Genomic DNA, 63854 nt, shown 5'->3' with positions numbered 1-63854 from the left:
TATATATATACATATATATATACAGCACCAGAGGAATCTCAATAGATGCTAAAGCATATGATATGAGTTTTATCTGTTAAACTGAGCTTATGCAATATTTGATGATTGATATGTTCTAAACTGATTGTCGAAAACAAAAACAAAAATCATAATCAAAATGCCGTCAGATTCCTACACAGTATGACTAAAACGAATGAAATTCATTTTCACAACTTTTTCTTCATCTTTTCTTAACATCTTGTAATGTCTTCATACTCTCCTTTTAAACCGTCTCAGGAAGTTACTGAGATAATAATTCCCATTCAGTGGGAAAAAAATGACAAGCACTGCAAAAGAAATGCCCTTCTCAAAACAAGTAAAAGAATATAGAAGACATTTTTCCACATTATAACAAAGAAATCTGTCAAAGGACTGAACACCTTTTATCAATATTGAAGAATTATTGACTTAAAACAAGTTCCCATGTTTTCCTAAAATGTTACTCGCAACTGAGCTTTGTCTTATTTCAACTGGCCTGAGATATTTGCGCTAGAAACTAGGCAAAAAAAAAAATACTTGGTGAGATTTTGTGTTTTTTTTTAGCTGGTAGAAGAATGACTCAACTGGGTTTTACAAACAGAAGCTAACATTTACGGTCTTCCTCATTTCCGCTCGTGGGAATACAGCCAATCAGTAGCAAGAAAAACAATTACTCCTGAAACGGCTGCTTTGCTATTACCAGTCAATAGAGGCAAAGTGTGCTGTTTTTACAACATGGTCTCAAGTTGCGAAAACTAACTTCTGTGTATTTAATCTTAAGTTTATGAGACATGAGGAGAAAGTTAGTTTGCACAACTTCAGAGTTAAAAAAAAAGGGACGAATAAAAAAACTACAAAAAAAAAAACCTCAGCACTCCAAAATATTCAGAAGATTTAATAAAAACAAAAACACACCGCGCCTACGCTACTTGACATCATCAACTTGTTACAATCTGTCTAAGGGCTTTCAGCCAATCAGAGGCAAGCAGGACAATCAGCCTAAAGAAGAGACATCTGAGAAACGAGCACAATCAGTGGCAAACAACAATAATAATATACAACATTCTGTACAAATATCAGCACAAATAAATCCAATAAATCACAAAAGTTAGATAAAACTGTTCAACACTGACTCTTTGCAAAGTTCTTTAAAGTTTATTGTCTGTAAGGAGAGGATCCAAAATGTTTGTTGTAACATGACAAAATGTAAAAAATAAAGGTTGAATGTGAATCATGATGCTGGAACATTTTCTATTTCTGTTAGTAAAACAACCTATTTAATCAGTTTTAATATTTCTTTTTTTTTCTACATTTCTGTTGAAACTCACTGTGTCATGACAGTATGTTAAAAGGCAAATATGAAAAAAAATCTAAATCTTCAGCCTTCTCCCAGTTCTAACTAGAAACAACCAATCAGAGCCCGGAGGCGGGTCTTAGCGCTGTCTTCCCCTTTCCTTCCTGATAGCATAGCTTGTCGTAAATGCTAAGGCTAGCTAATAGCCACTGATGATGGCGGATAAATGGCTCTGCCGTAAATGTAACTTATTTCTCCAAACAGTAGCACATTTAGCAGCGCATACTTGAGGTTGATTGACAGCACTAAGCCCCTCCTCCTGGCTTTGACTGGTTGTTTTTGACCAGGAGCGTAGCATTTGTTCAGGCGCCAGTCACCGCACAGGGAGGAGGTGGAGGACTGGGATTCTTCTCACAGATTATCTGTATCACTTTACACTGTCATAACATTTTAACAAATATGTGAAAAACATATTTTTTTATATATAAAAGTTACACATTGCAGCTTTAACCTTATCAGTGAGAAGTTGAATGAATCACTAGGAAGTGATTCTTGGCAGTGAGGAATCCCGATAAGCCAGCTGATTTAAAGCTAACATATATTTTTGGCGTACCAACTATCAGACTCCTCATCTCTCCCTTGATCTTCCCTTCTTTCCTTTTTTGTTTCTTTTTGTTCAGCCCAAGTATTTCTTAAGCAGACACGTGTTTTTCATTCTGCTCCTACCAAGCACACTCTGTCGCCCCGTTTCCAGAGACGTGCTCCTGCATAACCTCACATCGCTCTCAGCTTGAGTTACTTTGTTGGCAAATTGGGCTACTGCTGATTCTTTAAACCTTTTTTTTATTTTTTATTTTTTTATTTTTTTTTATGCTTTGGGCCCACAAACCTTCAAAACCGCACAAAGTCACGTCGGATCATTAAAATTAGATCAAGAGATCTCAGCGGGAACTTAATGGGTTTTATCAAGACTCGCAAAACACAACGAGCCACTTCCTTTCGGCCCCCGATGTTGTTTGAACAGGTGAGCAAAACTGCAAGCTAAGCCTCTGTCTCCACCTCAGACAGCCAAGCCGCTCCAACGCTAACAGTGGCGCAGAGTTAAAAGATAAGCAGAAGAAAACCAAAAGAGCGAGTCCTCAGCTTCCTCATGTTACGTTAATACTCAGAGCTGATCCCTAACTCCTCTGTCAGATGTTGTCCACAGCTGATTTGCTCCTCTTTTTTTTTTTCTTTCCGCTCTCCTCTGTTGCTATGATGGAACAAACGGCACAAGATGTTTGCGCCTGCTGTTATGCTTCAGCTTCCTCGTGTCTGCGTCTGCAAGTCCTTTTGTGAATGTTTCTGTTTACGCTGCACATTTTGCTGAACTAAACCTGCTCTTTTACCCCCATGTTATTTTTTTTTTTATCATTATTTTTTGCTAAGCTTGTAAAGTCTTTGCTCAGTCAGCCTGATTGGAATTTAAGGCCTTGATGTGGGCGAGCAGCTCATGTAATCAGGAAAGAAAACATGAGATTTTTCTTTTGTGCTGAATAGCCTTTCTAACCATCTGATTAAACTGAAACTTACATAAGGAGTACATGTTCTTCTAGGAAATCTTATATTTACGATGCTTAATTCCAGCCTGGTTTCCAGCTTACTGCTTCTGGCTTCAAACTCTTATCTCCTTGTTTTCCTCTTTAAAGGTGAACATTCTGGTTAACATAAAGTTTTATGGTTGTGACTTCATTACACAGCAATCCTAGCACTACAGACACAAACGCTGCTCTTGAAAAAACATCTGTAGAACTTTCTTAGCAAGCCTTAATGCAGTCCGTCAAAGTTGTATGTCAGGCCGACCATTGCCACAGCCTCAATTTGACTTTAAGAGGTAAAATCGATTTTAAGAAGATGTTTGTCGTTTTTGCTATTGTGAATCTTAGGAAGGTAAACTCATATGTAACTGTTGTAAAGGTGAAGTCACAAAGCTCCAGTTTAAGAACGTTTTTGTTCACTTTTGTGCAGACTTAATGTTTAATTTGAAAAGGAAGCAAAGAAGGTAAATAATGAAAGCAGAGGCAATTAAAAAAAAAACATAAGGGAATTTGAAATAAAAAGTAACATGTCATCTGCATAAAGAGAAACCAAATGTGAAGCAAATATGAATGCTCTGAATGTGCTCACATCTTTGGAGGGATATTACAAGAGGTTCAATGACTAAAACAACTTAGCATGGTCCTAGTTTAGTCTGAAACATTTAGATTTTTTAAATTATTGGTGTAAAATAATCAAAATGGGATTGATGTTCTATTTCACACGTGTTCTTTCACAAGAACACACTCTGGCATGTAGTCTGAAAGTGTGTTAACAGTTTTACTTTCTAACAAAGCAGTTCTGCTTAGCTAAACTTTGCTTAATGTGGTTACGTAAGCTACTCTCTACACAGCCTAACGCCTTATTTTCTTTCACTCTTCGAATTTGGTCGCTTTGTTTGTTTCACAACTCTTAATCTCTCTGCCTCATTAGTTTGCTAACAGGTGGTCCGTTTGCTAGCACGGCTGAATCCCCTTCCTGTAAGGCTCTCAGGTAATAAAAGTGCTGCAAACTGACAGAGCTAGTCTGGACAGAGGAAATGTAGGCCGCCTCACAGGGAGACGTTTCGTAACAGTCCAGGTTTATAGAAGCTTTCCTGGGGAGACTAGCTCCTATTTACTCAGCCTCCAGGCGCCTTTTTGGTGATAAAGGGAGCTGCTAAATTAGACCCTAGATTTAACCACTTGCCTCTTTTCTCTATGTTTAGCTGGAAGCTAATGTGGTTCACGCTAATTATGATGCTACACAAGATTTCCTTGTGTACTTAAGCAGCTAAAATTCACAGTTGATATTGTTTCTTTTAAAGTCTAGTGACAGCTAGCTTACTTTTGTAGCTGTTATAGTGTTATGTTTTGTCAGTCATAGCCGCTAAATGTTTGATAAAATGTAATGACTAAGTCAAATTCATTTGTTGTTAGCTGCATTAATGCAAGTTGGAACTTTACTCCTGTACTGGAACTACACTCTCATCAACAAGTCAAAAAACAAGCAACTTCGCTAGTTGTTGTGCTAAGTGACGTGGCAAACTAGTTGTAGTGATAAATCGACATCAAAGGTTGTGTCGTTTGTTGTTTTTTTCTTTTGCATTTTTCAGCATTCAAAGACTAAAGGTACATTTTCACAAACAGGTTGTCTTGAACTATGTGTGGCAATAAGTTATCAAGATACAATCAAATATTTCTGCAACCTTTGCTATGTTTTACAAACATGGCGACCATATTGGATTTGACATTGGGGTCGCTCTGTGACCTCCAACTTTCCGACATGGAATTTTTGACAACTTGTACAAAGAAAAGGAAGCCATAACAATAGTTTGACTTAAAGTAGAATATTTGACCATTGTGTTTCTCCTTGCATATTTCCAGCTTGTTCTTTACACTGTGGATGTTTTGGGCCTCAGTTGCTCTTGGCCAGCCACGCTGTAATTTTCCTGTTTAAACGCTTCGCCATATGGAGCTCAGTATGTCTGTTCGATGGCTTAAAGGGAACTATTTTTGTGGTTCCCAGTGCTGCTTTGGTAAGACACATCTTACAATAGTATGAGGTAGTTGTGGAGTATATGGAAGTTATCGCCTACGTAGAGATACAGAAAAAACTTTATGATGTTTCTCACATTCATTTGCGCTCTCCCGTTCTGCAGGTCTGGCAGTGTGATGGGCCACTGGAATGAAATCTTTGAATTCGTGAAGAACTTGGCAGAGAAGTTTAAAAGGTAAGAGATTCTTCACAAGCATGTCTGCAATCGTATAGTCTTGTTAAAGTAAGCCGGCAGAGAAGCATTAAACAGGATTTATTAAGTGGGTAGCTAATGTGTAAAACCTCATTGTTGGTGTCCTGACAGCTTCTGAATTCCTGGTTAAAGAATCTATTGTTACAGGAAAACAAAACCTTATATCTCCAACACCAGCAGATAAATACAGACCAATTCAAAAGCAATCAGTACACACCTCTTGTTGGTTTGGTTGCTTTCAGACACTGGAGGTTTTTGGGCCTTAAATACAATAAGCAGTATTGGGTTTATATCCTAACTTTTGTCTAAAAATTCTGTTCAATGAATTCAACTTGTTTGTGTTCAATAAATTATTTAATAAATTTAAATTCACACATTAAAAACAAGCCGTACAGATTTTGGACTGTCTTTTTTTCTTTTTTTTTTTTTTTCCTGCTTCGTTTTTGACAAATACTACCTCCTCGTTTCTCCTCGGCTGAAGGATCCGTTTAGAGCACAGATCTGTTCTTCCCCCAAAGTTTTCATCTTTAAATAAACATGACGGAGAAGCACGAACAACAACAATCCTTTAGCTTGCCGTCTGTCATAAACAATACCGCGTCCACCTCAGAGGCTTGGAATCTATCTGCAAAACTTTCCCCAAACAGACTTCATCTACAAATAAACACAAATTCACATGTTGAGATTCTGTGACATAGTTTTCATATCAAAACTAGATCACTGCCTGTCACTGCCTGGGGTTTGGTTCCTGCCCTCTGGTACAACTCTGTCCATGTTATCATTGTATTCCTGTATATTCATAGTGACTTGCACAATTATGCTCCTTAAAATTTTTCATGTTTTGTCCCATTCCAACCGCAAATGTCAGACCACGCCTAATTTGTAAATAGAGCTTTTAATTCCAGTATAAATCCAGCAGTTCTGCAAAAACAGGTCTGTTTGAGGAAAGCAGCAAGAAAACACATGAATCTTTCTGTCGGTGACATCATACTCAGATTATTGGCACGGTTTGTTCCACAGCTAACTGCTTTGTGTGTTTATATATTCTAACGTTTTGTTTTTTTCTCTTCCCTTCCCTGTTCCAGTCCCATGCTGAGGATGTCCTTCATAACATTCAGCTCCAAAGCATTCACCATCATGAAGCTAACAGAAAACAGGTGATTTTACTTGGCTCTAACTTCTCTAACTATTTTAATAGAAATTAATTTACTGGGACTAACTGTAACTGTTATATAAAAGCAATTAAAAGCAGATTGTGTTGTTATTTGTGTCCATTGCTGAGGACGTCGTTTCCTTTTTCACATGCTGGCACAATGTGAGGTTTTAATTAAAGATCTCTGAGATGTCAAAATACTAGAGGAGGAGCAGAAATCCCCCCTTTTTAAAAAAAAACCCCATGAATTTACCCCTCCCTCAGATGGATAAACTAGGTCATTTATATTTTCTACCCTGTTCTTTTTTCCCTACTACTTCCTTTATTTTGAAGGTCAGCTCTACAACTTGAACTCATCAGAAAATCCCCTCTATTAAGCTGTAGGTCACCAAACGCAGATGACCGATTGATGGCAGATTTCACTCCCAAACTCCGTCATTGTCCCCAGTTTGTGTGGACAGTTTGTGCTGATCCCTCGACCCTTACAGTGTTTGCGGTGAACTCGTCCAGGTTGTTAAAACATCGAACCGCACAAAGAGGCTGAAGTAATATTATAGCTAGCCAGTGGTTAAACTTGCCAGTTAAAAATCATGCTGTATTTCCTCTACGGTAAAACTCCACGATCAGCTCCAAAATCACATCTGGTTCGTTTTTATGTGAGTCTTTAAAGTTCAATTTAATTTTTTTTTTATGGAAAACATTTTTTTTCTACAAAGTTTGCTGCTAGTGAAGGTTAAAGCACTAAAGCTTTTACATGCTATAACATGTGGCACAGTGTGTAAAGTTACACACTCAAAATTTAAAAGGGATTCTTTTGTCTATCTTGCTAGGTGGTTGCTTTAACATTTAGCTAAATGTCTCAATAGGTGTAGCTAAATATTTAGGTAAATGTCTCAATAGGTGTAGCTAAATATTTAGGTAAATGTCTAAATTGTTAGACGAAGTGGAACTATATATGTTGCAAACAAGTGACGGTGAAAACTGCCTCAAAAATGTCAGAAAATATTGCTGTTAATTTTTTACAAAGACCAAATTTTCCAATTCTCTACCACATTTTACCAACTGATTGCAATTGATTTGACATACAGATTATATGTGCCAACTATGCTTTCTTAAAGAAGTCACTTAAGAATCAGCCTTTGCTTACAAAGTCCCACTACGACAAAAAATTAACATCAGTACCATGTATATGCAGTAAATTAACAGTTTTCAATTAATATTACATGCTCTACAGTATTATTGTTGCTGTGTAATACTTCTGGATGCTGCAATCTCTATCCAGCTCTCCTGATAGCAACAGATATTTAATTTCAAGCAGATTTTCTGCCTAGCACTCATTAAAATTGAGTTAACGTGCTAGTATTAGCTTAGCAGCAAGACTGTAAATGCATTGAAATGACTTGTTGATGATTAATTGAAAGTTAGTCAACAAATTGAAAAAAAGTTGGAAAAAATACCTAGTTTTTTTTTCCAGACTGTAAGAATATTATAATATACTTTTGATCGCTCCCAGACGTCTGGCATCCTCTGCCTATCGGAAGAGTACAGATAAACATCTGTACTCGATCGATTGATTGTGACAGTATAAAGGTATAATAAATCTATTCTGTTTTTAGATTTAAAAAATGGTATCCACAATACAATTCTACTAGGCATCTGCATGACAACGCTTCTTGTTTAAAAAATACTGGCTATGCAAAGCGGGGCCACAAGGATCTTTGTGGGGGCCACAGGAATACCTGATAAATACACTTAGATCATTTAACAAACCAATCATTTCCAAAATAAAATTTAAATGATTTCTAGTTGCAAAAGCAAGAAACTGCAGGCAAAAAAAGACAGAATATTTAACTATTTCACAGGGAAAGTATATTATTAACTTTACTATTTGACCCCAGCTGTTTTTCTGCTCTACAGAGTGGCTATCCAAAAGGGCCTGAATTCTCTGAGGAAAGAGAAACCTGGTGGGGATACTCTGATGGACCTGGGGCTGAAGAGTGTAAGCAGGCATTGTAACACACACATTAAAACGCACAATAACTAATTGAGGACAAATTAAAAGCTTTTTAGGACTGCCTGCTAAAATCTCCTCTAACAAAGAACATGTCTGTCCGGTTAAAGGCAAACGACCAGATACGCAAGGAAAACTTTGGTGAGTAGCTGACATCCTCAGTGTCATCATACATTTCTGCAGTTTACTTTGAATCTTATGACTTTTTTGCTTATATCTTTCAGGGACAGCCAGTGTGATCATCGCTTTGACAGATGGTGACCTGCAAGAGCAGCAGCTCTTCGATGCACAACAGCAGGTAAGAAATCCGTACTCTGTCTAATATCCAACTATCCTCAATCAGGAACTACCACAAAGAGCTCACCTAGAGGAGGAGTTCTGTCCTCACATGATTTTTATCTGTACTCTTCCGATAGGCAGAGGATGCCAGACGTCTGGGAGCGATCGTGTACTGTGTTGGTGTCAAAGACTTTAATGAAACACAGGTAAGGAAGTTGTAAGGCAAAGCTCTCCTCTAAATTGACTCCAACATAAAAAGAAAATTAGAATAGCAAGCAGTTGTGAAGGGGTCCAAGCCTCCCTTAGCAGTCCAAACCCGGGCACATTTCTCTGGTCTCAACCAGGTGGACTTAATACATCATTGGCCAAAACAAACCCATACCAGCCACTGAAGTAGCATAGGAACTCTTTAATCAGCTTTATAGACTCAGCACTTCATAAATTGGGGAGAAAAAAAAGAAGTACAATACAGAACTTTTTTCTGTATTGAATCTACCTTCTTCTACCTTCTTCTGAGTCAAGAAGGTAGATTAAAATATATTACTTGAGAAATGTGTCTTTGGACTTGAGAGTTTTTCTGTTTTCCTGAGTTTTTCCTAACGGTATCTTTCGATGCTTGAAAAAGCCTTTTACGGTGGGGTGCTTTTACTGCCTCCTACTTCTCAGCCAGCACTGAGCTAAGAAGTAGTTTCAACTAATAGGACTTTCCACTGAGAACGGTAGCTACGATAATTTATTAGATTTGCAGCAGTTGCTTAAATAAAAAAGAAAAGGAAAATTTCCCAAATCTAATCAGATGTTCTAAGTTTAGTACAAGTTATATTTTTTGTGCCTCTAAATAAAAAAAATCATAACCACCAAGCATTATTATGTAATACAGTTTTGTTTGCAAATAAAAGCACAAGTTCCAACAATAGGTGCAAATTTATTTCAATAGTTGAAAGAAATCCAGACAGTATTGGACTTTAGACCATAAATTTAGTTTTGATACAATAATTTATGGTTTTGAGGATATAGCTACAATTGTTGCTATAGCTTCTTCTACTGATGAACAACAGTAAATCAGTGAGAAGATTTGTAGATTCTGTATTGATGTTCGATTAACAAACCAGTGTAGGTTTGTTATAAATATTGATTTTCTGAGGAAGTGTCTGTTTTTGAAGTTTTTTTTTCTTAAAAAGTAATTTTCTTCATTGTTCATCGCTTTCCTCTTTGCATGTTCTTTTTTGTCTTTCTCTCTCACCAACTCTAGCTGGCCACCATTGCGGACACCATAGAACACGTGTTTCCTGTGCTAGGAGGGTTCCTTGCCCTTAGGGGTGTCATCGACTCGGTAACCTAACTCCTCTCTACTGTAAAAGTCTACTGAACGTCCAACTGTGACACTGAGAATTCAGACATCTAGGGGGTGGGGGGTAAAAGAACAGTCAGAGGAGAAGTTGAACACCTTAGGGTGTTCCTTGGTCACCCTAAGGAACAGAGGAACAGTCTCTGGTGGCTGCAAATCCTCCTGGAACAGGGGTACAAGGGGCACCCCTGCTCTAGGAGGGAGCAGGGGTACCTGGGGTACCCTAGGGGTACAAGAAGAGTCAAAGATGGAGGCAAACCCTCCTGGTGCCCCTATAGGCATACAAGAACACTCTAGTGGAGGCGATGCCATCTGGGTCACCCTAAGGAGCAAAGGAACAGTGTCTGGGGCGTTGAATCTTTTGGGATCCCTCAGGAAACACTGGAGCCTAATGTAGGTTGGCAATATCTTAAGGAGGTGATTTAGCTTTGACCGCCACCCCCCACCCAGGGCTTTGGATACTTAAGACATGACAAATTTTGCTTTAGTGCCAAAACAGCTTTCAAGAGCTCTATAAAAGCCATTAAATTTCGCAAGCACATTACAATTATTTTGTGTGTTCCTAAATCACTGCTGCCTTTACTTTTTCAGATTATCAAGAAATCCTGTATTGAAATATTGGCAGCAGAGCCGTCAAGTGTGTGTGCAGGAGGTGGGTAATTGGAAAAACACACTCTCAGAAAGGCATACACACAATAAATGGGTCTCTCTCGAGTCTTTGAGACAAATGCCATCATTGAATTCACCCATGAACTACGGTCATTTCAATAGGAAGCATTTTGGTTTGGCTTCCTTCTTTTATGACTATCCCAGACTGAAAAATGACCACATGCAGCCTGACGGGTCACTTACCGGAAATCTGCTTTGATGGGGGACTACAGCAGGAGTAACATCACTGGGTCACATTAAATGAAATGACCGTGAGAACAGCGCTGCAGTTACAGGAGATTAACTGGGGATGAAATCTACAGTAGACATCCTTCAGTGTAATACCAACTGAGAGAACGTAAAACCATTATTGAAAAATAAGTCGGATAATAAATAGCTCAAATGAACAGATGAAAACCAGGGTTAATGATATGTGTAAGGGTAAAAGCAGAGGAGCTGTCTGTTTTTTGCATCTGCTTCTGTTTTGTATTCCATGAAACAGGGAATTACCAAACCATTTAATAATTAGCCAAGGGAAATTTATTTCGTTTCCCGTCCCATAATGTTAGCTTCCTTTAACGTTGTTATACTGGATCACATGTGATTTGTGCTTCTTCTCTAAGAAAACATGCCTTTTTTCCTTGCCTCATTCATTCCGCTACTGTTTTTGTCCTTCCTCCTCCAATATGGTCATTAAAATATAAGAATATGCAAAGATTCCCCCAGAAAACTTGCTAAGCCCGGAGGTTGGGCGCTAGGGCAGTCATTCATCCAGTGGCCCGTCATGTTTTTGAGTTAAAAAATGTTTAAAGTTGACAGGAAATTTGAAAATATCACTTGATAATTATGTGTTATTGAAAAATTGGAAGATTAATACCTGAACACCAACTATAAAACCTTAAAAAATATTTACATTTTAAAAAGACTTGAATAAATAAGCAATGCTTAGCCTGGTGGGGGCACAGGTAAAGCCTGGTGGCCCGCCAGGCTTATAATACACTGGGGAAATCCCTGAGTATGTCAGGGATTTCCTCTGACATACCCTACATATTAGGGTAGTCACAATAGTAAAATTTCCAACATAACACTCGATGCAGCTTGTTATATCTCATCAATCTTTTTACAAAGGGTTTTCTCTGACAAAGATGAAAAGTGTAACCAGTTAAAGTACGACGACATTTTCAGTACTGTTATCTGGAAAAGCTAAAGTGGTTTTTAAAGCGTGAGGAATGTTGTTGTATTCACACAGCTCATCCCCAGTTAAATAACGTTGCAGACGGCCACTGTCTTCCATTTAACAGATTTTCAGCCCATTCTCTCTGATGATAGAAAGTCAATATGATGTGACTTTCTATTGGAACGTTCAACTGTTTGTGATTTGCCACTAGATTGTAAACCGATTCTCTATTTGGGAAAGGGGCGGGGCAAATGGTTGTGCCACTAATTTTGCACTTTGCATGTACTCTGGTGTATGATTTCTCCCTCTGCAGAGATATTTCTAACTTTCTAACTAAGACTATATACGGCAGCTAATTTTGGATTAGCACTCTGGTTTTGGCATCATGGATTATCAGGGTGTTTTTTTTTCTTTACTACAGTAGTTCTTACAATGCAAACAGCAGTCCACTTCAGGAAAGGTTGTTCTTAAAATGTAAACGCTGCTTTTTACAGTGTAAAACAAGGATTTGTTCCATGCTAATGTGTTCCACAGCAGCCCTGTTCAGATTGTGTGTTTCTGGTAACTTTGCATCATTTTGGTGGCCTACTACTGACGGCAGGGAAGGCTGCAGATGGTTCAGATTAGTTGCTACAATTGGATGGGTACACCATTTGTTAACGTTTAGTCATTTTACTATCAGCCACATTAGCCTCTAGCCTCTACTGGATAAGAAGCAGGTATATGATTCATTAAGATTCTTTGCTATTTTCTATCCATACTTAGCCATCTAGCTACTGTTTAAATAATGTTTTTTTTATACCTTTGAAGTTGTAGATACAGAAGTTTTACTCGCCTGTTTAAACCCCTCTCAAACATTAAAGCGTACCCGTCGTCTTGTCCTGGTTGTGCTTTTGCCTCTTTCACTACAGATGGCTCTCCTTGAAAAATGCTTGCCATGTTACTGGAGCTGATTGCCTGTGTTTTGTTTATTTGTGTCTACCTTAGTGAGTCATATTTTGTGAAATCTTTCATATCATAAAAGTGACAAACGTGTTGTTTGTGCAACCAGAGACATTTCAAGTCGTGGTGAGAGGAAACGGATTCCTCCATGCAAGAAACATCGACCAGGTGCTCTGCAGCTTCAAAATCAACGATACCATCACAGTCAGTGAGTAGACCCACTCTGGGCTTGTTGGAGGGATTTTTTTATAAACAGAACGGTCAGAAACAAAGTTCAGCTGGTTTTCTACAATATATCTGTCCATTTCTACATCACTGAGTAGCAAAAGGTAAAGTACTGAAAATAAAACAGCTACATTGATCTACATTTACAAGTCAACATTCTCATCTTCCAAAAAGATTCGCATGAACACAGCGATGGTGTTCATGTCTCCTGAGATATTTAACTTTTGGTTAAATTATAACCACAGAATTTAGTGGATTTTATTAGGATTCTATGTGTTATACCAACATGTATTTGTATTCAGCCCCTTTTACTCTCATACCCCTAAATAAAGTGCAAGCAGTTGCCTTCAGAAGTCACCTACTTAGTAAATGGAGTAAGCTACAAGTGCAAATCTATCAAGACATAGCAACAGATATGACCAGTAACTCTGGAGGGGCTGAAGAGAGACATGCTTCTCAGGTGAAAGACACACTGCACATCACCTTCAACACCTACTAACTCCTACTGTAAAACGGTGGTGGCAGCTTCATGCTCCTTTACAGGCCATTTGTGGTTGTAATGTGAATAGGGTTAGTTAGTGTGTTCAATGAGTGTGAATACCTTTACAGGAAACTAATTTCTTCTTGTGTTTCTGCCCTTTAGATGAAAAGCCTGCTGGTGTAGAAAACACATTCTTACTGTGTCCAGCTCCTGTCATCGATGAGGTTGGAAAGTAGGTGTCTCTTTCTCTTTTTATAGCTTCATGAACTCTTACGGTTTGCATTATAAAGGGGATGTTTCTTAGACAGATCGCATTATGCACACTGTACTCCTTGTATAAAGCCAGGGGAACATGTGGGAGTGTTCATGTGCATCAGAAATCTGCCATACATTAGCTGTTTTTATTATCTCTATCTGAAGTCATACTCCTATTCTCTAGTTCCTAGAATAGTTCTAGGAAAATATAAAAGGCGGTGCAGCTGTGCCAGCTCACGCCGGGGACGAAGCCTTCGTGCGTTTGTCCTGAGCAGTAAAAAAACGAGAGCAGATTCCTCTTTGTGTGGCACCAACAGGAACCGGCGGATCTGGACGGCAAAACTTGCAAATCTCACGAAATGTCTCGGCTGACGTCTCGCCAGTTCTTTTGGGCAGGAAAAGTTGCTGCAGTCGCTGACTTTTCCAGCCAAGTAAAGAACTCTTAAACACTCTGCGTGGTATTTGTAAAGAGCCAAGTCTGTGAGGCCATTTAATAGCTAAAGAGCAAATCATTTCCTCGAGGAATTAGAAAGTGAAAGGGAGGCGCCATATTTAAACGGGGGGTGCTTTTTTCCAAGAGCTTTTGGCTTCTAGAAACAAACCAGCTTTAACTCTTGAACACGACTGTTGTTTGAGAATATTATATTAGGACTCTTAAGAAAAAAATCATGTTGGATCTGATACCAAACTGCAATCACAACCTCATATTATTCCATTGAGTATTTCTGTGAAAGCCACTGAAAGTGTGGCATGCATTTGTTTTCAAAAGAATAAAATCCTGTACAACTATCTGCCAGCTGAGTCCAACTGTGTGTGATTACAACCAGTATAAATCCAGCTGCTTGTTAGAGAATATCAGTGGACAAATAACATCTGAAGACATTGTTTATTGTTCTCTGAATATAATGTTGGTGTAATATGCCCTGCAAATTTTTAGATGTATTTATTTATTCTTTTATAAATGTGAAATTAGAACTGTTGAAAACTTTGCGGAACATATTTTGTTGTGATTGTAACTTGTTTAGATTCATAAAAATAATAAAAAGAAAGGACGAACCGTCCTGTAGACATCTTCCAAATCAGAAGCCAACTTCAACTCCATATTATATGGCATGTTTATGCTTGGTGTCAAATTGGATTACAGTAAACTCTGACAAAAGAACAAATGTAAAATAATCTATTTTATAACGCTTACAGGTGTTGATCAAGTTTTTATTAAGGAAGAAAACACTAGTCCTGGATGACCAGGTATGCTAGTTACCAGCCTTACAAAGGTTAACCCCAGCAACTCCTATGCTAACGCTAGTCTATCCATGCTAATGGCCGGGGGAGGAACAAGGCAATCTAGAAGCTGACCAGCCTCGGCATGCTAGTCACTAGCCTCTTCAAAGCTAAAGTAAATGAGTAGTCTCCATCTCATTTCCAGCACCAGCTGCTCAGTTACCGGTGTTGGCCTTATCATTAATCAGGTCAGTAGCTAGCTCTGGAATGGATATAAGCTCCTGTGACAAGTAAGCAGTCACTGCTGGGTCCACTATAGTCTTAATTTTGGCACTGAAACTGCACCATAACCCTGGAAGAAAACCCAGAGCTGATAAAGAACAGAGAGTAGGTTTGGCTTTTATTGTACCGTGACCTAAGACACACAGAAAATGGTTTCGATCAAAGCGTAGTCGTGTTTTTCAGTGGCCTAATCAAAGACCAGACCTAAATCCAATCAAGAATCTGTGGCAAGACTTGAACATTGCTGTTCAGAGAAGTGACAAAGCCGAAGGAAGCCTAAAACACTGGCAATTGGATCATTTTCCTTCCACTTCTTTTTGTTCCTCCATCACATAAAATCCTAATAAAACACGCTGAACTTTTCGGGTTTTAACGGAAACGTTCAACAGGAAGGAATTTGTTTGCACAGTGCAAACTACACAGCGACCAGATTTGCTCCTACATCACATTTCTGTGCTCTTATTTAGACCCCAGGCGTGTTCCAACATCAACTATCCGCAAACCTCTCTGACCCACGTCTTTATGGGAAGAAAAGAGCTCAGGGCCACAGAATACGAGTCTGAGTGGACGGCGTTAAAGACTTTATAAACACAGAGGGAAACCAGGGGGGAGGAGAGATGGCCAGTTTCTCTCCCTCCACATACTTTAAACTTAAATCATTCCTTTTTGCTACAAATTCCGTACATTTATTCTCCCACAACAGTCGGGGGGGGAAAAAAAAAAAATCTTCATGCTAACATTTGTAAATCAGACAGCGAAGGGATTGAAGATTCTGAGCTATTCCGTTGCCCATTTCACCACCTGTGTGGAGGATTTTGCATTCTCTCATCTTTCTGTCCGTCTGGCCTTTTTCTTGTTGACTGTCTTCTTTTATGGTCTTAGCTACAGATTAACTTTTTTTTTTTTTTATCCCCCGCCCTCCATAAGGCTTTTTATTCTCATTCAGCTGTCTCTTTGTCTGGGTTTGCTTGATCAAAGCCATGTAGCAGCTAGCCAGGTCTTTCATGTGTGGGACCACATGTTGGTAGCATGCAAGGTTCTCAGCAGGAGAGCTGGAGGAAAAACTCAGGATTGACTCTTTACATTTATAGAAACCAAACTAGAGGTGACCTTCAGCCAGAATAAGTAAAGTGTTTCACTTAATGTCTAACATGTGTTTATCTATATAAATGCTTAATAATTTTAAAAATGTATGACTAACCAATCAATTAATGTCAAAAACTTTGTATCACGGGAGGACATGTTGGTATTGCTTTAAGTGCACAGTCATAAAATTACAGCTTATACATATTTTACCTTTTGCATTTATTGGCACCAATAGTAAATTAACTCACATTGAGAATTTTTGAAAAATGTAATTTTTCATTTGAGTGCTGCTATTCAGAGGGAAACAAGTTCATATAAAAAGTTTAATTCATTAAATGTGGAAGGTCAATAAAATGTGATTTTCCTAAAATCTCTTACAAATAAATAAAGAATCCTTATTTGTTTAGATTATTTAGAGTTTAGTAAATAATCCTTGACTTTCTGTTTCCCTGTGGTAGAAATATTATAGGATATAGAGTTCTATTTCTTTTAGCCACAGGTCACCAGCACACAGAGAGGATGGAAAGGAAAGTTAGAAAAAATAAATTCCAAATCTCACTGTTCTGGAAAAGTGGTATCTTGGAGTAAACACGTTTCCATAACAACCATTAGACGTGCTCTACATGCTAACCAATTCCATGGGAGTGATGCCAAACTCTTAACTTCACATTGCAAAGAAAAGTTTGTTTTTGTCCACATGTGAAACTATGTCCAATTATTTATGACCGTTTGAACAGCACAAATCAGATTTTGTTTTAATCATATCCAGACCTTTGGTCCTAAATTGAATACATATCTAAATGTTTTTCTAAGCAACCGCAATCTGAACAGCCATGTTGCATTTTTTCCAACTTCCATGTAATAAAGTGTGACAGACTGGCGAGATCAGAAGTTAAAAACAGATGACAAAGAATCCAACTGCACAACTCCATAACTGATGCGCACAAGCTGACGTTTGTAGCATCCATGTTTACTGCTGCGTGTGATGTCCCATGTTGTTCTGCGCATCTGGGTCATTTCAGGGACTCTTTGTCGTTATAGAAGTGGCATTTAAGCTCGAATAACAGCCATAAAAAAATTTCAAAAATCAGCATGAAGACCAGCAGATATTTTTTCTGGAACAAACGCATCAAAGAATGAAAATATGGGAGGTTGGCAGATGAATCCACAAATATCGATGATATCAATACCTAGTCAATATCAGTATCGGATCGATGCTAGCAAGATTTCCTCATCAAATTTTATTTTATTTTTGTTTTGCAGTTTGTCAACTCTGCCTCAAAAAAGATTTTGTTTTGATTTGCTCTCAGATGACATCATGTTAATATGATATTTCAGTATTTTTGTTCAAATTCTGTCCTAGGTTTAAAAAAAAAAAAAAAATTCAAAGGAAAAACTACAAAAACACATAAATGTCAGAAGTCTGATGACATATCAAACGTAAATTAAAAAGCATCGGTATCAGTATTGGTATTAGTGATACGGGCCAGTTGGGAAAAAAGTGATTATACACCAGTGATATAGTTAACAACTGATGTTAATATGATTTTTTTTTTTGTTCCATACTAAATAAATGTACTCAAATTAAACGTTCAACTTCCAGTGTGACACTGTGCTGCTGGAACAAAAGATGAAGTCATTACAAGGTTTTTTATACCTTGTTGTTATGAACTGCCAGGCCTTGGTTGGGTGGGTGGTATGGGGTTGGGGGGATTTAGGTGTGAAGTTGGGGTTGGGGTTAAGGTTCTGGGTTTAGCTGTTCACAATAATTAGAGGTACATGAAACAGCAGTGCTGCATCAGCTGCTGTTCGGACAGCTGTCTGCTTCACTTCCTTGTGAAACAGCTGTCTGTGACCATGCTCTACATTTCCTCCCCACCACTTTGTTGTTTTTTTTCCTCCACATCCTTTAATTCTGGCTTCAAGGTTTTCTCAGGCTGCTCTATCGTCTCTTGGAATTTTTCATTTGAACAATCTTGAATTTATTTTTCTTTTAATGATCATCTGATATCTTGTCTGTATGGACTCAGACAAATATGCGAGACAGATTGAAGGTTTTGCTTCTTTCTGTTCGCCTGACCCCCTGATCCCCATTTTCAGGAATGAAACCACAAAAAGCCCCAGAGATGAGGCAGTTCTCCGAATTGTTTTCCAGCATTAGAGGTGGAGGGTGGGATGATCCAGGAAGATATGTTGGATATACAGATGAGGTCAGAAGTGGGGCACAGACAGAAGCTTGTTTTGATAAGGGAGTCTGTTGAAAAGAAAAAGCAGAAGGATAATTGAAAGTTGAGTTTGGGTGATGTAATTCCCCGAGAAACAAAAAGGAACCTCAACTGGCGGATTTTTCCATTGTAGTTTATCAAAACTACAATGTCTTTGTGTTTACTGTGCTGGCTCCCCCAGTTACAATCACCTTGATGGGGTTTTTTTCTCCTTTCTTGCTTAAACAAAGTGGAAAACTTCTGTATCTGGTTCGTTCAGTAAAAAGCCAGCTCAATTACGAGTGAAATGGTGCCTGTAAGTACAAGTCAGGCTAGTCATTTGTTGGACAACTTTTAACAATATGACCTCAAGGGAGATTAGAGATTTCAGCAGCTACAGTGAGACAAAAACAACACATTATGGAGACTGAAAAGAAAATTCTGGAGTGAGCAGGATTAGTCATTGTAATTTACTGTCGGGTTAAACGTCTGTCTCCTCCGGCTCTTTATCCCCTGTGTTTTGTGGTTGGAACCTTTTGGTTACAGTTACAATCTCCCCTCATAGCTAGCAGAGCGTTTGGTGACGTGATTCTGCTGTGAAGCCAACTTCACAGCAGAAGATGTCATTCAACTTTGAATGACATCATTCTGGTGAAAGAGACTGAATGAGTTACGCTTTCTGTGGACGATATTGTGATATTCACACATTATTGATGGTTTTGCTCATTTCTGTGCATATTTCAGGGTGATTTATCTCCAAGTGAGCATGAATGACGGTCTGTCCTTCATCGGCAGCAATGTCCACATCACCACCACAGAGTGTGTAAGTAATTATTTTACTTTTTTTTTTAATGCAATCGGAAATTTACGGGCACTTTTTTTTTAGCATGTCTTCCAGATATATGTGGGGGGTTTTTTAGTTTTTGCCACTTTACAAACACAAAATGTGTGCTTATTGGGATTTTTTTTGCGATAGACCAAGACAAAGTAATAATTGTGAAGTTGAAAGAAAATCTGAAAAATGTGGCAGGCATTAATGTTTTGCCCTCTTGAGTCAGTACATTTTACTTCTACGTTAAGGTTAATTTATTTAGACTTAACTTGTAAATAATGGCAAAATTTTTGCAGAATACCACTAAAAGCAGCCCAAGTCCAACCAGAACTGGTACTAACATGTTCCTAACAACTGTTGTCCAGCTGGAAGGGAAACGTTTACCCCTGTCTACAGTCTCCAGTGATAGGTTTCAGGCCTTTGTACATGTAGGCCAAAACTTTCACTGTCCTCTGTCTAGAGCATCGTCTTCCACTTGTTTGCTGTCTGGAGTTTTAATGGCATCTTCTTGCATCTCTTTCTTAAATATTCTCCAAGAAACATCTGGAGAACAGCTATATTTATTCACAGACACAACTGGATCATATATATTGACTGGATTCTATTTGGGGGCTTTAGTGTTTCTATGAAAGATTTTTAAAAAAACATGTACCTCATGCTACATAAAATTATAATAAACTACATGGCAGTTTGTGGTTGTTATGTGTAAAAATGTTCAGTATGGACACTTGTGCGAGGCAGGACATGATGCCCCTCCCTTCCTTTCCTAGAAGTCTGGCATTTTGGTCTGTGGGATGACCCATTTGTCTTCTCCATCCTCCCATTTTAGTGTTGTTACTAGCAATGATGCATCCAAAAAGACCCACTGGACTCCCCAGCAAAGGAAAGAAAAAAACTTAGAGAAGCAAGTTCAAGACCACAATATGCGTTTTCTTTGAAAAGTAAAAGGGAAACGTCCCATAACGACACTGACTGATGAATCCTCTACTTCTGTTCAAATGTTTGTTACTCAGCTAGTGGGAAAAGGGTTGACATTCCATTTAAAGTAATTTAAAGCAAATTTACCTAAACAAAAACATATGGTGGGACATATGGAAATAGAAGATTCCATCTAACCAAAAAGAAATATTCCCTTTAAAGGCCCCCTGCCCCAATCCACAAAGCTGGGACAAGAAACCATGAGAGCAAACTATGTGGCTTATGATGTATACATCCCAAATTAGCATGCTATTACAATTAGAGAGTAGAGAAAGGTTAAAATATGCTTATGACGCATAAGACATCAAAGGTACAACGGATAGCTAAAATCAATGAATACTTCACACCCCATCTAAAAACACTGTTTACTATAAACAGTCACACACCAAATATACCTTAAAATGTATTAGTCCGCACAATGGAAACCTATGTATTAGCGCCAAAATGAAAACTATAGCACACCCAGTGGTGGCTACTTCCTTGTTGCAGGAGGGTTTATGTATTCCAAAGCTAGCTACAGATCTGATTAATGACAGGCTGCGGTACCTTTGGAGAAGTTCATGACTAGCATGTCTAGGCTGGACACCCACTGGATTTCCTAAGCTTCCTCTACTGTCCATTAGCACTGCATGGGTTGATGTTAGCATTGGTAGGTTGGCTTTAGCAACGACTAACATGGTAGTACAACAGTATCTCTGCTCTTGGGGGTACAGCCAATCAATGGCAAGAAAAATAAATAGCACTCCTGAATTGGCTGCTTTTGAAAATGCCAGCCATTAGCATGTCAACTAGCATTGCAACTAGGTATTTAAGCTTCCTAGGTATCTTTCAGATATTTTAGAAATTGTCACCTTACTAAAATAATAGTGGGAAAAGGTAATTTTTTTCCCAAAATTGTTTATTGTTGTTTTTTGTTTTTGTTTTGTCCAAGTCATCTTTTGGCAAAAATGAGGAGGTGATTTTTTTGTCATTCACTTTTTGAAATAAATTACATAGGCCATTATTTTAAGATGACAAAATGCTCTATGAAAAAATGTGCAATTAGGCAAATTTTCCATTAATAATTCAGAGTTATGAAGACATCTACGATTACTGAACCGCAAATAGATGGGGATCCACTGAAATTTCATCGTTTCACTTTTTTGCAACCAGCCCAATATGTGTAATACCATACTGCATGACAAAAATATGCACACATCCAGATATGGTCCCATTTACTGTCGCCTAATAAATGACACTATCAAGTTTTCTAACCAGACAATTTAGTCCTTGTAGGGACTCACTGCTTGTTGATAGAGGGGAGGGGATTAGGTTCTGAGAAATATTTATTTGGTTCCTGTGATGAGCTGTCTTCAGTCGGCCCAACTGCAGAGTTCAGATAAATCCTCAACATCCCCCCCTCCTATGATAGATAGGGGAAAGTCTAACCACATGTGATCCTCATCTGCGGTCTGTAATGAAAACCATGTTTGGCTGACGGGTCGAGAGGAAAGGAGAGAAATGTTAACAAATGGATATATTAGGAGACCTAAATGATTTAGATCGACCACAGTTAGCGAGACAAAGAACACGATTGCTACGGTGACGAGACTGAAAGTGCTCTCCTCTGTTCCTCCTTATGTCATAGCTTTGGGACTTTAAATCCACTGTTGCTGATCTTGGTAGCATCGTTGCTAGTTCTTTTGGAAGTGAACTACGTTCTAGTCTTCATTGGCCAGCTTGTTTTCTATCTCTCAACAAAGGTTACAGTCAAATCATTCTGATTCCCTCAACCTTCCTTCACCTATTTAATTAAATTTGTACTTAGGTTTTTAATTGCTTCCTAACCTGTTTACTAACCTACGGGCTTCCTCTTATATATTTACTGATTTACCTTCCCAATCACTTCCTTTATCTCTCCATTGACATTGTTTTCCTTATCTTCATACTTTCAGTCTATTTTGCCCCTTCCTTCCTTGGTACTTCCTACTTTAGTTTCTTAATTTTTGTTTTATTCCTTCCTAAGTTGTACTGATTCTTTTTAAATCTGTAAATAAATGTTTTTTTACAGTACTGTACATAAATAGAATAAAGTATTCCCATAGTTAGAATGATTAGATTATAATCCATGTATATTAAAATTTACATTGCAGATAACTGAGGTCAGGAATCTGCGGATTAAAAATAGCAGAAACAGACTTTATGCAAAAACATGATTAATATGTTGGGGTCACTGAAAATTCAACAAGGCCTTAGCGAGGGATAACTGAAGGAGAGATAATTAAAAGATGAACTTATAATCCACTGTGTGTGGATTTAAATTCATATCCTGTCGCCCTGCTGTTCCCACGCCACTGCTGTCTTTTTCCTGAACTTTATTGTTTGATAGGTTGAAAGTGTTCAAGACTACACGCTCTCCTTGGAAGTGTTTATCACCACATAACTTCCTTTCGTGTTCCTGTCCTTTTATACCTCCTGCATTTCATCCTTCCTTCCCATCTTCCTTCTTTCATTTGCTGCTAACACATTTCTTCTTAAGCTGTTCACCGGTAGTAAAGCTGTTCCTGCTTTGTGTGTGCGTTGTAAAGTTTGATGGCACCATCCTGCTGATAACGCTGCTGGTTTTGTTCCTCCTGCTGGCCCTCCTCTTCATGTGGTGGTTCTGGCCTCTGTGCTGCACCGTGGTAAGAAACTCAAATATCTTTTTATTGTATAGAGCAGGACTGATACGCTCTTCAACCACAAGTTCAGTGGACATGATGAATCCTTAAAGCTGCATATTTGTTAACGGTCACCATGTTGTGACAGTATTTGTGAGGCAGTTAATCTGTGAAAAGATCAAGCTCCACCTGCTAATGGCATCTAAAGAAATGCACTGCTCCCGACCAAAAACAACCAATCACAGCCAGGAGGAGGGGCTTGGTGCTGTTAATCAATCTGGTGAACACTTGGCTAAATATGCCAATGGCAGCAGAACAACTTAACGTTACAGGAAAACTGTTTATCACCACATAACTTGCTTAGCATTCATGACATACTATGCTATCAAAAAAGCGTGGCAGGGGACGTGAGGTTGATTGACAACGGTAAGTCCCGCCTCCTGGCTCTGATTGATTGTTCTAGTAAACATTGGGAAAAGGCAGAGTAGCTTGATTTTTTTTTCTCAGATTATCCGTCTCCTATCATACTTTTACATAGTGACAGTTTCAGCAAATATGTACAAAAACATTTTTTCATAAACGTTTTATTCATCAATTAGTCGGATAGAAGCAGAAATGGTGTGCATTGTTGTGAAGATCCTTTCTTGAACGCAGGTGATCAAGGAGCCTCCACCTCCTCCTCCTCCTGAGCCTGTGAGTCCAAACAGCTACACACACACCAACACATTCAGAATTTTAACTAGGAATGTTGCAAAATGAAAGAAGTCTCATTTCTGTGTTTTCAGGAGTCAGATGACGACGATGGCCTGCCAAAGAAGAAGTGGCCTACTGTGGACGCCTCATATTACGGAGGAAGGGGAATCGGTGGAATCAAGAGGATGGAGGTGACTAGATCACGTTGACGCAGTTCAACCAGTCACCTCTGATAAAAACCAAAAACAGGTCACTAACCGTTCCTGTGTTGCCTGCAGGTACGATGGGGCGGTAAAGGCTCCACCGAGGAAGGGGCTAAGCTGGAGAAGCCAAAGAACGCGGTGGTGAAGATGCCGGAGCAGGAATACGAACCTTACGAGCCCAAACCCAAGAAAGCTCACAACAAGAAGCCGCCTCAAAACCGCAAGTGGTACACACCCATCCAGGTACACACTGCCGCAAACTCACACAGGACCATTGAGAACACGCTAGCTGTGATTCAGTCCAACTGCCATGCAAATTTTGAGTTAACTTTCAAAAAGCTACAAGAAAAAAAAAGTGATTTGGTTTGTTGCAAATTAAGCAGGCTATATAAACTGTAATTTCGTCAGCCATTGACGCTGTAACAGAAAGTAGAGTTATTAACTAGCATGGACCACAGAAAAATGGAGAAAGGTTTTCAAGAATGTGTAGCTATCAGACAAGTTGTATTTTTTCTGTCATGTCAACCAGCATTAGTGATGATACAAGCTGTACAAAGACATAGAGAATGATCAAGAAAAAAACATCTGATCAGTCATGTGAGGTAGACATTTGTTTCGTCAGAACTTGTTTGGTCAAATGTGATTCCATTTCCACTTTAGCAGATTGACTCTTCTTCGGGAAGCTAAAACCACCTTTTGTTTTTCAGTTCTTAACCACTGAATGTTGAAAATTTCACATTAATGGAAGCAGACACTCCTTTCTAACCATCTCTGAGCTGATGGTAAAACATAAAAAATACCAGAAGCAGTTTCAGTCTTGTATTTCTCTGCTGACTTTATGAATGAAGCCTTTCAGACAGTATGCAGCACTGTACCTTTTTCATATAAGCATACACAAAAATACACACTCCCCCTTCTCTACACATGCTGATTACAGTGCATGTACTGTAAGGACACACCGCCTAGAAAGGCAGACTATTCTTAAAATTTAGAAATGCCATGTAGAGTATGGATGAAAAATATTCCTCTTCAACAGCTTAAGAGAAAAAAAAAAGTGGTCTACCGTTCTGTCCGAAATATTTTTTTTTCTTTTTTACACTCGCCAAACTTGGTAAAATTAGTCTTTTAAACTGGCTGGATCCACATGAATTTGAACGATCCTATTCTGCAGTCTATGCAGCTTTTATGACCTTACTCAAAATGTTGCATTTGTGCCTAAATAATATTAATTACAGCAATTTTTGGTTGCTGGTTTGGTTCATCTGTTACAAAACACATTCCTGCACAGGACAACACAAAACAGAGTCACTTCAGTGACTCATGGATTATTTCTTAGTACATCAGTTTGTCTTAAAACAAATTAAGTGATAGACTCTCCACATAAAGTCAGAAATAACTCCAATGACGTAACCATAAAACCCTCCATTCTCTGCTGCTCAGGGTAAACTGGACGCCATCTGGGCTCTGTTTCGCCGCGGTTATGACCAGGTTTCCCTGATGAGACCCCAGCCTGGCGATCATGTAAGTTACTCACAATTAAAAGATGTCGGCATCTTTCTTTTAAGTCCAGATGGAAGGTTATGTAAAATTATTGTTTTCCAAAGCTAATGTAAAAAAAATTTTACATTTCACTATTCAATACTTTCTTGAACTCTAACTTGAAATGGTTGAAAAATGGTTGAAAACCGCTCAGATATGTAAACATTAACTTTGACTCCATGTGTGTGTGTTCGTGTTTGTGTATTGTGATTAGACTTGTCAAGGGACTTCATGCAAATAAGCTTATGGTGTCATCAAATGTTTATGCTTGAGCTGTACATTGTCTCGATCTAAATAAAGTTTATTTTCATTAATAATAACCTTACTTGAGATGTATTTAAATCAGGGACATTCTGGTAGGAAAGAGACACTGGTTTTGCGACCATGTGAAGGGTTGGTATTTTACATGCTAGTTCTTTAGCAACTATAATCTATGGAAACATAAACAGCATTAAAAAAAAAAAAATTCTGTAGACATGTAGATGACTTGATTATATCAAATATTTTTACTCTCTGCAAGCTTTAGAACCGTTTGCCTCATCCCTGTAGTAATCCAAACCGAAAGGATTAGCAAATGCTTTCTTGCAAACGTTTGGACCCCTTGTGCATATGGATTCCTGGACATTTATATTGGCATCCCTAAGCCATGCAATTACCCTCTTTAGAGTGAAACAACAACAGCATAAACGGTCCCCCTGAGATAACCAGTGCTTTAAAAAAACGTTTCAGTCGTATGTAATGACCAGTCATTGTGCCCCCCTTAAACTCCTCTGAGCTAGCTAACACCTCAGCTGGCTCGGTGCATGCTGTTGAACCAATTCCTCTCTCACACCTGCTTTGCATTAGACACTATAAATTAGATGAAAAGCACAACCACAGCTCACATCCTTGTAGTTGGACAGGCTTCTCCTGCACTTTTTTTTTTTACTCTTTTTTGCTCTTTACCAGATGAACCACATGGTTCTGTTTTAATGCCCAGAGCATCTATCAAATAGCACCACAAAATAGCTAGCAATGAATGTGGAGAAAGAAAAGGCTTTACACTCAGAGAACAAAGCTCCCTTACAAACAAAGCTTAGAAATACCTCACAAACATCCAGTACACTGTTGTTCTGTTTATTCAAATAATCCTTCATAATTTTTCAGCTCCACTAGTCCCAAAGGAGAATTTTTCCACTTATTGAACATATTTCAGGTTCACTCTTTTTTAGCAGCTTGCACAGTGGGGTACATTATTTTTTAAGTCACAATTTGTATGGAATAATTTAAGTGACAGCAAAATTCATGGCTCAGTGAGTAAATACTTCCGTTTTAATGTTCTGGTTTCTGCTATTCATAAGGAGAACGAACAATAGCCTCTCTTTTTTTTGTTTTTCAATTTAAAAAACATCTTTATTTGTACACCGATGTTTCTATGGTTTGGTACCAGGGCCAAAATGCAGAAATTTACACACCTAGCATTGGCTATGTCCTAGTTCCAGGAGGCTATATATTTCGAAGCTAGCTACAGATCAGATGAACAATAACTGATGTCGAGCTGGATTAAAGTCAATTCTAACAAAATAACACACTGATGCAGTCAAATGTATGTCACCTACAGATATTATAAGTCATAATATAGATAATGTGTCATATATGTGATTAAATGTTCTTTAAAAATATATATGTCTAATAGGATAGATGACCAGCGTAGGTATGCTTGTTGTCAGACTATCTATGCTAATGGACAGCCAAAGAAGTAGGCAAACCATTGTGTCACCATATGCTAGTCACTAGCCTCTCCAGTGTCAGCGCAAGTGAGAAGCCTCTCTCTCATTTGCCAATGGTTGCCAGTTCTAGCTAATCAAATCAGTAGCTAGCTTTAGAATGGCTATAGACTCCAGTAACAAGGATGTATCTAGCTGGGTGTGCAATAGTCTTCACCTTCGCCCTAAAATTACGTGTTGTTCTTTTATTCAACTTAGCATTATCATGTGTAGGAGGGGATAAATATCAGAAGTGTTAGATAATTCCTGGACATGGAGTTTTCTCTGCTTTTGTGAAGCTGGTGTAACTTTGCTAGCTAAAATGCAGAGAATTTGGTTTTGTTACTTGCAGAACTTTTAACAATAGTCTATCCTTGTACAATGATGACCTACTGTGGCTCGATCTGAACTGAGGGGTAGTTTGAATGCTACATTCATCAGGACTAACTTTATTGGGGGGGTTTCCCAACAGAGTTACTGAGTCATAGTACAAACAAAGAGAAATGTCAGTTCGGTTTCAACTCTTAGTTTTTCTTTCATTTGTCGATTGCCAATAAACAGCTCAATATGATCCAGGATGCAGTTCTGTTGAGTGCAGTCTGCTGTCAGAAACTGCCAGGGAGAAACTGCTGAGCTCATCGAGCTGTCACATTGTTTCATGCCAAAACAAAATCCCATTTCTCCTCTATAGGAGCTAATAATGAGCAGAAGAGTCCGTATGTCCCAAGCCACCCTGATGTACTGACAGACAAAAGATCTTACATTAAATGTGATGACAGCTAGCTAAATCTTTGTGCTCATGAATGTTGAGGATCATCTAGTCTAAATATGAGAACAAAGTCAGTCATTGTAGGAGTGTGTGTGTGCGTGTGTGTGTGTGTGTGTGTGCGTGTGTGTGTGTGTGTGCGCGTGTGTCACCAAACTTACATCAGAGGGACAGAATAATACTGAGCTGGTATTATATCCCTTTTCTGGACCGGCAGTTTGCTGGTCACAGGGTAAAAGCTAATGTCAAAGACAGAGAACGCCCAGGCCTGTCTCCACAAACCGACTGACCATGCCTCACACACACGGACGTAAATTTAATGCCAGGAAACTTTACGACCGTGGATGTCCAGCACAGCTTTAGAGAACAAAGAAGTGTTTAGGAAAATTGGAATATTTTCACAAAGCAGTTTATGTTATCAGGGTATTTTAGTCCAGATAAGTACAGCATGTGTTGTTGCCTCTGCCAAGACAGGGGAAAAAAATTCTTAAGTATTTTGCATTTTTATGAGTGACTGCTCTATCATTTTCCACTATGGAAACCCGTGTTCCAGTGGTTTCAGTCATTCACACTGCTTATTAACAGATTAACATTTCTCCTATCCACTCTTGACTACCAACCACACAAATCTGGACAGACGGTAGAGTTTCAGTACTAAAAGAAGCCTCTGTGAACATGCTCAAGTTAATAGGTTTTCCTATGGACGTATGTTCCTATGCAGGCATTAAAAGTCCTTTTTTTAAGCAATATGAAAACTTTTTGTTTAAAAGTTTTCTCCTTTTAAAAAACAATGTTCATCTTTTCTGGAGTCTGTTTTTCTATCCCCATTGACACTTTCTCTGCTAGTTAACTTAAACTTAACATGACACTAAACCAGAGGTCTCAAATGCTGGTCCTCGGGGCCCAGGTGTTTCCCTGCTGTTGCACACCTGGCTTAAATTAATGAAGCAATTGGAGTCATCCTTAGGAGCTAATGAAATCATTTGGAACAGGTGTAGGGGCACATATAAAACATGTAGGACAACAGTTTGGGGACTACTGTACTCAACTAACCTGTAGTGTGTGAAAGATGATATTCCAGTGTATGAGGACTAAGAACCGGTTAACAACAGGAAAGAGTCCTCAAGAGTTAACACAAGAACTTTAATCTCCATTCATTTTTATTTATTTCTATTGCTTATGGCCTTGACCCTCACCCAAAACTCAACCAGTACCAATGCATGCCTAAACCTAACCCTAACTCAATTTACACCTTAGTCCTGAACCTAGACTCCAACCCTAGAGCACTTCTCCTCATGAGGACCAGGCTTCAGTCCCCACAAGTAGCAGTGGGTATGCATTACTTCATTTTCACAAAGCAATAAAAACAAGCTCTAGGCTCTCAAATTTGTTTTGGCTACCCACAATGCACTACGTCATAATCCACTTCCTATTTGTGGAGCTGTCTCCGGTCTGCTTGCATCCACTGTACATTAGAACCACACCAGAGTTCAATTTAATGAAACCCTACAGTTTTAGTTGGACCAGAGTTCACTTTTTTGATCTCCATCAGAGTTCGATTGCACATTCACACCTTCCCAAATGAACCAGTCTTTTTAGGCAACCTAAGTAGAGTTTGATTAAAGCGGACTAAACAGGACTGGTGTGAGTGCAACCCAAGTGTTCTGCGCTTACCGTTTGGTTTGCCTAAACATTCATATTTACTTCTTTCTGTGCAGGGTCGATGCATCAACTTTACAAGAGTAAAAGACGATTCGGCAGCAACCAAGGCCCCACCCCGTACTCCAATTCATGCACCATCGCCGCCTCCACCGGACTACCGTCCCATTACCCGCTCCGCCTCCTCGTCTCCTACCTCTTCCAGCCCACCCACCAGATCGCCACCGTCAGGCCAGGTGCCTCCAGGGCCCCCGCCGTCCCGCACGCCTCCAGGGCCGCCCTGTCCTCCACCAGCCCGTCCTCCACCCTCCCTTCAACCCTAAATCATGCAGAGAAGCCTCCTCCGCCCTCCCGCCCTGTCCACTTTGATATCACATTGATATTACTACCTGTCTGAGCATGTGTTTAATCTTAAAGGAGGTGGTCCTGCTCCCAAGTATCCTCCTGCCTTCTAGCAAAGATCAGCTGCATGCTGAACCTGAGACATGTGTCTTCTTTCTGTCGTCTGGGATAGAGTCTCGAGCTAAGATGCAAGCTCACAACTATATGCTCTTGTGCCTTTACATGGTCAAGTACAGATTAAGAATGTGCTTGAGTTGAATGCTTTCTGTAACTAATGCCAAAGCAAATGCTGCATAAATCGATGGGCAAAAACATTTCTTTGAACTGTGACATTCTATCTCACACAGATCAAATGCCATTTCTGAGATCTTGAAGGATTGTTGCTGGACAGCAAAGCAAAGAAGAAAGGGATGTCTATTGACGTGTATTGAAAGATATTTTAAAATTGTCTGTCTTTATCAACTACTGAGTTTTGTGGTTTCTGGTTATTTTTACCACCTTCTCCATTTCGTATCTTTGCAGTTTTGATGATCTAGTGCCCATCTTTTTGGGTCTGTCCCAGTAAGTTTTGTACGGCATAAAACTCATGGTTTACTAAGCCAAAATTCAATTTTTAAGTATTTTTAAAACAAAATTATTGTATAGACCCTTTGCAACTGCGTCACTTGATTAGTTGAGGCGCCATGATGGACGTAGTAGTGGTGGACGGGAGTATTAAACAGAGAAGACTGCCATTGTTTGCCCAAGTTGTTTTTGCCGGTATAGCCACAGCTTGCACTCGTTTAATTCAAGCTAATTTGTCTGTGGACGTAGCTTACCTAGTCGGGGTTCATAGATAGTGGTATTGACAAAAGTTGGAACTAGTTAGCAGGAATGGGGGGCTCGAGACTGGTCTTGGCCTCGAGCTCCCCCCACCCAGTGTTGGCTTCGGTCTATAATAAAACGTATGTGAAACCTGCATAACCGTAAAAAACACACACCAACGCTAAAACATTGTCTTAGCCACACAAGCTTTAAATTAAGACACAAACTTTCCTCTTTAGAACGATATGAGAGTCGTGGAACTACGTGCAAAACTCACAGAACCAGCAGCCAATGAAGAGGAAAAACAAGGCTTATTTCGTCATGCCAAAAACATAAATTCAGTCTTACCTTTGATGTTTTATAACCAGAATTCGTGTTAGCAAAAATATTTCCACTTTGTTCCTGCACGCTGTTGTCCTTGCGTCAGCCCTGTTGGCTACGTGATTTTCGGAAATCCCACGGCATCTATTGGCTCTGGTAGTTTTGGGAATTCCCCATGTGAGGCTATTTGTGTTCCTGTATGTACTAGGTACATGTCCAGGATATGTTTTAGGAACAGTGAGTTTTTAAACATCTAATTATTTATGGCTATATATTTTTATATGACACATTTTTATTAAACTAATGTCAAATCTTTTTTCATTTAACATGCAACTATTGTGCAATATAATCTGATTAATTCAGTTTAGAGAATGTGTATCAATGTGTGGCTGCATTTAAGAACTTCAATATTAGTTTATTATGACCGTTACTAATTTAAAACCAAGAAGTAGTTTTGGTTGACTTTTTTCCCATTAATATTTGCATTTTTGGTGTACAAAAAGCAATGTCCTGAAATATTTATTGAAGTCAAACATTCAACTTCAGCCTTGAAAGGTAAAGGTAAAGACCTTTTTTTTTTTAATCAGAAAAAAAGGTTTTTGCGACAATCCTTTTTTATCGTAAAAAGGTTTACAATAAATTTGCCTGAACTCACACCATATGATTTGTACCACTATATCATAAACGTTGTTTCCCCTTATACCGACACCAACTTAAAAACATACAAAAGTCTATAAGCTTATTAGTTTTTTTTCGTATATTGAGGCTACATGATGGTGGGGCATTTTCTCCATAGTTATGGATGATTAGACGCATAGCATCTCCACAATGCAATATTTGATCGCATCTTACTATTCATATTTATCAAGTAGATTATTGCTTATTTTTTCACATTGTACCTTTCCTTCTTTCCTCAACAAAAGGTTTACAATAACATGACAAGTTTGGTTTGCGTCCTTGTCTGTTTGTGCAGCATCCCATGAAATCAACAAAATAAATGCGATATTAGGCTACCAACCACCGGTAGTTAAATTATGCATAGGTTGTGTTGACGTCCGTCATGGTGGAGTGGGTCAGTTTCTGAAGAGTGTGACGTCACGTGCAAAGGGTCAAATACACTATGGCTTAAATATATCGGTATGAAAAAGGTTGTTGATGATTAATACCAAATAGAAACAGGAACTGACAAAAAAAAAATGGAATCCATTTTTTGGAATCCAAAAAATGTATCCATTAGGTACAACGTAGCGGTACGAATTTGTGAAAGGAGCGAGCTGACCCAGAACCAGTTAGGCTGTTGATGTAAAGGCAAGAAGTAACGTTTTAAATGAGATGTACGTGGATTGGCAAACAGAAGGTTTCGGTGTGGCACTTTTCCACATTAAATGCTGCTCAGAGACACCTTAAAGCAGCAAATTCCAGCGATTTATTGGCATAAATATTACAGTGTGTGATTAAGATTTGTGGTCCAGTTTTAGCTAATGGGAGGATGTGTGTTTTTTGTTATGTATTTCAGGTGTGTTTTAAATGTTATGTTGATTGAAATGTTTTAGGTTTGAATTTTGGAGGAAGGTGAGAGGAAATATATCATTTTGTATGTTTGTTCCTTTTTTTTTTTATCATTTTGTTTTGATATCTGAGCACATCGTCTGTTGAGCATCTAGAGTATGTGTTTGTTTTGTTAGCATCTGGAGACTGAAACTAATGCAATCAAGCATCCAGAAATCAGAATCAGGTCACTTTTTTTTATCTTTTTGCCTTTTTCAGTTTTTCTTTTTTTTGTAAAACATTTTTGATATTGTATTTTAATGAAGTTCTGTGTATTTTACGTTTTCAGTTTTGTCATTCACCACCGGTCACATTGCAACTGCAGGGCAGTTCAAAGAGCATCTAATTTATTTTACTCCCCGACAGAAATGCTGGAGAGTATCGAAACAATTGACAAGGTGTCCAATCACTGACATTGACACTGTGCGAATTTAAAAAATACATTAGCTATCTGTTAAGAAACTCATATTGGGCATGTCAGCGTTGCATGGCACTTTAGTTACACTGTAAAACAGGTTGCTTAAACTAACAGGTTCAATAGGAATTAATGTCATTTATATCTGAGAAAGTTCAAAATGACAAAAAAAATAAATTAATAAAACTGTATTATTTTTAGGGCATTAGCGCAAAAAGTGGGGAGCTGCCAGTGCTGCAGCGCCAGCTTGTCTTAATCAAGGGATATAGCAACTTAACAGAAACATTACTGTTTATCAGTACATATTGCACTGATATTCTAGGCAGCAGCAAAATTAATATCAGGTTTTTTTTATTAGTTAGTTTTTTTAATTACTTAAATAAAACAGTTGATTTTAGCAATGACAAAAAAAAATATATAAAATTAGGCCCCAGCTAAATTGATTGATTTTTTTTTTAAGCATGGCTGATGTTATACCCCTGCCACCACAGTATAGGCCGACAAAGTTAGTATTCACACAATCTCAAAAATTTTAAAATTTGGCTATCATGGTTTTACACGATATTTCCCCCGCAAGAGTTTCTCTAGTTTACATTAGAGATTTAATATTAAGAGAGTCGGAATGAAGCAAAAAAAAGTTGTAGAAAATTCCTTAGAATCCACTCAGCTGGGAGAAGCTAATATTTGAAGGTGACAGCGAGTCTATGTGTCATTATATTCAGTATTTTCCAGATATCCAGTCTATACAGATATGCCACACACCACATTTAAAAAAATAAAATCTCTGCTTTTAAAAATATGTTCTGTTTTAATTCCAAAAAATTCTTTGTACATGGATTGGAGGAGCAAACAAAGAAGAAACATGTTTGCAAAATATTTGTGTTTTTGTGGACAGTGTATGAAGCTAGCAGTAGTAGCACAGCACAGCTCAGCTCTACAGGAATTCAGAAAAAATGGTTATTTAGATCGCCTGGATGTAATTGCAACAAATTTAAGGCTTTTTTGGGAGGCATTTCTGTTTACGTATTGGAAATTAATAACAACCATGACATAAGGTCTAATCATCTGGTTGATTATGTCTAGATTGAATATTCTTCTGTTAAATACGTTTTACGTTTTCTTTCGGAAACTTCACCAGTTCTTCCCTCTGACCTGTTAAAGGCTCTAGAGAAGAAGTTTGCCACACTTGTGTCCCAAAGCCTCCTGGGATTTTTGTTTCATTTTGCGTATGTCAGGTATGATTTGTATTATTTTGAAACATGGACGTTTCCGCGGTTTTTGTAACATGCCAACTCACTCACTGTACTCAAAAGTTTCTGTGCTTCAGTTGAATTAGTTACGATGTTATGTTGTAATCTCCTTGAACAGAACGACACAGACGTGACACTTAGCTTCATGTCCTTGTCGTCATTTACACATTCCTCCTATTTTGAGTTGTATCATTATCATTGTCTTTAGCATGCTTTAATGACTAAACGTCAGATTACATGTAAGTGTAAAAACCTGCTGCATTTTACATCATTGTTCTTCAGGAGCTGGAATTAGCATTAAGGCTTCCCATAACACGGTTACATTAAGGTTTCTTTTATGACAAACTAATTGATTCATTCAAATATTTTTTTTTTGTTACTTTTTGAAGGAAACTTTTCACAGCTTTTTACATGAGCAGTATAACCAGTAGTATCAAAAACAATGTAAAAGATGGTTGATTTGCTATTGTTAGCTGATGACTTTTTTTTTACAGTACCAATAAAGTTTTGCTCTTAACCTTCTCCTGGAAAATAAAAATAATTTTTGTACATTTTCCATGTCATTATCTGCATGTTTGCAATTGATATTTATTTAGATCATGGGTGTCACAATAACTGTAAAAGAACAGGAGGGCATCAAATGTTACACATATATTTCAAAGTGGCAGCATTCATGGCTAGATAGAAAGCAGCATGATTCACTGCAGACTTTTTTTTAACTAATGCAAAATTCACATGTTGTAGAATATGTGAATTTTCACCTATTGTAGAAATGGGAATAATTAAAATTACAGTATTTTTTTTAAAAACGTTTACATGGGTTTAGATAAAAAGTGGCGAATAGGCCATTGTCTAAACCGTGGTTAGCCGTTTAGACAGCTAACCTTCTCTCTCTGTCTAAACAGCTTCAATTTGTTCAGACTGCTGTCTGTTAAAATATAAGTTACTAGAAATTCTCCACAGAACAAACCCCAGTTTGAAAAAAATCTATTGAAACTTTCAAGTGGAAAAGTAAAACACTGAATAGCTTAGTATGCAAGCTAGCTCCCTAATGACTTCCATGTACTTTTGTCATCTCCATTAAAAGTCTTAGAGCTCCATTTAAATTATTCCAGATACTTTAATGGGTTCACATGCAGACTCCTCTTCATTGAAAGTGTTGACTCTTTTAGCCAGGAGTAGCAGTTATTAACATGTTAAAGTGTAGCAGATAGTTACCATCCTCCACAACCCACAACAACAACTAGCAAGATCTAGCTAGCTGTTATGCTATATGAAAACACATTCTCTGCTGTGGAAGGGTTTCCAAACTTTGAATTTGATACAGTCAAAAGAGCAACCATGAGCGCTTCCAGCTACATAATTAGTGTGGAGTCTACATTTTTTCCCCTCTGCACGCAGAGGATCGGAGGATGTGGGATGTTGAAAGGGGCTGGCTGAATCAAAAAAAAATGAAGAAAAGAATGGAGAAAATGAGGCAGTCAGTCCTTGAAGCAGACAGGAGGGAGGGAGCTTGCAAAAATAAAAAAATAAAGAATAAAAAGTGGAAACAACAGCTTGAACCCTCTCTCTCTCTCTGTTCCATCAAGTTCACCATCCCTTCATTGCCTACAGCAACACTATACCAATAAGGCATTTAGCAGAAGCTAATTCTAAGGCGCTAAATTCAATCAATAACATTATGTCAACATAATATATCTCCCTCAACAGAGTCAAATTTGTTATTACGCAGCTTCCTGTATGGTTGTGCTGGAAGAAGTGATTGTTTGGTACAGTTTTCAGTTTTGTAGTTGCTGCATCAACTCCCACTTTAACATATAAATATAAACGTCCAACTACATGAAGAATCCTTAACAGCCAATAACAAAAACTTCAGCATAATGTTTACAAAATCGCTAAGTAAGTTAGCGCTTGAGAATTCAACTAGAAAAATTACTTTTGGGGAAGCTAGGTGTGCTAAGTGTTTCCAGAGTTAGCAAAAAGGTTAAAGTGCTGCAAAAAACATGTTCTATTAGTAGATTTGCAGAAGTGTTTGAAACCATTTGCCTAAAGTTGAATCTCTGTCCAGTTCTTCTCTGATGACCTCAGCTACAACATCTATAAACATACAGCTTAAAGACTTCATGAATGAAGAAAAGAATGGAGAAAATGAGGCAGTCAGTCCTCTAAATTTTTCTGACTTTTTATTTAGGTCCAAAGCACCTAAATCCATCTAGGAGTCTGTAGCAATACTTAAACATTGATCCAGTCTGGAAGGTTTGAATGGGCTCTGGATGAAAATGTTCCGCAAAAGACCTGCAGTTGTAACTGCACTGCATATTACAAAATATTGAGTCACAATAGCCGTTTAAAAAGGTTTCACAACCATGTATCTTTTTCCCTCCCATTGCTAATTTTATATTATTTGACTAAGTCTATCATAAATCCCAATAAAGTATGTTGAGATTTGAGACCGTAGGGCGATTAAAAGTGGATAAGTTCAGAAATATAAAACATGCATTTTGTCAGCTGGAAGTCTTTAGCATGATTGTGCGACATCGGCCATCAGGGGTTCAGACTGGCAGATTTATGAAAGCATGCAGAGCTTTAAATTGGCGGATGGAAGGGTGATGTGCATTTTCATGATCGCTGTAATCTTGAGCATCTGTGTCAAGTTTGAAGAAATGAACTTGTTAAACTCTGTGGTTCAGATGGAAGAATCTGAGTTTTGTTGGGGTTTTTTCGCCCTGACAGCCAACCTAAAATTTTGTTGGGTTGCTTTTTGTTTTTTCTAATACACCCTAATCTCCAAACAAAAGCCTTGCTGGCTGGGATAACAAATGGCATGTTAATGGTCCTGCAGTCGCACCACAACAATCATTTCTATGCTATAGCTCCGTTTCTGGTCTGGCTCGCAGATCTTCAGACGATATTTGTGGGAAGTAAGCTCCTCCCATCAACCACCGTCATGAGGCTGACCAGGCTGAGGGCACATTTATGCGAAACCGCCTCAAAAATATATCATTATAGAAATCTACAGCTGCTGTAATGAATGTATATATCTGATGAAAGCTGAAGGAGGTGTCGACCAAACAGCCCAGGAGACGGCTGCGTCGTCCACCGGCTGACATGTTTACGGCGAATCTCGTTCACTTTAACCTTCCTCTCTCCTCCAATTTTTCTTTCTCGCTGCCAGAAGAAAACCGAGGCCCAGAAGAATGTGCTGATGTCTGAGTGTTTCATCTTGGTCTCACATTACCGCCCAGACTGAACCTCACTGACCCATCTCAAGCAGACACACACACACACACACACGGATGTTGGTATTTGTCTTTGTGGCTGTATTTTGATGCTTCCAGTATCCTTGGTGACCGTGTGGGGAAAGCAGCGGGCTGGAAACAGCTGTCCTGTGAGCACGGCGGTGGTTTTTCTGTCACCACATTCACTTGGTTCTAATCCTGGGCACAAAGCCACAGGGGGTTTGTCGTGAGGGTTTGGGGTTAAATCAGATCCAAAAAAAAAACCCCAACAACGACGTTTTGACTTAAAGCTGCGGTATGTAAGTTTTATTGAAAAATTAATATTTTTTAAATATTTGTTGAAACTGTACGTATGGTATGAGAGATAATCTGGGAAAAATATAGAGCTCCTCTGCGCCAAGAAGCCAGTGTTAGCGCTGTCAATCACCCTACGTGTGATGCTGCTCATCCCCTTCTTGCTCTCTTCTGCACTGCAGCTAACATAGCCTGTCATGAAAGTTAAGGCTAGCTAGCATAACCACCAATGAGGGCGGATAAACGGTTTCCCTGTAACGTTAAGTTGTTTCTCCGCCGATAGCATGTTGACCAGCAAATGAGCTTGATTGACAGCATTAAGCCCCTCCTCTTGGCTCTGATTGGTTGGTTTTGGTGCATTCCTCCAGATGGCAATAGTAGCTCACAAAGGAGGTCAATCTTTTCACAGATTATCTGTCTCATATTTTACTGTCACGACACAGTTTTAACAAATATGTAAAAACCGTATCGGCTCTGAATTTAATCTACAAATGCATTTTTTATTCTAAATGGAAAATAAGCATTGCGGTAGCTCATCCAACTAAAAGTGGACGTGATGCTGTGGGCCGGGAGAATGTGCAATAGCAGACAGTCTCACAGTGAATCCAAACAGGCCTCTGGCTTAAGACTTGCTGTCTTAACTCATGACTGTCATGATATGCTAACAGCTCAATATCAGGGCAGCAGAGTCAATATTCCATGTAGTGTGTCCTGGATGAGCCCATCAGCGATTAGCAAGCGGTGCTAATCCACCTCATTTGCTTTTGCAGCTCCTCTTATAATCTCTGCCTGGCTGTTTGTTTAATAAGCCGGACAGAGAAAAACATATTATCCAATGATAAAAATACCAATAGGTTATTAATATTTTTTATCAATGGATATTGTGTGTGTGTGAGACACTAAATTAGTCTGAATCCATACTTTGAGAAAACACCTTTAGATCTGCAGCTCCTTGTCTCTTTGACCATGTAGAGATTGATATTTTTGCCCTTTTTCTTTCCCTTTACAGGTAAGCACTATGTGCTACAAAATAAACTCCAATACAGTTTGTTGTTGTAATGTGAGAAAATGTAAAACGGAACATATGTTGCAGGGCACTGCTCAGTCCCAAAGCTGACTTCAATCAGGAATTCGACGATGTAATAAGTCGGTTAGAAAATGTGTCTTGCGTGATTTGCTGCCATTTACAGCTGGACCAGAAAGGTATTTTTGCCAGAGGCGACGAAGCGAAATACACAATCACGTTAGTCTTCCAGTAAGCTTTTATCATCTATATATCATCAGTCATAAAACATTGGTATCTTTGGACTGAGGGAGTGGAAATGGGAGTGTGGTTCGTAAATATCTGGTGAAATAAACATAGCGCAGATTAAACAGAAATCATTCACCTGGCTGTCAACCATGACCACACTTACTCACTGCTCTCCATTAGCCTTGCAATGGCGACAGCGGAGTTTTGGAAAACCTCCAATTGGCTGGGTCAGATCTTTCACGGAAAAGCACCGCGCTCATGTTACCGTAAGCTCAGGGTGCTTTACAGCTCCCACTGGTATCAAGTTTCATTTTAAGATTTGACACATGTTTTGGTTTAACGTTCATTAATCTTCGGATAATTACCGACCCGTGTAGCTTGACGGATGATTCAGCACCTCACAGATGAGATGCACTCAGGGTTTTTGTCTCAAGTTGGGACTGTCCATGTCTCAGTCCACACCGATAAACACGAACTGAAAAACTCACATTGACCAGGAACAATAAGGGATAATCAGCTCAAAGCAAAGAAATCAAGAGTATGTAGTGAGAAATAAATGTCTTTCAACGTAATATTCTCACACTTATCAGCGATGACACCAAGGTTTAAATCTACTATGTTATGTACATAGAAAAGGTTTAAATCTTTGAATTGAGCTCTTAAAAATGATAGTAAAACCAAAAGTGTTGCGTTTATATTTTTGCTTTGACATCATTCCCAATCGACAATATGTTGTGTTTTATTAACTTTATATTCTAACACGCTATTTAAAGTAGTTTTACTGACATGGCACCATGTTTAATTCCTAACAGGAAGTTGCAGTTGTTTTGAAGCAATCTGATTGGCTCACATAGGCTTTAGCTTTGCGCGACACTTTCCCCTATGTGTTTAGCACGTTTAAAACAACGGTGAGTGGCAGATAAGTGTGGGTTTATGTGGGTGAAAACTTTTCAGAAACCGATCAAGTGTGCACAATATTATTTTTTAAGCGATGTGGCGGAAATATAACATTTTATAAATACCTGGTTACGTGTGTACAAGAGCTGAATGTCATGTGAAGCACTTTGGAGTTGCTATGTAAATTCAGGCTTGTTAATTTTAGCATGCTAGCTTATGTGGTCGTGCTATTGCGGTTACCACTCTGTGTATTCATGCATATTAAGGTATATTTGGTGTTAAAACTACAAAAAGAAGCAGCTGTAAGTGTTTTTAGAGGGGCTCTCAAGTATACACAGATTTTAGCTATTCGCAATTCCCAACACTCGCAAATATCACACGCCAACTGTAATATCTCATTTTGGTTAGCTACAACTTTAAGCTACCATAGGCTGCAAGGAAAGCTATCAAGTCACATCACACTCTCTTGCTAACTTAGTGTTTCTTTTAACACACTAACAACAACCTAGGCTAGGTGATTATCTTCAGCTGTTAGGACGGATCAGGATGCTAGCTGGCTGTTCTCTGTGATGTTTCAGCAAATAGAAACAGAAATTAGTTTCTGGTTTAGTTTGAAATGTTGACGCCGAGATGTAGATCCACCATCACTACGGAGAACATTTCCTCATCACTTTCAGTCCTTGGTTCACATTTTACTGTCAATTTACGATCCTTTTTTGCATGTTTTTTTGTTTGTTTGTTTTGATGCAACATACAAAATCAGAAAAACCGTTTTTCACGTCCTACACATGAATTGTTCACGAACAAATGCAATGTGTTAGAAAGGCCGATTTCTACTTGGTGACTGTGAGGCCAGAGAATTGACTCAAACATGTTAGAGTGAAGTCAGATTTAGATCGGAGTGACATCACTTCCAACTTTACCGTGTTCCAGATGCAAGATAAAAACCAAATGGGATGTTTGAATTAAAGGCTGATTAAGTGAGCACACTAAGTAATACAAACCTGCTACAATATTTTTCTTATTTCAAACAGACTTGTGATCCAATCACTGCCAGAAGTTGCACAACCCTTGTACTAGTAGTACATGTAAGTCATTACTTACAGCAAAAGGTTTCAATAATTTCTGATATGCAATGTTTTATCAAAAAAAAATGTGCATAAAACATAAATAATTTTCTCCTTTCGCGTAATATTTTGAGATTCTGTACCATTTTGTTTATCGAATCTATCACTTCTACTACTTAGTCATTCACAGATAAAAGTTTAAAGCAAATAAGTCTTTTTTTTAAAGAAAGCCAAAGAAGCGTTGTGTTTCACTGTCCATTTTAATTTATTTTTGAGAATTTCAGTACATCATTTACAGTTCTACATCAACCTAATCTTTTCTTTGTTCACACTTCCCTTATGTCATCTGTTCAGATAATCCGTGCTGCAGCTGCCATGCCACTTCTTTTCCAGTCTAGGGTGAAAGGAATTAACAGTTCTCTGATGCAAACGTGGCACCAAGAACTGCCCTCAGTGCCCCCCTTACTACCCTTCTCCCCACCCACCAACCCCTCCTCCTCTTCCACACTCTTCCTCCTTTCTGCCAAACCAGTGTGACTACTCAGGCCTCCGGGGCAACTTGTGTGGCACAGACTCCCCTCCCCATCTCTGCCTCCACTTCCTCGTCTCTCTTGGGGTCTGTCGGTCTTCTTCCATGTTGGCTATTGCTCTTTTGTTTGTTTGTTTTTTTTTTGGGGGGGGGGGGTTACCAGCCCTAAACATTCTGTTAAATTTGACCAATTTCACGCCTTTGTTGTCTGTGTTTGAAATGTGCAGGCGGGACAAGAGTTGTGGATAGATGCCAAAGTTTTACTAGATAAGTCTAGTTTAGCTCAGACAGGCTCCAGTAAAACCCCATTGTAACTTTTTTAGCTTTGATAGCTGTTCAGCCCTCTGACTGTGAAGTGAGAGAAACAAAACAACACAACTGGTTCCAACACACAACCACACACTTTTTGCTCTAAAGAGAAACCTCCTCCAGTTGCAGGTCTTTAGGACAGTGATATGGTCAGGGTGAAGCTATTGGAGTCTCACAACACAGTCACTGCCTGCAACAAACACGGGACATACTAATGCGTTTGTCATTATGCCATGACACAAGGTTGGGTGTTTGGGTTTAGCCCTGGCTTCCAAGTGAGATTCCAACTGGTGGTGGAAGCAATTTCCTGAATCTGCACAACCATAAAAAAGCTTACCGAACTCCATTGACAGTAATGTTTCCACCGCTGAGTGGAAACGAGCAGTGGTGGGAAGTAACGAAGTACAAGTACTTCGTACTTTCCTACAAAGTTCTTTATTACTAAACTTAAGTACAATTTTCGTGTATCTGTACTTAAGTAGATTTAATAATGGGTACTTTCTACTTTTACTCCACTACAATTTACAGTAAGTATCTGTACTTTCTACTTCACTATATTTCTACAAAACCGTCGCGTTACTTGTTACATCCAAGTTGTGTTGCTTTTTTTCTGTTAAAATGTGAAGTTCAGGGACTTAAGGTGGCGCTATAAAATCCGAGCAATAACGTCTCTGTTGTCACCCATCGCCTCCACCTTTACTCGCACGCAGAGCTCCAGACATGCTCAGTGGTTTCCTCTGAGCGGAGAAGATGACTGTCTAATCGTCAGTAATATAATAGCACTGCATAAATCATAAGATATGGCAATATGTAAAATAAGCAGCGCTTCGCTTTCACAGACGGTGGGGACTTTGTCCAATTTTTAGCGTCACTTCGAAGGAAAGCTTAAAGAAAGGTAAGATCTGTGGAGTAATGCTAGCAAAGCTAACTGTACAGAGACACATATGTTGCATCTGCAACGAAAAAAAGTTGTCACTCGTTCGCTGAATTATTGTGTGGAGATGTTGACTGAGGTGTTGCAAATATGGGACAACGCTGGTACCAAAGTGCAATATAGTGATATGACATTCAGGAACGATCCGATTCTTCTGGACGGATCTTTACTGATAAAATTTATTTCAGCTCTAAGTATTTAATATCTAGGTGTTTTATGGGAATGTGGATCTTTTAGATCAATTTGAGAAGCAATTTTGATAGGTAAAACTTAATTTTTATGTCATGTAGCGCAGGGTGCTGGTCTTGACTTGGTCTTGGGTAGGTGGTCTTGACTACAACTCTGCTACGTGGCTCCTCGGTTGCATGTCCTCCTCCACCCACCTTCTTTCCATCCCCTTTCTGTTAGATTTCTTTCAAAATAAATGCCACTAGTGGCAAAAAAAGTGAAGTTCATGCTGTTAGGACAGGAGACAAGATGTTTCCATCCCTGAAATGATGATGCATAGAATCACATATCTAAGTCTAAACTATGTTACAGAGAGTAAACATAATAAAATCATGCTTTATCTGTGGCATTGTTCATTAAAATGGCACATTTCTAATGTATTAAAATTAAATACGATCGGTTCACTTAATGATATTGTATTAGGAATTAGGTAATGCATTCAGCAAGTACTTTTACTTTTAACACTTAAGTATTTTTAAAAGTCAGTACTTTTTTACTTTTACTTAAGTACAAATGTTAATGTGGTAGTTTTACTTTTACTTGAGTACATTTTTGTCTGTGTATTTGTACTTTTACTTAAGTACAGTTTTTGAGTACTTTCTCCACCACTGGAAATGAGGCACTGGTGAACCTGCAAGAACAAGAGGGGATAGGTAATAAATGACTGGATGAACTGGGTAATATATCTCTGTTCCACAGCTAACTACACATGTGGAAGGTGCTATCTCTATTGACATTTCTTATTGGGTGCCCAAAGAGGTAGTTAAGTTTCGGTTTTCAGTAGCGACATTTTCATTGGTAATAAAATTGCCCAAATTGGAAAGACGAGAATAAATTTGTTAGTGGAAACTAAAATTTAAAAAAACAACAACAAAAAAACGTCTTTTTACATTTAAAAGCACTTATTCTGGTAAAAATGGTTTTCATAAACCAAACATCCAGAAAACAAATACATAAATCTTTGTTCACTTCGTAATGATTCTGATAAATGAAAAGGCTATTAATTTCCATCCATCCATCCATCCATCCATCCATCCATCCATTTTCTTTACACCCTTGTCCCTCAGTGGGGTCAGGAGGGTTGCTGGTGCCTATCTCCAGCCAACCATGCACACACACACACACACACTCACACCTACGGGCAATTTGGAGAGGCCAATTAACCTGACAGTCATTGTTTTTTTTTGGACTGTGGGAGGAAACCGGAGTACCTGGAGAAAACCCACGCATGCACAGGGAGAACATGCAAACTCCATGCAGAAGGGCCTGGGCTGGGGAATTGAACCCAGAACCTTCTTGCTGCAAGGCAACAGCTCTACCAACTGTGCAGCCCCTATTAATTTTCGCTGGATGTTTATTTCTTTTTAAAAGATCTACTTTTATTTTGGTTGGCCAGAAGAAGAAGGTTAACCCTGGGCACTATTCCTCCAAGAACTATCTCTGGTGCAAAGTTTAGATTGTGTCTGACTGACAACCCATCTATAACATAGATTATATAAACTTTTAGTGTCTACAATTCTTTTATCAACAGTGAAAAAGAGGGGCCATCAGTCTAACTAAAGCTAAGGCAGCTGCTCCAGAAGCAGCCCAGTTCTCACGCCTGTGTGTTTGACCTCCAGGTGACCTCCGTCTCACCTGCTTCCTTTAGTCTGGGATCAACTGGCTTTGATGGCGTTCATATCAGTGACTCATATCCTGTCTGCGTCGGGGAGAATCCCTGAGCTGTACCACAGCTCTGAGACAGACTGCTGACCGGGAAAACTACAGAAAAAGGAGTTCTGCAGATGCATGAAGAGGAAATGAGGAACTGGTTACTTTGGCAACAGGTTAATTAATGAATAAGGTTAATAAACCACAGAGTGGTTCTGTAACATTTTAGTTGGCTCAGTTAAACAACGTTTGTGGCGGGAGGGTCAGGAAAGGAGCTGCTTTTGTCATGTATTTGGTTGGAGGGAGAATAGGTTGAACAAGGATGTATAAAAAAAAACAAACCAGAAAGTCAGAATAGAATAAAAGGACGAAAAGAGAGTAAAACTAAAACATTACAACAGAAACGTTACAGCATCAGACCTCAACTGAATGCCAACAAATGCAAATAAGTTTTTAAGAAACCATTTAAAGATCTAATCTGTAACAGTAACGTATTCCGAAGAATTGGAGAAACGACGGAGAAACCCCGATCTCCTTCGCTCTTAAGTCGAGTCTGAGGAACATCTCAAAGTTCTGGACCCAGAGAGTAGTTTCAAAAGATCATGAAGGTAAAAAAAAAAAAAAAGTGCCAACCCGTTTAAACCTTTATAAGTTGCTAAATAAATCTTAAACTTTATCCGACGCAAGGAGTGGATTTCTCTGCATTCAAAATGATGTAAAGAGGGAGGAAGAAGGAACAGAGATGAAAGAACACCTGAAACATCCAAAAGACAAGCTAGCAATAATAAAAAGATGAAAAGTTATGGAACAACAATGCATGCATGATGGAGGCGGCTATTAAAGCACCTCATCAGTGTAACTTTAAGTGGAAATCAGAATTTTTTTTCTGTCTCTAAGATATTGTCTTAAAATCTAAAATCTTCATCATTTTGAATTCTAGTTTGTTTCCTTGTATTTATGACATTTATTTAGTTTAAGGGTTATGTCATTCATTTGATCTTGTGATCAGTTTGAGTCTCATTAAAGAACGTCTAACAATGCGTTCACACTGCAGCCTGAAGTGACCCAATTCCGATTTTTTTGACGTAATGTGACCTGTATCCAATCTTTTCATGGCAGTGTGAACAGCACAGTTCGGATTCTTTTCGAATGTGACCCATATCCGATACGTATCCGATTCAAATGCGACTTAACGTTCAGGTCGCATTCATCCAAACTGAACGTCACTGAATCTCAACAAATCTCACTAAACTGCGTCCTGATACGCGCAAACGGGACGAAAAACAACAACCATGACGGACTATATGAGGAGGAAGTTGTTAATATGCTGCTCTGGCCGGGCAACAACTTCAAATATGTAAGCTAAGCTCCACCGTTAGCCTCCATGTTTACTTCCGCAAACACTGAGCACTACTTCTTCTTTTTATGGCGGTTGGCAGAACACTGAGAACGCTGATGCTATTGCGCCCTCTAGTGCGCATGCGGGACACTTTCAGGTCATTTGCCCGTTTACACTGCAGAACGCATGCAGGTCGCATTTACTGGCAGTGTGAACGGCCCCGGCAAAAAAATCGGAATTGCCAAAATATCGGAATTGGGTCACTTCAGGTTGCAGTGTGAATGCACCCTAAAGGGTACAATGTGTTTTCTAGCCACATGGTGTCATTTTATTGCACAATCAAGCAAGCAACTATGTTAACTTCAGTTTTTATAAAAATGCTGAATATACCAAATATGACTGTCTCTTTAAAAACTCCTACTCTTTGTGAAACTCCGCCTTCAGGAAGTCATCCCAACATGGCTCCTCTATTAACCCTTTAACAAAGTTTTACCAGTGTCTGAGAAACAGCTCCTATAATGAGCTCAGCAGATGAGCAGATCCACCAGGTGTTTGCTAATTGCTGATGGCTAGTCTGAAGGAGCTGAGTGGGAAAGAGCTGCTCTGTGAGGTGGAAGCTTGGAAACTTCACCTGGACAGCTGCACTAGGTCTGTCCAGATGTTTTGGTCAGCAGAATGGTTGCCAGGGAGATTCAAGAATTTTTCAAACATACACGAAAGAATCAAGGCAACACTCTAGGTATGTTTTTAATGAGGGAATAACATTGTAACATGATGTAAAGCTCAAAAAGAGTTGATTTTACATGATACCGTCCCTTTAAAGAAATAACCTGAACAGAACCACCTAACCCCCATCCAGGTAGGCCCCATTCAGTAACCCCTCCATGTTTCCCACCACCAAGCTAAGCCCCAAACTGATGCCAGAGCTTTAAAACTCTCCTGCAGACTCGCCTGTGACGTGGCCCATCAGGCCATTGGGTGAGTAGGTTCAAACTGCTGCTTTATGCCTGGGAGAATTAGGTGAGTCACACACAGGCTGCAGCATTAGGGAAGGTTTTAGGTGCAAGCCAGGTGAGCGTTGGGTAAGTGGATGAACGTCCATTGCAAGCAGGAATGCAGGGATTGTCCAGCATAATCGGAACACTTATGCACACACAAACACATACATGCACTTTGCTCAGGGATTTTCTTTCTTCATCCAGCGGAGGACTTCCCGTTAAAGTCCTCCGCTATGCCGGATCAGAGTGTGTATTGCATAAGAAAAGGCTGTTTTTCAACCCTATGGACGACTTCCAAGTATGATATATAAAGAAATCCCAGAAAAACTGTCAGCAGTATCATCCTGACAGAAATAAGATTAGTGTTTCGAAATCACTTTCTAAAGAAGCGAGTCTCCATGCAAACTGACCCCAAAACTGCAACTGGAGAAAATTAATAGGGAGGCAAATATGTTCCGAGTGAAGTCAAAACCATAATGTACTGTGAAAATGCAAAGTTTTGATCTGTTAAACTGTTGCCGAGAAACTCAATCTAAAATTCCACCAAACGCAGCCATGCACGCTCAATGTCCCCCTTTCCCCTGCCAGTGTTGAGGTACTCAAGCAAGAGGGGTGAGGGGAGAGGGGGGAAACGCACACGTGACGCTGATGTCGAGTAAAATATTACAATGCCAATGGAAACGTTTTCCTTAAAATGAAAACTGGAAAGCACCGGAGTCTTTTGATAGCACAAGAAATCAACGAATCAGGAAAATCAGCAGAAATCTGAGCCGGGAATTTCAGCTTGTGGTGTTTCCACTGCCAGCTCTGGTAAAAATGTAAGCTCAGGCTCTGAGTGGCAAGCGGGTGAAATTTAAAAAGGGTCTGTTTGCACCCCAGCATTTAAACAGTAGTGGGAACTACAATGGGTTTTACAACCTCTCTAAACAAACTGCTTTAAGCAGCATGACACAGAAATTTCCATTGTAAACTCAACATGTGAGGAGCAAAGCCCACCAACCAGCACAGCAGCTGGAGATGTTCAATATACCTTTAAACAAAGGAATTTAATGTTATTTGTTAAGAGATGAACAATGTCTAAAAGCCTTTTGTTAAATTTCTGTTCCAGTTTAAACTCTTACTAAATTATGTAGCTAATTCATATAGCTAAATCATGTAGTTAAATCGTGTAGCTAACTGATGTAGCTAATTCATATAGCTAAATTGTGTGGCTAAATGATGTAGCTAAATTACGTAGCTAATTCACATAGCTAAATCATGTAGCTAAACTGTGTAGCTAAATGGATACCGGGGTCTTCATATAATCTGCTTCCTAATGGGTTAACTGTAAAATGGCTTCATTGGAGAAGATGGGAAAGACCTCCTTATAAAAAAAAATATAACCAAATCACATATTTCAGATACTGAAGTTTTTTTGGAACACTAAACAATGGTGCTATATAAAACCAAGACAACTTATTCCCATTTCATGACAACTGCAAAAGTGGCTGCTTTTAACCTTCCATCCACATTTTATGTCATCACTTGACTAACCAACCATCTGTCAATGAAAGTTCAATGCTCTGCAAAATGTCTGTGAATGCCCTCATTAGTCAAATCAGAAATCTGGTCAGACTTGTGGCCGTTTCCAGCATTGATCTATTTAAGGTGAGTAACTCTTCATTGGTGCAGACAGAGCATCTGCATAGCGTACAATGAAATTAAGTTACATTTCTATCAGCTGAGGGCGGTGGCATTAGTTGTCTTTACATGTCAACTTCACACCATGGAATTTTTCAGCATGTAGAAAATAAAATCTGTAGCACAAATGTCTTAGCTTGACCCTTCCACCACCCAATTTTACCTACTGGGATGCAAACTTTAATGTCAGATATCAGCAAGGCTGATGTGTAATTACTTTTTTGTCTTTGGGCCAGGTTCAAAGTGACAAAGAAACAAAACATGTTTTTATTTCTACTTCTGAAACACTTCTGAAAACCCCATGACGATAAGGGTGGTCTGAGACTCAGAGCCTTAACGGCTAATGAGACTTAACCTCAGTTGGTGTGCATTTCCCAGAGATTACAGTTACAGAACCCCATGACATAATGTTATATAACTACTGGCTACCCGTTTGAATGGTAAACTACTGGTCAGTGAGACTGGAAGCCACAAAAGAGGGAATTGCAGCATGTGGGTTGGGAATTTCCACATTTCCAGAGAACTGTTTAGGGGTTTGTTGGGGGGGAGGCAAATAGTACCTATTTCTTTGTTTAAATTAACTGTTTAGCAATTTTCAGAACAGACACAGAAAATGGTTCAATTCAACTTAGCCAAAAATGTACAGGAAGGTACTTTATTCTTCTAAATAGCGAGCGCTGACATTGCTGTGGTTTCGGGAGGATCGCCAAACAATCCGACGAGCATGGCAGTTTTGCACAAAAAAAAAAAAACAAGAGACAACAAAGTGAAGAATAAGTGTTGTAAATCTAGTGAATCCCTTATACATCGGTGTAACCAGGTTCTTATTAAAAACCTCTCTGCTGTGGCGTCAGGTCACCGTGGGTCCATCAGAATTCAGGGTAAAACCCACTGGGCGAGTGACCAAAAACACACAGCTCTCCCTGTGAAATCCCACCATCAATAGGGGCTTTTTTCCCCAGACTCAGAGTACCACAGTCCTCCACAGACTCTCTGTTGACCGTTTTACGGAAACCAAGACAGAAAAACTGCCTTAAGACCTTCCTCTCTATGTGCCACCCCATGTGTGCTGCTAATGCCGGAATAGAATCCTTACATAATCAGAAAATACCTTCTGTGGCTTTTTAGGAAAAAACCGACTATTCTAACACACTGAGCAGTTTCTTGTTGCTCAGACAGAAAGATAAGCATTCAACAGCTTTTCTTTGTAATTAACAGAATTAAAGCTTGTGATTTTTGTACCCCCCGCCTCCACTCACCAAGCTACAGAAAAGAGTGCAAGATGCAGCTATTTGTGGTTTGAAATGTAGTTTAGAAAATGGATGATTAATGAGTGATCAACAAGAAAAAGCATTGTAGGGATAAAAAAAAAAAAAAGTGCTGTAGCAGTGTTTGTCTGGCCTCGTTCTCCCATTTGTCAAATGATTGTGAAACACCAACTCCTGTAGTCGTGTAGTTGCAGAGCAACAAGAAAATGTGGAAGAAAAAGATGGAACCTAGCTTCATAAACTGGATTCTTTCCTTGAATGTCAGTCACATGCTACAAACTGACACATTTGCCAAGACTGGAAGCTAACGAGGTTCCCTGTTTGTTAAGCAAGCCCTGTTCCCATCTGTGCACATGAACACAGCGCCATCTTCTGGTAAAGACGAAGATACAGATGTTTCTCAAATTTGAATATCTGAACACTTAATTTACTAAAATTTCAAAAAAGTGTTTTAAAATAGCACAATTTGCATAATGACTGATTATTATGGCTTACAGTTAATATAAAGCCAAAATTCAGTTTCTCAAATTCAGAATAACATTTTAATAATTTTTGATGCTTAAAAAGGTAGTTGGAAAATCAATGTGTGCGAGTTCCATGTTTTGAAGTGGTCTGCTGAAATTACTTTAAACTTATTGAGATGCATTTGTAGATCGTCTCCAGTGGGGAAAAAACTGAAGGAAAAACTAATGCAAGAATTACTTTCACAAGTTTTACTTTATTCAACAGTTTAAAAACATGATTTTACATGAAATGAGCATATAAATGAACAATAAAATAACTTTTAAATGTCATCATGTCCTTAACATTTCCCTCTGACTAAATAAACCCATTTTTAAAGAAATATTTTTAGTGCTTTATATGGCTGTTCTGCTGTGAAAAACAAAAATCTAAACCTAAAACTTAATTTAAAGTTCTTAAAGGCAAGAATAATAGGCAATACATGGAGTGGCAGCTCCTTGCTGATATAAGAATATAATCTCTTGATCTCACGTTATGGCTTTTATTTAATTTCATAGTCGTTTTGGGGGTCTATTTGTGTTAGCATAAAAACAAATGTTCACAACATTTACATTACTCTGTCATGTTCTGTTCTGAGGTGTACAAAATGTTATTCTTATATGTATTTTACTCCCGTTTCTCCAGACTGACCTGAATAAACCGAGTTTCCAATGTGGACAGACTGAAACTCTAACATCTCTGGAGAATTGTGTGCCATTTTGTGAACCTCTCCTGAAAAATTAACATCTTAGACAAATGATCGCTACAAACGCAAAGCATTTTAAAAAATTTTTGCAAACAAGCAACCAAATACAGGTGAAAATCAATCAAGTGGGACAAATTCACAGCTTTGGAAACTATAAACACACATTTGTTGTACTATGTTTTACAAGAAGCTCACATGACTGAGAAAGTGCCCAAGAAGGACCAAAAATGAGACGGTAAAAGAAGCAAACCTTGGCTATGACTTCCATCCTGGAGGATATGCTAAAGGAGAAAGTTGAAACTTGTCCAACATACAGGAAGGAATTTTTTTTTACTTGCATGGCTTTACATTACTGAGTGCACGTGAAGAAATAATGAAAATCAGATCCATCAGGTTTTAAAACGAGGTAAACATACCCTTTAACAAAACAAAAAAGTTCTTTTGTTACCTGAAGTTGTAATTTTAAGATCCTATAAAAATATTCAATTTCTTTTCTAAAAGCGTCGACAAAGCGAAAAGCGTGTTTACCGTTTGAACCATGGCTGGGCGCGAGTGAACTGCATTAAGGCTGCCGAGGAAAACATTCCAGGTTAAATGGCAGCTGCTCATTCTGCCATTTTGTGCTCAAAGTAACGTTCAACCCAGATTTCCTATCGACTAGGTGTTAATTTTGTAATTGGAATTGGACGTTTGTAAAACAATTTAACCCTCCCGCGCGCGAGCTTTTTACCCTGTGAACAGTCCGGTCGCACTCAGCTCACGTGCGCTGTTACAAGAGCCCCGCTTTCCCGCTTTCTAATAAGAACAGCCGCTCCCGCTCCTCCTGAACATAAGATCGCGGGAGGGTTAACGCAGAGGGTAAACGCAAAGTCTTGTCCCTTCAAAATATAATATAATGTGGTTGGTTTCTTGACCACCAAGAGAAATAAATGCTATGGGGAGGCACCGAATGATTCGTTTACAAGTGCTAAATAGAAAAATGTTGGAACACAAAGGGGCGAACAATTCGGGAGCCGTTTAAAGTTGCGAGTTAAAAATTCTTTGAGATCAAGTGGTTACTGCATGTGTGCTTTACTGGACCCATAAAACTAAGGGTTTCTTTTTGAGGTTCTTTGTAGCTCTTGAATCATTTCTGAATCCCTTTAAGTTTCACAAAAGACAAAAATACAACGACAAACGTCTGGGGGAAAAAAAGGATCAAACACCGACTTTCTAGTCGGGGCTCAACTCAGCAAAGATGGCGGTTCAAAAAATGAACTCACCCTGAAACTAAGAGGTTCCTTCACAGCTAAGACGGACAGGATTCACTGATAAGCGAAGGCCCGTCTTTCAGGCTGTGCTCTGATTGTTTGAAGAAGAGAGGCATGACTACATTTCGTAGAAAAATAACCATTTGCAGCCACTAGGCGGGGTGCTGGTCCTGATTATCAGATCGCAGCTGGCCTGGACTCTACTTTCACATAACTCTGTTGCTTTAGAAACGAAAACAATGCGAGGTTTGTTGTATTGCACATATAGGGAAAAAAAAAAAAACTTCTTGTTCAAGTCTGCGACATTTGCGGTGGAGTATCCCTGTTAGAAGCGCTGGTATTTAAAATGACTGAAATGATACAAGTACCGTAATGAGACGGTCAGGAGAAGTGAGCAACTGGAACGGTGAGAGAAAACGAAGCCCACCCATCTCACCATTTTTACACAAAGCATTCAAAAGCTTAAACCGAACAATTCGTTTCCTTTCCACTGTTTATTGGTGGACCATTATTTCACCATTTTCAATACAACATGCCACCACTAGGGGGAGCGTTCAATCAACCTCTGAATGTCTGAATCTGGGTTTTGGGTCATAGCTTTGACTCACTACTCCACGTACAGTCCTTTGTACGCTGGTGAAGGGAATTTTCCTCTATAGTTTCAGGGAATATGAAGTAATTACAATCATCAGCTGGAGAGAGAGAGAGGGGGGGGGAATCCATAAAACAATAAAACAGAACAGAAAGGGGCAGTGTGGCTCCTCCTAGTGGCCATGAAGCCGCCTGTAAGGCAGAAAACTGGATTTTATCAGATTGTTTTTCCTGCATTAACACATACACACCCATTATAAGACAGCATAATAAAGGCAGCAGTGACAGCAATTCATGATTGATTTGAATCTAAAAAGATACACAGGGTTCAGCCGATAGCAGGAAGTCTCTCATCCTTTATATTAACCCTTTTTTAAAATCTTGAAGGCACACAATCTACCGCAGAAGTATATAGTAAGAACCTTTAATTGTGCAAAACAGCTCAGTTAGTATTTTGTCAGTAAAAGAAATGTGTTGCATCGTACACTCCACCAGAGCTGCTAAGTGTCTGTGTGATTTAATCCAACAGGAACCCCTCTGCGTTTCATCTGTTGGAACTCCACGTTACAGATGAAAAGTCTGTGCATGCAGTGGCAAAGGGCGGCGTTTCCGCCAGCACGATGAGCTCCACTTCCGTTTGAAAGTGGTTCAGAGACAGTGAGGATGTCCAGACTCGGCAATCTGCTCCTCCAAATAAACACAAACCAGAAATGTTAAAAAGTAAGCAGCACTTCTTTATTCCCCTTATTAGTTTAAGCCTCCAAAATTGTGTTTTCTGTCAAATGCAGCATGGTCATTGGGCGGTACCTCTGCTCCAACCTGCTGCAATCACTGGGACTTGGGCGAAGAGGGAGTGGTTATGGGAGACGGTTTGGAGGCTCCCGACGCCTGTGCGTTGACGATGACCTGGATGACGAAGTCCTTCTGGATCTTGGTGTCCAGCAGGCGCGTCTTGTCCGTCAGCAACTTGCCAGAAAAGAACCAGCGCTGCTGCAGCACGTCGATGTCCTCTTGGGCCTGCAGCTGCTTCTTCAGCTGCCCGATGGTGTCGGCCATACTGGCGTTGAAGCGCACGTCCTTTCCTGTGGACAGTCGTACCTAACAAGGCAGATGGTTGAACCGGCAAGATGAAAAATCTTTAATAACTTCAATTTTACTTCATGGATTACCACAGGCAGAAGCTGCATTTAAAATATAAATGTGCGGAAAACTTTCTTGATATTCCGCTAATGTCGAGGGGGAAAAAAACAAATTGGCAACTGCGTTGTTTCCATTAAATAAGAAACACAAAATCACACATGAACCAGTTTGTTTATGTGACAAGTCTGTAAAAAACATGCAGCGCTATCATGCTGCCGTCACCGCCTGACTTCTTTATTTTTTCTACCAATAGTAACATCTGGATGTTAATCACGTCACTCGTGTGATGTGGAAAAGGTGTTTCTGTTACAGATTTGCAAACTTTTGACTTTGAACTCAAATTTCCAATTTTTTCCCTAGTAAATGTCAGTGTTCTTACAAATTTTCAAACTCAAATTTCCAAACCTTTTCTAGAAAATTGACGGAAATGTACTTCCCCCCCTCCATCTACCACAATTTGTAGGATAACGTAGTAGGGCATACATCGTAGTACAGTTTTGAGAGGAGTTACCTTGAGTTGAAATTCTTTTTTAGATGCTACGGAGGGTTCAGGGCTGTCACTGCGGTCCTCATCGCTGCATTCTGAGATGAGGTTGACAGGGGGCGCTAGGCAGTAGACTGGCAGTTGGTAGCGATTACCCAGTTCGTCGTAACATTCAGTCAGAGTCCCTGTGAAAGGAAGGGAAAAAACAAACGTCGAAAGTGTGTAAATGTGAGGAATCGCCCAGATGGAGACGGGCCTCACCGTGCGGCAGAGTGATGTTGGCTCCGTCCACTATAGCCTGGGCCAGCTCGTGGTCGTTGCACTCCAGGGCCACGGCGGCGGCTTTCAGGGCGTCCCAGATCTCCTTCCGGCCCTCAAACGCCGGTGCCGTGTCCCAGAACTCGTCTCGCTTGCTCCTCAGCTGTCCCTCCGTCATTGGGTAGTCGCTCTTCCACTTGGGACGGTCTTTTTTCAGCGGCTCGTTCCGTCCTGAGAGGGAGAACGATAAACTTTAACAGCAAGAAAAAAATATTTCTGTAGGAAACATTGGCTGAAATCTTTGTCGCATAAGAAACTGTAATGAACTCTGTTACATCTTTGCAGTCGAATCATTTCATGGTTGGACAATTTATGCCCTCTGGTTTTGGATGTTGTACATGTAGAAGGATTTCTGCTCTTTTTGTTTTTACTTTTTAACACTTGTTAAGATGGGTAGCCATGGCAACAAGTTTTTTTTAAAACAACTAAGAGCAGCCAATTGTCATCTCAAATGACCCAAGTACCAGAGAGCCTCAAATTCAAAGAGGAACAGCAAAAGCAAATGAGGTGGATTAGAATTTCTTGCCAATAAATTGGATGATGTCATCTGAGACATGTTATTGTGGAATAGCGTCTCCGATGCCTGAATATGGAGCTGTTAGCATGTCATGAGATCGTCACACAGCGAGTCTTCAGTCAGAGGCCTCTTCAGATTCATTGGACAACTGACTGCCACTGGAGTATTTTTGAACTGAATTTACTTAATTAGGATTGTTGCTATTGTACTTTGATGCCCCTAAATAAAATCCATTGCAATATCTGTGTAGTTTAACCAGTTTTTTTTTTATTTTTTTTTTTTAGAAAATATAGTAGTATAGAATGGATTTGTAATCCTTACAGCATGATGCTGCCACCACCTCGTGGGGCTCTTGGCTAATTTATGCTCTTTGTTTTTTGTTTTTTTTTACGTGCTTGTCAGTTTAGTTGGACACCCATGTCCTGCAATTGTTTCCTACTTTTTATAATTCCCTGATGACAGACAGTACTTCTAGAAAAGTGTTTTACAATTCATTCCCACTTTAGACTTTACATTCTACAAATATACACAAGTTTCCATCAAATCCCAGTAAAATAAAAACTGTTGTTTGGAGTTGTAGCATGTCAAAATGTGAAAAACTTCAAAGTTTTTCACATTAGTTTCCAACAAGAACATATTTAAAGAGCCTGAATGAGCTCTGCCCAGTTTCCTATGAACACAATTTGATTGTATTTGCATTTTAGGGCTTAAAAAAAAAAAAGACTTCAGCCTTAGTGTTCAAACATTCGCAAGCACAGGAAAGCACCGCTCCATTATACAAGGTTCTACAGAGTTAGAGGGTGAATAATATCCTATAACTGGACGATTTAGTGAACCTTTGGTGAACAGGATTCTTGGTTTGAAGAGCATGGAAACGACTTTTTGTTCAGATTGCAGATTTTTCGCCGGCGAATGTGTGTGCAACAGATATGAACCCACAGAATATGATTCTCATTAACAGCAATAAAAATAAATTAATATAATAATAAATAAAAAAACCTGGCAGGGAAGAGAAATCTGATCCGTCACCAGAGACAGCAAACACTCCCACCACACACCGACATGTCGTCCCAGTCTAAAATTAGCAGGTGCTGCAGAGCTTGCAATATGCATGAAGGATGTGTACCCTACGTGTGTGTGTCTGTGTAACCCTAGCTGTGTCGTCCACCATCGGTTTCAACAGAAGTCGCAGGCACGACTCGGACATTCTGCCGCTTCCCATTGTTTACTGAAGCTCCTAATGAAGTTATACCTTCCTCTGAAAATGTAAATTGTTCCTCAAATTTTTGTCGAAAGACATGGCTTTTGTATTGCAATATCAGAAAGAAAAAGATCTTCAGATTTAAGGGTACATAGAGAAAAAGATTTCTCTGTACCCTTAAATATGAAGTACAACACCTGCTTCAAATAGAGATGGGAGTCACTGGTTGGTGTGTAAAATATAAATCAGAACAGTGTGACGTGAAGATCACTGCCTCTATTTAGACTACATATGATAACTCAAATTTAAGACCTTTATAAGACTATTAGGAATGGAATTTAAGACCTATATCAATAATTTCTAAAGAAATTTACAAACTTCATAGTCAACTGGCAAGAAATTTGTACTTGCCCAAGATAGACACAACAAAGCTAGACAGCTAGCAAGGATGTGTTAGCAGTCAGTTAGAGGTAGCCTCAACTGTCTCGAGTTAGAGAACCCAAGGACTATGACTGAGTGCAACTCAAACTTTTTCCTGACAGAAAAGACCCGCAAGGAAAAAAAAAATTAAAATTACATACACAAGACTAATCCTGTCAAGACAAAATTTAAGACCGGTGATTAAAATGTTAAAAGTTCTACTTTCTTTTTAAATTAAAGACATTTTAAAACCTTCTTTTTAAGACCTTCATAGTAGATTCAACACTTTAAGGATGCACAGAGACCTCAAGTGAGAAATCATCTGTTCACCAGAATCCAGCAATTTTCAGAATGACTGCCTCTGACCAAATATAAAGACATTTTTATGCCCATTTGGTAAACTCACCATATCGAAACACCACCAGACAGACTGCCTGACAACTTTCTAATAAAAGTGAGGGAGTTGGATCGTTTAGAGTTTCAACTCCCGCACTTTTATTGCGGGAGTTGTTTCAATGGTTCCAGGAACCATTGAAACAAACAGCCGCCATTTGCCACAGAATGTCAGCTGTCACCCATTCTGATGAATGTATAGATCCAGAGGCCAAGTTGATGGATAAGAGGAAGTCTTTCTACCTGCATGTGTTATGAAAGATGCTGGATAAGGAAATATTGGCAGGATAATCTACTACTTTAACAAGCACTGGAAGCAGCTGGAAGAGGCTTCCAAACGAAGAGTAATACGCTTTATTGGTGCAGATATGAAAATTTGACAAAGGAAAAAAAAAAGAAAAGAAAAAAAAGAAAAAGGATTTCCATTTAATTTCAGCTCTGAAAAAAAAAGGGTCAAATTTGGTGTATCTCTTTATTGACAGTTGATGTGGTTAGTAGATAAATCAACCGTTTACTCAATGTCTGTGTACATGACATTGCATTTTGGTTTGTAATTAAAAATCCACATCAATTTTGGGAGATTGGTGATTGGTCAATACTTGCATGTCAAACCAATCTGTCACTGATATTATCTACCTCTGCCAAGGGCTGTAAAATCAGCCACCATCTTCTTTTGTTAACAATAATCACCCCACTGTTGCTATGCCAACTTAGAAATTTTATATATACATATATTTAGAAACTTCAGTCAAAAAAAAAAAAAAATCTTATGAGTCAAGATCAGTAACTGGATCGAAAACTGCAACCGGTGCACCACTAGTAAGAAGCCCTCACAGATAGCACTCAACAACAAGAAGAAAAAGAAAAAAGGCCTTCCAGAGGCTTTGAAACAAAACCTTACACACGATCCAAATCTCTCATTTATAGTCAACTAATGTGAATCAGTCTCGTACTTCAGAGCAGTGCCCAGGTCATCTGACGGTGTAGCAGATACTTTACAGATCATGTTTGTGTTGAAAATGGAGCTCTGGTCTGGGATCAGGGAGAACTAACTTCTCTAACAGACAAGACAGTCATGAACTGTTTCTACTATAAATATTGACAAAGGGAGATTATTATAGTAGACATCACCGTCACTCTAATCGAGTACGTCTTTAAATGGACCCAACTGCAACGTAGTTAGCTACCCTGCTAAAGGCACACTTGTTCAGCAAAACTCAATTTGTGTTGTTTAATCTACAGATAAGCACATTCAATCTATTAAAGCTCAAGTAAAGAAAGTACAAATTATTAGAAATACATTTTTATGCATCAGAACAATTAAACTGATGGCTGCACTAATTCTACCATTACATTACTGGTGATCAGCCAATACTTGTGAAATCAATCTCATCTACCTCCAAAGAGGTCTGAAAATCAGCTATTGTCTACCAGGTCACATCTACATGTGTGCAGTCAATAGTCTCTTTACTGTTATCTAGCAGCTCTTGAGACAAAAAAAATAAATAAAAATCTGTATTGGCAAAAATGGCCAATACCAATAGGCCATGCATTAAAAAAACAGGAGGATGTTGGACAACAACTGAGTGGATGAACTTAAAAAAAGAAGCTGCATTCACTGGAGGATAGATTTATCCTTCCCAGACAGCAATTGTGATTTTATTGTATTGTTCCTCAATTTAGAACCACAATAAAACCTCAAAACAGTAAGCTCGACTGTGTTTAAATGAGAATCCTAACTGAAACCACTCGCCTTAAAAGTTTTGCCCCCAAACTTACTGAGAAACTTCAGAGGACTCAAGTGGGAGAAGCACAGTTGATGGAAATAACTGTGGTCTGGTGTTTGGGTATGAAAAATAGGCAGAAACAAAAGGAAGCAATTTGGAGAACAGCCCTGCTGAACACAAATAGACAGATGAAGCAATGCATTACAGACAGATGAAGCAATATCAAGCTGTTTCGCTCCTGCTGGGCTCATAAAAAGCAGGGTCCATGTGAGGAGGCTGCATTGAAGCGGGGTATATTTATGAGCGCTAATGAAAGGAGTCGTGAACAAACAAATAAAAAGCCTCTCTGGTGCTATGTTCCATCAAACACGCCATAAACACACAAAACGAATAAGAATGAGAAAAACAACAGGTGGTTATGAAAGGATTTTCTGGCTCTGCTGTAGCACTGCGCTGCTAAAGTTGCGTTTTGCCTCAGCCTTAAACATTCTCCTGTACTGAGGTCATTAATGCATGTTGGTGCATTCTCTCGCTCAACACTCAACGCACACGAAGCGGCCTTTTTATTGTAGCACAAACTAAAACGCAACAATTTGCTACAAAACAAAAAAGCTCCTGCTATGTTTAAGGCAATCAGAAATGCTGTAACTGCTTTCAGCTGTACTTTTGTCAGCTCATAAAATTAGTAAAGCAAAATTGAAACGGCATCATCAGCGTGTTCATCCAGGTGCTGGTAGAAACACTGGCGGCTTAACACATCGACATGTTTTATAGAGGTGCATACTCCCAGGTGAAGTCAAACACCCCTGTGCAAACTCATCACCAAGGCAAATCATCCAGGTTTCTGGAGTGGTTTACAAGTGGGTAAAGTTCAGCTCTCATGTTACTTAAGTGTTTGTCGTTTGCATGTAGGACTATATTGAACCTGATCTATGTGCTTTTAAAAGAAAAAGAAAAAAAAGACCATCCAACCATGATGGAACAATTGAAAGTTGTTTTTGTCCCCAATAAGAATATCTCCTGAGTACCAGGAGACTTTTCTAAGAACCGGTATTGGATCACTCTCCGTTCCTAGGAACAACCCTTTTGAGACCTTACACAGACACTGTTTGGAAGAAGGCCCAGCAGATACTGTGCTTCCTAAGGAAACTCAAGAAGTACAGCCTGCCATAGGAGCTGCTGGTCATCTTTCTACACGACTGTTATTCTCTCTGACCAGTGTTTGTTCATCTGCCAGGAACAATTGGGTCTACAGAGAGGATCAGGGTTGACCTTCCCTCCATCCAGGACTTGTAGGGAAAGGAAAACATCTCTGCAGACCCCACACATCCTGGACACAAGCGGTTCAGACTTTCACCTTCAGGTTGGCATTACGGAAACGCCATTTGGCAAAACAGAGTTTCTTCCACCAAGATGATTCAGAAATTTCCTTGAATCCCACCACAATATGAGTTTGGTTTGCTTCATTCCCAACTAGTCTGCTGGTTTATGACATGGCTAGCAGTACTGATGAGCTGAGGAGAATAAAACATGTTAGCTCCTGGGAGAGCGGTCACCTTAAAGCACAAAGGACCAGTCAGTAATGCTCATCAAGGTTAGCAAGCATCTTTTCACGGCTGGACGCTGAGCTCGCATACACCGTATGTGCGAGTGACGCTTTGATTAAAAACATAACTGGACCACATGGTTGTCTCGGGACAAAATTTAAAATTAGTCAGACTTTATTTTTGGCTATAAATCCATTACTGCATACATTCAAAAGTGACCAATGAAATTTAACTGAAACAGTTAACAATTGAAACAACTGTACATAGCACAACTGGTGGAAAACAATGAACTGTTTCCCACCAGTATTTCTGTTCATTATTTACAGATGCTATTATAAAACCTGGAGTGAAAAAAAAAATACTGAAACAGTGAAAGTAACCTTTACCGTCATTTTTTAGTATTTGGGGTTTGTAAAGGTTTTCCACATAAAAGTTTGTTACATCAAAGGAGGAGTCATTCTTCTCATAATATTGTTATTTAAGATAATTGGGCTCAAACTGGGGCATTGTTAACGTCATTTTTAAATAATTACCATACGTTTCATAATATTTGTTCTGGTGTAAGTTCATATTGGCCGCAAATGAATGAAAATATTTGGGAGCTGTACAATTATGTCACACATGCTGCTTTGGAAAAATATTACAATAAAACAATTAATTTGCTTTTCAAACAATTCTAGATTTCCCTCAACAACCTAAGGCCCAGTGCAGACCTGCCATTAACGTGCTCTGGCCAATAAGCAGAGTCTGTAGAGAATGAACCAAAATCCATCTGGAATGATCAGATCTCGATTGCCTGCAAAACAGGTTGGCACATCACACAATGTGCTTATCAGCTGGGCAATAAACAGAACTTCTGAATCGCTGCTTGTGTTTCTGAAAGATCCAGACTTTGAAGAAGTAGAGGGGATCGTCTAGCCTCTCCACGTCAGATCTGTTCAGTTTGGAGAACTTCAGTGTGCTTCTTTTAGTCCATGGTATTCACGTTAAGTAAATACCATGGATTATGGTATTTCCTGACAATGCGAGTTATCTGAACTTTTATTGTTTTATGGGATGATTTTATTACTTTGTTTTTACTTTAATATTACTGCTTGTTTGTGGTTCTGAACAACTCTCTGTTGGAGCAAAGGTGAACATTTAGTCCACTTCTAAGATCTTAGGCTAACATGTTCAAACACCACATCCATCCAGGGGTCATGATCATCTACATCAGTCCTCCTTTTGAACCAAGCACTATACTACTAAATCATTCAATTCACTCACTGGACAAGAATAGTGTGTCGTCTCAAACCTAAAGTGAGCAAAAGTAATGAAGAGAATAAAGTATGGTGGCCCAAATACACCAAAACCATATTCATACCACAATGACTTGAATGTAATACATGCTGGCCAATATAAAAGAAAAAAGGCACGCATCACAACTGAAATATTGACCAGTATCGTTGCCATCATAAGATTTACTATCAAGCAGCCTTGAAATAAAACACACCTGTCTCCAATAGAAATATAGTGGAAAACATAATTACAGTTATATGCAAAGCAATTAAAGATGCAGTAACACTGAATGAAAAATATAGCATTGTGTGTTTCTGAGAGTTGATTTAAGAAACGCAATATATGAGAAAGCTATGCTGAAAGTTGGATCACAAGGCTAACCTTTTATTTTATGCTATGTAAAAAATTAAAAGTTTGCAAAAAAGTTCAAATTTTTTGCGGAATAATTGGATTAACACAAAGATGCATCATTAGATGAATGGAAATAAAACAATTGTCAGTAGCAGCCCTAGTAAATAACATTTAGATAAAAAAGAAAACTTGTGAAAATAAATTTGCTGAAAACAGCAACTAAATGAAAACACGGAAATTTTGAAAAACTCTTTTGGATAAAAGGTTTTGGCTCTAGGAAGAGGTGGTTTCTTTGCTGTATCAAAAGTGATATTTCAAAACTGCAACAGAAACCCTTTTTGGCATCACACAAGTCACATGATCAACAAGAGGCTGTTGCCACTGGTGCAAACCATGAAGAAGACAACAGGAAGTAGTTGGAGGATGATGGCATGGCATATTTTTTTATGATTTAATGAGCAAACTCATTCACATGTGATTTTAATTGCGTTTCTTATTGAATGGAAACAGCAATTGCGGGGGTAATTTTTCGCCATTATCTGAACATTGACAAAGTTTGTAATGAAAACAGTTACTGTTGCCTTGCAGCTAGGCAGGTCCTGAGTTCAAATCCCAACCTGGGTTTTTCTGCATGCAGTTTACATGTTCCCGTGTGGTTTCTCTCCAGATACTCCGGATTCCTAATAAACACACATATATACTAGCCAACTGGCCTTTTTATTGAATAAGAATAAATACAATTTTGATGTTCATATCAAACACGTGAACAGAATGAGAAGTCTATCCAGCTACTTTATTATTTCCATCCAAACACGATTTTATAAAAAAAAGTTGCTTCTTCCCAATGTGTGAAGTTGTGACAAAGAAAAAAAAATCCCCCAATTACCAAGTACCCCAATTTAGTGATACTATAAGAGTAAATCTGCAGTATATTGCACAGCTTTAATTCTAAAACATCTGAGTTTTAAGTACAAGCTAACCCTCAAGAATTATGATAGTCACCAGATATCTTTGTTTCAGATATTTTGATGTTGCAACTACATAGAAGAATAAGAGCTCATTAGAGTGTTTTAGTGTTACTCCTGAAAACGGTCAGTTTATAGAATGAGTCCAAAGCACTAAAAGCAGACAGAATATTACATCGCAGCCACAAGCGTAAGCCATTTACATTTTTAAGGAGAGCTGGATGACTACAACAAGCAGGAAAATTCCTTAGAACAAGGAGGCATCTGTAAACAACGAAGCATTAAGTCAACATACAGTGATTAAGAAGCCGTCTTTAATTTTTTTTTAGAGAAACGTGATTCCATGCAGGACATTTTCTTAGAGATTCAACTTTATTGGTACAGTTCTAAAATGATATTAACATGTAAAGTTTTATTTTGCAGTAAGTAAAGTTGGGTTGTAAAGAGATTTTCAGTTTGAAAAGACTGAGGACAAATTTCTTTTTCTTCCAAAAACTGATTCACATTTTTCAGTAAAAAAAACTGAAATGGGGAGAACACACAGAAACGCAAGAACCCGTTACTCTGACCCGTAAATAATTTAAAAAACAAACCAAAAAAAAGCTTTTAGTATGTCCA

The 63854-nt window shown here is 38.9% G+C and overlaps 2 protein-coding genes across 5 annotated transcripts in view; one reads left to right on the top strand and one right to left on the bottom strand.

The window, feature by feature from the left end:
• Positions 1-4986: 4986 nt before the first annotated feature.
• On the top strand, positions 4987-34712 carry antxr1c (ANTXR cell adhesion molecule 1c). 2 transcript variants are annotated; one of them, XM_008437920.2, is made up of 17 exons: positions 4987-5099; positions 6203-6274; positions 8188-8269; positions 8392-8422; positions 8506-8579; positions 8698-8766; positions 9813-9893; positions 10500-10560; positions 12785-12883; positions 13544-13613; positions 19174-19252; positions 22807-22902; positions 23533-23571; positions 23664-23762; positions 23850-24017; positions 25215-25295; positions 29543-34712. In XM_008437920.2, the coding sequence occupies exons 1-17, from the start codon at positions 4987-4989 to the stop codon at positions 29804-29806; spliced, it is 1578 nt and encodes a 525-aa protein (XP_008436142.1). In that variant the 3' UTR covers positions 29807-34712. The 2 variants fall into 2 exon arrangements, with proteins under 2 accessions (XP_008436142.1, XP_008436143.1); XM_008437921.2 differs by lacking the exon at positions 22807-22902 and having other exon boundaries at positions 5034-5099; positions 23542-23571.
• A 16358-nt stretch (positions 34713-51070) lies between these two features.
• ubtd1b (ubiquitin domain containing 1b) overlaps positions 51071-63854 on the bottom strand; it is a 16679-nt gene continuing 3895 nt past the window's right edge. Inside the window, exons 2-5 of one of the 3 annotated variants that reach the window (XM_008437916.2) lie at positions 54781-55008; positions 54547-54704; positions 53703-53993; positions 51071-53582 (exon numbers count right to left, since the gene is read on the bottom strand). In XM_008437916.2, the coding sequence (XP_008436138.1) occupies positions 53724-53993; positions 54547-54704; positions 54781-55008 (656 nt within the window). In that variant the 3' untranslated portion in view covers positions 51071-53582; positions 53703-53723. Of the gene's footprint in view, positions 53994-54546; positions 54705-54780; positions 55009-63854 lie in introns of all 3 variants that reach the window. The other 2 variants (XM_008437917.2, XM_008437915.2) reach the window with 2 other exon arrangements.

Source organism: Poecilia reticulata, linkage group LG19 (assembly GCF_000633615.1).
Source record: "Poecilia reticulata strain Guanapo linkage group LG19, Guppy_female_1.0+MT, whole genome shotgun sequence".
NCBI classification, from domain to species: Eukaryota; Metazoa; Chordata; class Actinopteri; order Cyprinodontiformes; family Poeciliidae; genus Poecilia; species Poecilia reticulata.
Note: the sequence above shows the minus strand (reverse complement) of the source record. Positions and strands in the feature narration are given on the sequence as shown.

Bases quoted from the DNA above. Each gene is read 5' to 3' on its own strand.
- antxr1c (XM_008437920.2), top strand. From the start codon at position 4,987: ATGATGTTTCTCACATTCATTTGCGCTCTCCCGTTCTGCAGGTCTGGC. The intron at 6,275-8,187 runs GTGATTTTACTT...TCTGCTCTACAG, and splicing joins ATGAAGCTAACAGAAAACAG to AGTGGCTATCCAAAAGGGCC. The intron at 8,767-9,812 runs GTAAGGAAGTTG...CACCAACTCTAG, and splicing joins AAGACTTTAATGAAACACAG to CTGGCCACCATTGCGGACAC.